Raw genomic sequence first — 72,089 nt, 5'->3', positions numbered from 1 at the left:
AAGATGGCTCGTTGGCGTGATCAACTTATCATGAAAGTTATATCTAAGGCTTGTACCCCAATGTTGTATAAGTAAAACAAACACAATTTGGCTATACAAACTCCGTTTGAGCCCATGACCTGCCAAAACGATCACAACAAAAAGTTGTATGTGTCATCACTCACTACGTCAATATTGAAAACGTTTCAGAGGACGAATCAAGCTTGCAAAATTGAGTTCCTGATAATTTTAGCTTTGGCGTTTACTCTGCCACACTCTACCACCCTTCCAGGAGATCACCCATGGACAGATATATGGACAATACCATATGAAACAATGAAACGTCCTTCCATTTACGAACCAGAGAGACTACATGTTTATTCTAGACAAAAGGAGCAGCCCAAGAATTCATGTTTTACATGGTCTATCACCCATCCCTCTACCACCCCCGCTTTTCACTAGCGATGCACTATTCTTGGATGATAAAGTACATAATAGCTCATCCTCATTTTCTTCATGCACACGAAAAATTATAGGTCATTTTGAATGGTGCAAGATGGGTCATCAACGCGATCAACTTACCCTAAAAGATGTATTCACTGTGTGTCCCCTGATGTTGTATCCGATAAACGGACACAATTTGGCCATAGAAATTCCGTTTGAGCTTCATGACCCACCAAAACGATCACAACAAAAAGGTGTATGCGTCCATTACTCACTTCCTCGGTTCTCACAACATTTTGGAGGACGGGTCCAATTAGAAAAATTGAGTTCCAGGTTATTTTATCTTTTGCGTGTACTTTTCCACACTCTACCACCCTTCTGTGAGCTCACCCATGCATAGATATAGGGATAATAACATATGAACAATAAAATTTCCTTCCATTTACGAACCAGAAAGATTACAGGTTCGGTCTGCATAGGAGGAGGCTTTTTGTTGCATCAAGACCAAGAATCCATGCTTTACATGGCCCATCACCCATCCTGCTGCAATCCTCACGTTTTCATGAGCAGATGAATTATTCTTGGATGATAAAGTACATAACAACTCATCCTCATTATATTCATGCACACGAAAAATTATATGTCATTCTGAATGGTACGAAATGGCTAGTCGGCGCGATCAACTTACCCTAAAAGTTGTATTCACGATCTGTCCCGCGATGTTGTATCCGTAAAATTTCCAAAATTTGGACATACAAACTCCATTTGAGCTCATGACCCGCCAAAAAAGCACAACAGAAACTTGTATGCATCGATCACTCACTTCATCGTTATCGACAACATTTCGGTGGCCAGATCCAGGCTTGCAAAATTGAGTTCCAGACGATTTTATCATTGGTGTGTACTCTGTCACCCTCTACCTGATGTAGGGTGGATCCCTAGGGGCCGATCTTTCACAATTTGGAGGGGTATTCCTGAAGAACACGATGAACACACGAGGGAAAACACGAGGGGAAACGAGAGGAAGCACTCAAATCAACAAGAAACGATCACACATGTGCTAGATCCATGAACACAAAGAGAGATACATGACTCAAATCCAACAAAGGGGGAAACAAGGGTCACTGGTTCATCTCCTAGATGGACGTCTTGAATCCACTAGGGGATCTTCCCACAACAGGGGGTCTTGAATCCACTTGGGGGATCTTCTTCTAGGAGGCCTTGGTCTCTAATGGAGTAGGTATCAACTGGATGAACAAGGATCTATCTCCAAAATGAGCTATCGCAATGCTAACCCTAAAATGTGGGCGGAGTTGGAGTACTTATAGTCTAAGGGGCGAAGGGGTATATGGGCCTCGGCCCTAATCACTGTGCACAGACAGGTGTCGGACGTCCGGAGGGTCACGGACGTTTGGTGGCTCATGAGGGTCCGGTCGTCCGGAGGGCACCGGACGTCCGGTGATTCTTCTTTGGTCAGGTGTCACCGGATGTTCGGTGGGCATCGGACGTCTAGAGGCCCGGTTGTCCGGCAGTCTCGGATTTCTGCTATTTCGTTCTATGATGTGGCACAGGATGTCCGGAGGGGCTCGATCATATGGGTGCTGGGAGGTGTTGGACGTCCAGTCCGGGTCGGTCGTCTAGCCACCATAGCACTCATTGGCTGCTGTTCCAGGCATCGGACGTCCGGCGTGGTATGGTCGTCCGGTGGCTGTAGATTTCTGGTAGCTTTTCCATTTGGTCGTTGTACTTGGTGTCCTCGCCATCTTGTCCATTTGGATGTAGTTGCTCCGTGACTTCCCTCCAAGTACCTGATCACGCACAACGTCTCCGCTTGAGATAGTAGTCATGTCTCACATATGGAAGGTGCTAGTTCTGAGAGGAGCGAGTTCACTTTAGTTTCAATAGCCCTTGCTCGAGCTCTAGTCATTGGTCCATGTGGTGTCGTGGGAGACGTAGGTAGGCCCATGGGGATGACCGTAGGATGCCCCGCATCATCTCTCCCCCTTGGGAAAGATCTGACCTCGGATCGAAAACCTCATCACCATGGTAGGGAGAGAGATCCCTGACATTGAATACATCACTCACTTTGTACTTGTTGCACGGTAGGTCGATCTTGTATGCATTATTGTTGTAGCGTGCTAGCACCTTGAAGGGTCTGTCGGCTCGAGGTAGAAGCTTGGACTTGCATTCATTGTGGAAGCGGTCCTTACGACGGTGTAGCCACACAAGATCTCTAATGTTGAATATCATAGGTTGCTTGTTGATGTTGAGCTTGGTTGCGAGGCATTTTACTTGGCGCTCGATGGTGTGCCTTGTATCTTCATGTACCTTCTTGAGATAGCTCGCTCATGAACTCGCGTCCATGTTGATGCGCTCTTGCGGTGTTAGTGGTAGAATGTCCAATGGGGACAACAGATTGAAACTGTAGACAACCTCGAAGGGTGACTTGCCAGTAGTCGAATGTCTTGTGCGATTGTAGGCATACTCGGTGATGGGCAGACATTCCTCCCACTCCTTGGTGTACTTCTTGATCAACATGCGTAGGGGAGTTGATAGAGTCTGGTTCGTGACCTCCATTTGGCCGTTGGATTGTGGGTGATATGCCGAAGAGAACAAGAGCTTGATTCCAAGCTTGGCGTATATGGTCTTCCAAAAGTTTCTTAGGAACTTGACGTCGCGGTCTGAGACAATAGTCTTTGGCACTTCGTGTAGACGCAATATTTCCCTACAAAAGATATTTGCAACATGTGAGGCATCATCTATCTTGTTGCATGTGATAAAATGTGCTATCTTAGAGAAACGATCCATAATAAAAAATACAGAATATTTGCCGTTTCTAGTTCTAGGCAAACCAAGCACAAAGTCCATGGTAATATATTCCCATGGGTGATACGGAAGAGGAAGTGGTATATAGAGACCATGGGGTTGAGCTTTAGACTTAGCTTTGCAACAAGTAGGGCATTAGTTGGTGTAGCGAGAGACGCTGCGGAACATCTTGGGTCAAAAGTAGTTCTTGGTGAGCATAGCAAATAGCTTGTCGCATCAAAATGACCCATAAGTCCTCCTCCATGAGCCTCTTGCAAAAGTAACAAACGAAGTGAAGAGTCGGGTATACAAAGTTTGTTATCTCTCATTAGATAATCACCCTTGATGTAATAGCATTCCCAGATGTATGCATGAAGCATTTGGTATATGGAATAACAAAAGTAATATCATATGCATACAAGTCTTTTATGTGCTCAAAGCCAATGACATTCAATTCAAGTTGAGTTACAAGCATGCATTTGTGGGATAAAGCATATGCCACAACATTTTCCTTACCATTGATGTACTTGATAACATAAGGAAAAGACGCAATGAATTCACTACATTTGGCATGTTTCTTATTAAATTTGGTTTGACCTTTAAGATACTTGAGAGTTTCATGGTTGGTATGGATGACAAATTCATGAGGACGGAGATAATGCTCCCACACATGCACTACTCGAACGAAAGCATACAACTCTTTGTCATAGATGGGATAGTTTAGTTGTGCGCTGGAAAGTTTCTCACAAAAGTAAGCTATGGAGCGCTTCTCTTGAATTAACACACCTCCTATGCCATTACCACTAGCATCACAATGCACATCAAAAGTTTTATCAAAGTTGGGTAATGCAAGCAGAGGAGCATGTGTAAGAAAATTCTTAAGCTCATGAAATGCGATATATTGGGATGTTCCCCAAACAAAAGGTGCATTCTTCTTACTCAAGGCATCCAAAGTGGATGCAATAGTGCTAAAATCCTTAACGAATCTACGATAGAAACCGGCTAAGCCAAGGAAGCTACGCACTTGTTGCAAGCTGGTTGGTTGTGGCGAGGTTTTAATAGCATCAATTTTAGCTTTTTCTACATTAACACCCTTAGAAGACACAACAAAACCCAAGAAAACAAGCTTATCAACACCAAATGTGCATTTCTCCATATTAGCATAAAGGCGCTCATTTCAAAGATCTAAGATGGGTGACATGATCTTCTAAAGACATGCTAAACACAAGGATATCCTCAAAGTAGACCACAACAAATATTCCAATGTAAGGTCGAAGAACATAATGCATCACACGCATAAAAGTACCGGGTGCTTCGGATAAGCTCATAGGCATAACTAACCATTCATACAAGCCAAATTTGGTTTTGAAAGTGGTTTTCTACTCATCACCCTCTAGGATGCGAATTTGGTAGTAGCCACTTTTAAGATCAATCTTTGAGAAAATTATGGCTCCGCTAAGCTCATCTAGCATATCATCAAGGCATGGAATGGGATATTGATAACGAACGGTGATAGCATTAATGATACGGCAATCGGAACACATGCGAAAAGTACCATCTTTCTTAGGCACAAGAATGACCAGAACGGCAAAGGGCTTAATATTTCACGTACATGCCCATTGTCAATGAGTTGTTGTACTTGCCCTTTTAGTTCCTTGCTTTCTTCGGGTTTGACGCGGTAGGGTTCCTTGTTCGGTAACGGTGCGTCGGGGATGAGGTCGATTCGGTGTTCGATGCCTCATAGAGGTGGTAGTCCTGGAGGTAGCTCATCGGGAAAGACGTCCTTGAATTCCTACAATAGATTAGACAACACTAAAGGTAGATGGTGAGAGGTGTTAGTCCTTGCCGTTTCTTCCTTGCACAATAGGACATAGTGCATAAACTTGATGGATTCTCACACACTTCTCTCATCTCACTTTTGGTAGCTAGAAGCACTAAGTTTTTCTTGTCGCTCATCATGGAGGCACTCAATTTTGGCTTGTGGCTCCCACTCTCTTTTTGGTGGCTCACCCTCTCACTATTCTCTCCAGATGGGTGGATGCTTGCTTGTTGGCAAACACTTGGCTCGGCGACATAGGTCGTAGTACGTACTCCTTTCCCTTCATCTTGAAGATATAGTGATTGGTTCGCCCATTGTGGATGATGCCGCAGTCGAATTACCAAGGTCGTCCAAGTAGGAGATGGCAAACGGACATGGGAACCACATCACACTCCAAGGTGTCTTCATATTCTCCAACCTTGAAGGAGGCTTGCACGGTGTGCTCCACTTGAATGGTGCCAGAGTCGCTAAGCCATTGGACCTTGTAGGGACGAGGATGCTTCATCTTGACCAATTGTAGCTTGGAACATAGCTCTTCACTTGCCAAATTGTGGCAACTTCCTCCGTCGATGATGACCTTCACGGAATGACGTTGATGCCCACTTTGGTATGGAAGATGTGGCAACGTTGATCTTCCTCTTGTTGGTGTTGAACTGTCCAAACCTTGGAGACAACGAGAGTGGGGCTCGAATCATTGTCACAAAAGACTTGGCCATCTTCATCTTCATTCACTTGACTATGCATGGTCACGTGCTCAAGGGCTTCCATTACTTCTTCGCTCATAGAGTCATAGGTGTCGTCATCGTTGGCAATCATGGTTCGTCGGGTGGGACATTGGTATGTCTTGTGGCCTCGGCCTTGGCAAGTAAAGCAGTTGATGGAACTTGTCTTGTCGGTCTCATCCGGAGGAGTTGTAGATGATGAAGCTCTCGGTTTGAAGTTTCTTGTATTACGAGGATGACTTGAAGATGTCGAAGTTTTCTTGAAACTTGACTTGTCGTCGTTGCTTGAGGAAGGCTTGGTTGAGGTAGAGGGCGTTGTAGTCATTTAAGCTTGATGGTATGAACCGTATGTCTTGAAAGAGTACTTGGCATACTTGTAATCATCTTGCACTTGCGGCTCCGCCTTGGTAGCTTGGTGCACTAGCTCGAGGAGGTTTGTATATGGTTGGAAATCCGCAATCTTACTGATAGGATGGTTGAGTCCATTCAAGAAACATGCCATGGTTTGATCCTCATCTTTCATGACAATTTCTCGAATCATGGAAATCTCCATTTCCTTGTAGTACTCTTCAACGGACTTAGTGCCTTGCTTGAGGAGTTGCAGTTTCTTGAAGAGGTCGTGGATATAGTATGTAGGCACAAAGCGCGCTCGCATGATATCCTTCATTTGATTCCATGTTGTGATGGGTGGGTCACCTTTTGCTTCTCGCCGCTCAATGACTTGCTCCCACCAAATGAGGACATAATCTTGGAACTGAAGAGATGCCATGGCAATCTTCTTTTCTTCTTCATAGTTGTGCAAGCGAAATATCTTGTCGACTTTCAATGCCCATGAAAGGTAATCTTCGGGATCGTTGCTTCTGGAGAACTTAGGCATGATGAACTTAAGCTTGCCGTAGCATTTCTCTTCATTGTGTTGCGGTCAAGGGGTGATGACGCTCTTGGCGTGGAGGAGGGTCTTGAGCCACTTGCTCCTTGTGCTTCGCTTGATTATCTTGACATTGAGAGTGTGGAATTCTTGCATGGTTCCTCATCTCTTGGCGCTCCTCAAGGTGTGTGGCTGCTTCTTGTTGCTCATGACGAAGGGCCTCTTATTGTAGACGTAGTTGGTGGTTGTGCTCATTGATAGCTTGTGTTGCGTCACGAAGAACATGTTTGGCTTCAAGAGCTTGTTCCTCACGATGGTGTTGCTCTTGTTGAGGGTTATCTCCATCTTGATGTTCTTGTTGATCTTGGCGTATTGGAGCTTGCTCTTGGACCGGAGGGTCATTAGCTTGTCGACGGATTCGTTCACGTCCACGACGGCGGGCTTGTAAACCATTGCCATGAAATGGGTTTTATTGAGCTTGATGATCTTCATGGTCTTGGTGACATTGTGGACGAGCTCGTGGAGCACTTGCTTCTGAAGATGTGTACGAGGAATGCCCGCTTGAATGGCGCCGGCTTGATGATGTCGAGGATATAGAAGAATGGTTGACCAACAAGGCATGAATCACCTCCATTTGGTTGGAAAGCTTGTGGTCCAGGTAGTCTCTTGTACGTTGCTCGGATTGTCGCAAGTCAGTGGTGAGTAGGTCGACGGGCTCGTTCAACGCTTCATTCTCTTGATGCAAATCTCTTTGCGCGCCAAAAAGGTGGTTCATGGTGTTGTAGTTGTTTGGGTCCTCATCTTGTTCGATGAAGAGTGGTTTTGAAGAAGTAATCGGCCTATCCATCATCTCAAGCAAGTATGTGAGTGGAAGAAAGGAAAGAACTAGACCAAATGTACCTTATCCGATGTTGAAAATGGATCAATGATCAGTCAATAGTGTAGTAAGGAAATAACACAATTGGTACCGGATCTCGTCGATTTCTCACACCTACACAAATAAGTCTTTTGGAATAGCTTGGTGAGGATGGTAGCACAATATTTATGTGAATGTTAGCAAGATTCAATAATGTTGAAAAAGATTCACAAATTTGCAAATGCAACAAGTAGACCAATAGCAATACGTGGCACACAGAAACACGCGCACGGGTAGATAAATGGGGTCATGCAACCAAAGAGTGCTCAAAATGTGGAATCTACGGAAAATGCTCTTGTTGCACAACACTAGAGAGACGCTAGCATGATTTTCTCAATAGGCGGATACGAGACTTGTGCACAACCTATAAAGCAAAAATGCAACGACTTCTATCCCAAGTATGCTATATGTGATGATGTTTCGGTGATATGATCCAAGATGATCAAGTATGACAATCTTAAGGTAGTATGATGCTATGGTTCTTGCTTAAAAGATATTTGCTTATCTTTCTCTTTTGCTTAAAAGCTTGTTTGCTCTTTCTCTTTTGAGCTCTTTCTTTGGCCAGTTATGCAAAACTTCACAAACCAAGATAGCAATTGTGTATATGTGGTGAAAAACTCGTGAGACAAGGGATGATACCAAGATGCTTGTACCAAGATAATATGGTATGGATGCAATGGGAATGATGATCACTAATGTGCACAAGTAACGTTGCCAACAATACTCAATGGCTAGTCTCGATAGGAAAGTTTTGCAAAATGGGCTATGGGTTATCAATGCAATGGCAAGGGAATACACAAAGGTGTCATCGAGGTTATCATCCTTGCTTATGGTTAATGGTGTCAAAATTGTGAAGTAGTCATTGTCGATGTCGAGTCAGTGGCGAAGATGAGTGTCGGTCTTGTCGATGTCGAACTGTTCCTAGTTAGCTGAAACACCCTAGGAAACGGAGAACCTTAACTCAAATTATCAAAGAACAAAACATGTCAAACTTGTCGGAGATGGTAGAGGGTGAGTAATGGTGGTTGCGGCAAGTGGTGCCCTATTAAATACACAGGTGAATGCTTCGGCCCACTCGCAGCGGGATCCATGTCTTGCTTGATATCTTCCTTGCTCCTTCATTAACCTGTAACTGAATCAGTTTCTATTTTTTCCATGCGTCATGCGAGACGACGTGGGGTAATTTAAGCCACGACCCACGGGCTGCCCACGCCCCACATTCACGGGGCGGTAACCGCCATTTTACTCATCCATTACCTCTACCGTTTCCGCCACGTATGCCGCATGCATTGCATAGGGTTGGTGGCGGGCGCGTAGGGCGCGGTAATGAGTGCCATGGTAGAAAAACCAGCACCATGGATAGGCATAGGAGGGCATCCGTTGATTCTAGGAGTTCATCATCAAGATGCGTGTGCCTCCGCGCAGCCGCCTTCGACTCCCTACTCCTTTTGCAAGGGTAATGCAGGAAGAACAACCACCAGGGTTGAAGCTGGACATGAGGGGCTGCTGTAATGGCAACATGCGCGCGGACGTGGAGTTCCCTGCACCTTATGTCATGCTTCTCCGGCGTGGCTAGAAAACCTTCGCTCGCGCCCACAGCTTGGTGGCGGGGCACGTTCTCCATTTCAAGTTAATGGAGGCCAACTTGCTCTCCATCAAGGTCTTCGGACGATTGGGTGCTTGCTTAATGTGCTGCACGGAGAGCTCAACTAATCACGAAAGCTCCTCCTCGAGCGACAGAGACAAGGAGGACAATGACGACGATGACAACGGCGCCGAGCGGGAGGACGATGGCTCGAACTCCAGTTGAGCTCCGGATGCACCATCACCGTCAGCTAGGCGTCGGCAGCACCACCATCTGCACCTGGGTCTTCTCCCCCAGCTGAGTGATTTGCTGGGGAGTTGGGTGTGGATGTCTCCGCCTCCTCCTGCTGGACCCCCACTACTAGGGAAAAGCCTATACACAGAATCTTACCAGCAGCGCACTTTAAAATCAGGCGCTGCTGCTAAGTAGCAGTAGCGCGGGTTTTTAACCCTCACTACTACTAAGTTGATAGTAGTAGCGCTGGTTTTTTACCCTCGCTACTACTAAGCGGTCTCTACCGTGCCCCCTGGGACATGCCATAGTAGTAGCGCGGGTTTTTAACCCTCGCTACTACTAAGTTGATAGCAGTAGCGCTGGTTTTACCCCTCGCTATTACTAAGCGGTCTCTACCGTGCCCCTGGGCCATGCCATAGTAGTAGCGAGGGTTATAAACCCGCGCTACTACTAACTTTTAACCCCTCGCTACTACTAAGAGGTCTCAACCGTGCCCCTCCGGGACATGCCATAGTAGTAGCAAGGGGTAAAATCCCTCGCTACTACTAAAGGTCCCATTTTGAAACTCTACCCCCCCCCCCCCCCCGTGGATCGCCTTTTCGGTTTTGTAAAAAGCATAAGAAAATGATAAAAACTTCAAAAATTAAAATCCTTTGAGATGTAGTTATGTTACTACATCTACTAGTTAGGAAAATTTAAAAACTTAAATTTGGACATGTTTTGCAAAAAGTGTAGGGAAAATGTAAAACGGCTAAACTTTTGCATACGATGTTAGAAGAAAACGTATAATATATCAAAATGTTTCAAAAATTAAAATCCTTCGAGATGTAGTTATGTTACTACATCTACTAGTTAGGAAAATTTAAAAACATAAATTTGGACATGTTTTGCAAAAAGTGTAGGGAAAATGTAAAACGGCTATAACTTTTGCATACGATGTCAGAAAAAACGTATAATATATCAAAATGTTCAGCACGAAAATCTGCATATGATGGAGACTGCCTACGGCCTGTTTGCAAATTTTTAGAATCCTCAAATTCTAAAAGGAAAAAAAGTTATGCTCAAATTTCAGTTTTTTTTAATTTTGGTCAAATCTGGTCAAACTGTGGTGAAACTACTTATTCAAGAAGTATTAGTGTTACTAAATAATTATTCAAGAATATTAGTGTTACTAAATAATTATTCAAGAATATTAGTGTTACTAAATAATTATTTCAGGTTTTTGGAATTTTGGTCAAATCTGGTCAAACTTTGGTCAAAATGTGGTCAAACTCCTTATTCAAGAAATATTAGTGTTACTAAATAATTATTGTTTTTTAGAACAATAGTTTTAAACTCAAACAGCGAAATGTGTGACTTCATGCTCAAGCTAAACTCCCGAGGGTTAATATGATTGACATCTTACTATTGTCAGGAAAACAACAAGTGCAGACTTGGAATCGAGGGAGAATAGAACCCGGAAGTTAAGCGTGCTCAGGCTGGAGTAGTGAGAGGATGGGTGACCGTCCGGGAAGTTAGATGATTTGGAATGATGAGGGGTGATTAGAGATTAAATTGAGCAGCGATGAGGGTGATTAGAGATTAGAGGTTAAAATAATTTAGAAATTTCAAAATCCGCGCAAAAAAATTGAAAAAAAATTCCGCGGGTTAGTAGTAGCACGGGTTTTTACCCACGCTACTACTAACGGACGTAGTAGTAGCGCGGGTGGCACCCGCGCTGCTGCTATACGTTAGCTGTAGCGCCGGCCCCCGCGCTGCTAATAGGCCCAAAACCCGCGCTGCTGCTAGGCTTTTCCCTAGTAGTGCCCGGAAGGCTTCCTCTTGGGCTCCGGTTTCCTCTTCCCTACCGGTGTCCCTCCCGTCCGGGAAGTTAGATGATTTGGAATGATGAGGGGTGATTAGAGATTAAATTGAGCAGCGATGAGGGTGATTAGAGATTAGAGGTTAAAATAATTTAGAAATTTCAAAATCCGCGCAAAAAAATTGAAAAAAAATTCCGCGGGTTAGTAGTAGCACGGGTTTTTACCCACGCTACTACTAACGGACGTAGTAGTAGCGCGGGTGGCACCCGCGCTGCTGCTATACGTTAGCTGTAGCGCCTTATTAGTAGCGCCGGCCCCCGCGCTGCTAATAGGCCCAAAACCCGCGCTGCTTCTAGGCTTTTCCCTAGTAGTGCCCGGAAGGCTTCCTCTTGGGCTCCGGTTTCCTCTTCCCTACCGGTGTCCCTCCTGCCGCGTCCAGCTGGTCCTGGCGGTGGTGACCAGGGCATCGCCTAGCCGCTCCCTCCACCCATCACATTCGTCTGTGCTCTCCCGATCTTGTCAGGCTGCATCCCGAGGGCCCCGTCGGGGTCAGGCCGGGCTTCTGCCCAGACACTTATTTTGCCCTCTTCACCTCCCACTGTAGGTCCTTGGAGGAGAGGGACAAGAAAGGCATTACGGGGAACTTATCTTTTTCAATTCAAAAGATGTAGGCACTTGCCAAAATTTAGTCCTAATTAGGTAACCTTTTCCATTCATATTTGTACCCTATGAGGTTTGTACTTGTTTTTCTGCGCATTAGTGAAAAAAGATATTCTTGCCAGGTACTTGTGCATGTGTTATGTCCATGCAAAGGAACAACTCCTTTATACTCTTAAGTAAACAAGATTTTCCGGCAAGACATCTTGTCAGTCTCTTCCATTGCTTGCCGCAAGGCTCCGCTTGGCGGGCTAGGAGCATGGAAGAGAACTGGCCCTTAGTCAACCCTCATTCCCAAATGCAGCTGCAACCACCCTGATCAAAGTAACTTTTGAATCGAAGGAATGGGAGCACAAATGTTCGAGGGTGACAAGGTTTCTCTACACACAAGTTTTTTTCACAGTGGCACACTTATGAACGACAAAAGAAAGAACTTATCTACCTTATGTTGTTGGGGGTCAATATGCAAACTTCTTCTCACTCCTCTTCTCTGGGAAGTTTATCTACGGTAGGAGCCCTATTCTTAGTTCAGGGAAAAATGGTAGCATACGACCTCATCTATATGGGCTAATGAATATGGCAAAATCATACTTAAATAAACAGGCATGCAAACTCTAGATGCCAGCGCTTCATTTTATTTTTGCACAGGGTCTGTGCCTGGCTTTATACAAAGGGTTACATGCACATTGGCAAGACTTGTACAAAAGGTGGCTGCCCGGGCTGAGCCTGGCAACTGCGCCTTAAGGGTAGAACCTGCGAAGATGCTCAATATTCCATGATTTTTGCACCTTAATGCCATCTTTGGTCTCCAGACGGACTGCCTAGGTCTGGTGACTCGTACTACCCGGTAAGGGCCTTTCCACTTTGGTGTCAACTTGTTGGAACCCTTGGAGGATTGAACACGCCTAAGGACAAGGTGGCCTTCCTCAAGGCTCCGGGCATGAATGATGTGGCTATGATAGCGGCGCAAGGCTTGCTGGTAGCGTGCAAGACGTACAACAGCTTGGAGACGATCTTCCTCGAGGAGCACGACATCTTCATGCCGGAGCTGTTGTTGCTCTACTTCATCATAGGCAAGTACTCAAGGTGACCCGTATATGAGTTCCGTGGGGAGCACTGCTTCTTCCCCATACACTAGGGAGAAGGGAGTCTAGCCGGTGGATCGATTCGGTGTCGTAAGGAGATACCAAAGAAGCACCGGCAGGTCATCGATCTAGCGTCTGCCACACTTCTGCAGCCTATCAAAAGTTCTCTTCTTGAGTCCTCACAGCACTTCAATGTTCATCCTCTCAGCTTGCCCATTGCTCCGGGGATGAGAAACAGAAGCAAAGGAGACCTTGCTTCCAAGGTTCTGGATGTACTGCATGAAGCCGCGGCTCATGAATTGGGTGCCATTGTCAGTGATTATTCTGGCAGGCACTCCAAATTGTCACACCAATCCCTTCATGAACTTGATAGCTGATGGTGTGGTCAGCTTCCTCACTGGTTCCAATTCCGGCCACTTTGTAAACCTGTTGATGGAGACGTACAAGAATTCAAAGCCCCAGTAGCATGAGGGAAGGGGCCCTAGATGTCGAGCCCCAGACCAAAAATGGCCAGGATAAAGGGATCGTCTGGAGAGCTTAAGCTGGTTGATGGATGTTCTTGGAGTGGAACTGGCAGGCTTCACACTTGGTGACTAGTTCAATCACATCTTGGAGGGCTGTGGGCCAATAGAAACCTTGCCGGAAAGCTTTTCCAACCAAGGCCCTTGATCCAATGTGAGAACTGCACGTACCCTTGTGTATCTCTGCTAATAGTTCCAACATATCTTCCCAGCAGATGCACTTCAATTTCACCCCATTTGGCCTTCTTCTGTAAAGAGTGTCAACAACAAATTGATACTACTGGACCGTTGGGCTACTCTTTCAGCTTCTTCTTGTTCTTCGGGAAGTTCTCCTGTTTGAAGGTAGTGGACTATGTGCCGCGCCCAGGTTGGAGCCCATGGCTCAACAACAAGTACCAAAGGCACCTCCTCATTCGTGGGAGCACTTGCCTTAACCGTAAGAACATGCGGCTCCGTGGGAGAGTGCTGCTCACCAACCGAAGTGGAGTCATTCCCAGCAACCTCTCCACTAGTGGCTTCAGGGAGCCCTGCCGGGACATACTTGCCAGAGCCCAACTTTTTCCTCTTCCTGGGCATCATTGAAGGGGACAATGATGGTTGGGTTACGTGGAGGACAAAAGTCCCTGGTTCCATAGGGAGCTTTTGTACCGCACACTTTGACAGGTGATCAGTGATGTGGCTCTCCGCACATGCCATGTGCTATGCATCAAAGTGTTCTTCCAGCCTCCTTACCTCATCCACATATGCCTCAATCAACGGACTCTAATAATCCTCATTAACTTGTCTCACCACGAGCTGCGAGTCTCCGCGGATGATCAACTTCTTGATTCCCAACTCAACCGCAATTCTGAGCCCGGCAAGGAGCCCTTCATACTCAGCAGTGTTGTTGGTGGCTTTCTCTCGGGGAAAGTGCATTTGAACCACGTACTTGAGATCCCCTCCGGTGGGCACAACAAGAAGCACGCCAGCTTCAGCGCTCTGCAATGAGAAAGCACCATCAAAATACATAATCCACTCCTATGGTGCTTCCTTGTCGGGGATAATTGTGTCTGGCACTTCTTCATCTGGAGTAATTGTCCATTCCGCGATGAACTCCGCCAACGCTCTACTTTGAATGGTTGAGCTACTTTCATACTTCAGGCCAAAGCTGTACAACTCCAGAGCCCACTCAACTATCCCGCGGGTGGCTTCGGGATTCCTCGGTATGCGCTGCAATGGAAACGGGTAACAACCGTGATCTCATGGGCTTGGAAGTAGTGGCACAATTTCCTCGAGGCCATGAAAAGGCCGAAGATCAGCTTTTGTAATCCAGAGTACCTTGACCTAGCCCCCTATAACAGAGAGTTGATAAAGTACATTGGCCGTTGCACAACTTTCTTTGTTGCCGTGGTTTTGTAACTGCCTTCATTAACTTGCTCTGCATTCCTTTGGTCTGTGTATGATCCTGCCGTGACTCATTCAATTTCACCTCCGAAGGGGACAGTTGCTGCAGATGCCTCTTCATCCACTTCTTGTTGTGCCACCAGTGCTGCACTAACCACTTGATTTGTTGCCGCTAAATATAGCAACAACGACTCTTATGGTTTAGGAGCAACTAGGGTGGGAGCAGAGGAAAGGTATGCTTTTAGGTCTTGCGACGCTGCTTTTGCCTCCGGGGTCCATTTCACAGGTCCTGCCTTCTTCAAGATTTTGAAGAAAGGCAAGGCCCGCTCGACAGACTTAGAAATGAACCTACTTAGCGCGTCAATGCACCAAGTCAAACGCCTCACATCTTTGATAGTCTTGGGTGCTTGGATCTGCTCGATTGCCCTGATCTAATCTGGGTTGGACTCTATCCCCCGCTAGGATACAAAGAAACCAAGGAGCTTGCTGGAGGGTTCACCAAACACACACTTCTCAGGTTTTAGCTTCAAATTGATCTTGCGCAAGTTTGCAAAGGTCTCTTCTAAATCTTGAATGAGCATTGATCTATCCTTGGTCTTGACCACTATATCATCCATGTAAGCTTCTACATTCCTGTGCAGCTGAGGCTGAAAAGCAATTTGTACAGCTCTTGCAAAAGTGGATCCAACGCTCTTTAACCCAAAAGGCATTCGTACAAAGTAGTACGTGCCACATGGGGTTATGAATGCTGTTTTATCTTCGCCTTCCTTGGACATAAATATCTGATGGTACCCAGAGTATGCATCCAAAAAGGAAAGCAGATCACACCCGGAGGTGGAATCCACAATCTGATCAATGCGTGGCAGGGGAAAGGGTCCTTTGGGAAGGCCTTATTTAGGTCTATGAAGTCAATGCAAAGCCTTCGTTTCACATTTGCCTTGCGCACTACTACCGGATTTGCCAACCATGTTGGATGCAACACTCCTCTGACCAATCTAGCTGCTTCAAGCCTCCTTGGCAATGAACTGCTGCCATTCCATAGTTTGTTTTCAGACCTTTTTCTTGACGGGCCGAGCATGAGGACAGATGGTAAGGTGGTGCTCGATTACCTCCCTGGGAATGCTGGTGATGTCAGATGGTTGCCAAGCAAACACATCGACATTCGCCCGCAGGAAGGCAATGAGCGCACTTTCCTATTTGTTGCCAAGGGTGGCGCTGATGCTGAACGTACCGTCAACACCATCCAGTCGTGCCCGGACCTTCTTCACATCAGGCAAAGTAACCCTGGATCTCTTGCTAGTGGAACTCTCTGGTAGGTCATCAACAGGCGTAGTGCACTCCATAGAGGCGCTCTTCCCGGACTCATTTCCGGCATCCTTACTAGCTTTCTTTCCCTTCTTTGTTTCTTTGGTGGGAGCTGCGGCTTCTGCAGCCTCAATAGCTATCGGATCTCCATACATCTTGTCCACACATATGATTGGCAATGATAGGAGTGCAGGGACACACCTCCGTCAATGCTCATGGCTTCAGTTGCTTTCTAGAACTCTTGCTCACTGGTTTCTTCCTCATCTCCTTCATCATTGTCCTCGTCCCCTTCTTTCTTCTCTTGGCCTCTAGCTGGCTTTTCCTTCTGCTACGAGGCCTTGCCGCGACGGCCTCCTCTGCCACCACGGCCCTTCCCGACAGGACTTTCCTGGTCTCTTTAATTGTCATGCTTCTCATACTTAGCCTTCTATTTCTTAACAAGCTGCTCAACTTGGTGGCATTCTTGAAGGTCATGCCCTTTAGTGCGGTGCATCTTGCAGTATGGCCCATCAGACTTTCCTGCTTTCTCTGTAGCCGCGGCCTCCCAGCAATTAGTGCACACGGCAGCTTCCTTGTCGGGGCTTCGGTTTTGGCCTTCTTGCCAGTGCCGAGATTGCAGATCCCTCAACGGCCAACACTGACTTATCCTTGCGTATCATGTTTCCCTTCCGGCTCCTCATCTTCAGGTTAGTGGTCTCGTCACCGTCCTCTGAATCGACGTCGACGCCATCCTCCTCCCTGGGGAGTCGCCTTCCTTCCTTAGCCCGAGAACACTTATCTGCCAAAGTGTACAATTCATTGATAGTCTTGGGTAGTCGGACGTTCATCTTGGAACGTATCCTTCTGTTGCGCACGTTCGAATGGGACGTGACAATCACAGCTGCTGGGTGTATCTCTGGAATGTTGTGGTGCACTCGATTGAACCACTGCATATACTTTCACAAGCTCTCTCCTTCCTTCTGTGGAAGGACTTGCAAGCTGCTAGGCGGTCCAGGCTGTTGATGGCCGCCCATGAAGACGCCAACAAACTCATTGCACAAGTCAGCCCATGACGAAATAGAGTTCTCTGGTAGGTGCATCAGCCATTACCTCACATTTGGCTTGAGCGCCAAAGGGAAATAGTTGGCGAACATCTTCTCATATCTTCCTCCAGCGGCTTGAACAACAATTGTGTAGATGCTCAAAAACTCTGTCGGGTTCAACTTTACATCATATTTTTTAGGCAACTCGGGCTTGAAAATGCGGGCCGATGGCCAACGGACTTGTCGCGGCTCGTGAGTGAAGGCAGGGCACCCAACCTCAAAATGTAGGTACCCGCCATCACTGGGAGCGGGCTCGTCGATGTCAGGGCCATTGCGCCTGTCAGATTGACGGCGGGTTTCCCTTCGCCGTTCTATGGTGACGCGTTCATCTTCCCTTCGTCGATCCTCCAGAACCCATCGCTGATCCCGGCGGGCCTGTGGGTCGGATGAGCCCATCGATTCTCCGTCAGGTTCATGGTCTTGTTTCCCTTGTTGCTGTCCCTGGGTCGGCTACCATGGAGGGGACTGCACCATTAGTGTGGCCCCCTCAACACAGCCAATAGTTCGTACCGCTGTTGTGGTTCGCGGGTACTGCGATGGCTCCGCCTATTGGAATTTTTTAGCTTCAGCAAAGCCGATCAAACTCTGGATGGTGGCTCTCCACTCATCCATTTGATTGGCTGCTGGTGGGGATCTCAAGAGGAGTTGGGCCCGCGGCATGGCTTCCATAGCCGTGCTTGGCATAGCTGACAAGGCGGATTGTGACTTCGCTCGACTCCTGGTAGCACCTGCAGGAGCATCGCCGCACTCTTGCCGCCACGAACCGGTCACCATGGCAGTTGGGCGATGAGTAGGACATGCCCGCGGATTGGCAACCCCATTTTGTGCCCCGCCCTGGTCGCCTTGCTCCAGGCAAGGGGCATGCCCAGTAGCCGCACCTATGGTAGGTTGTAACGACCCGAGACCGACGCTCCAGAAGCCTTCCAGTTATTTCATTGTCGCCGTGTGATTTATTTTGTTTGTTACATTCATCATCGCATCATCCGCATTGCATCCGCATGTTTTCATAAAACTTGCATCCGTCATAGTTGTCGCTTCTTCCTCGTCTCTGTTGACCCCCTCCCAGGTCAACCGGACCGCTATCTTTCCCTCTTCTCTGATCCCATCAAACCCCTTTTTTCTCCATGCCTTTTGTGAAACCCCTCGCGCGCGTCCGAAAGTTGTCCCGAACCTGACCCAGGCTCTCGAGACCGAAGGGTTCAAATCATCCCCAAAGATCCCTAAAACATTTTTGGTTCTTTGTTTGGACTCCCTACCTATTTATTTCTCGACCATCCGATTGCGATCGGAGGGACGAGGTAGCCCTTAACATAATCCGTGATGTATATAGATTCGTCCACCCCTAGTCTATTTTGGCAAACCCTAAAAATCCTCTCCCTTGTCCCAGTCACGCCGCCGCCACTGTTCTCTCGGGATCCATCCCGAGCCAACCACCTTCCCTCCTGCCCGATCCACCCAACCAGCGCTCTCCACTGCTCCTCCTCGATCTAGATGACCGCGCCCCCGATCCAAAATTCCTGTCGGCCTCCACGCCGTAGCCTCGGACCACCTCCCTCGTTGTGCGTGCCATTCCACGAGCAGCACAAGCTGCATTAGCCATCCGTAGTGCCTCCTTGCTCGAGGCGCCTGAGTTCCTCGCCCGCTGTCACTGGAGGAGCACCAAGGCCTCACCTCTACCTACTGTTCCTTTATCCCTCTCTCATCGCTCTTCCCTCACCCTGAGCTCCCTTGTCCCTGTGCCCACAGGAGCTTCCCCGCCGCAATGTCGTGGTGCCGTTCCCTTGCTTCGTCACGTCCAGGGCCTCCACCTCGCCGGATTCGAGAACACGCGCCAAGTCCGCCACCGTTGAACTCTTCTCGAGAATGAGCTCGATCCCGCGGCCCTGGCCTCGTCTTTTGCCCGGATCCCCTGCGCTCGAGCTCCCCTGACCTGAGGTCGTCGTCGACGACCAGCGCCAAGTTCCGTCGCTACCGCACCTTCGCCGTCCCGCTTCGTGCGCTACCGTTGCCCGCAGTCCAACTCCAGGGCGCTGCAGACGTCGCCTCACCATGGAGTTCGTCAGCCGCCTCCGCCACTTCTGCACCCGGATCCGCCCGTCGAGCCCTTCCCTGCCGCCTGCAAGCCGCGCCGTCAGGCGCCGTTCCCTCACCTGGCCGCCAAGTCCCTCAACTCGCTGCCTCGTCGCCGCAGCAACAACAGCAGTTCGCCAAGCCCCAAGAACCGCTCCTCCTCTGTGCACCCGTCGCCGATGCCTCGTCCCCAAGTCCCGCTTCTCCGCCTCCCGAAGTTGCGCCCTCGCCGGCCGGAGTTCCTGCTACCGTCGTCGTCGTTCGAGGCCAGCGCCTCGCCTCTATTTCGAACCAGGGACCGATGTTTCCCGGTCCAGCCGCGCGTTGACTGCGCCACGCCTGCGCAAGCCCCCACCCCCCCCCCCCCCCCCCCCCCCCCCGCGCCAGATCCGCCAGCCCAAGCCGGCCCATCTTCTCCTCTGGGCCCAATGTGAGCAGCGCACCAGTTCTAGCCCGATCTATTTTTTTCTGCTTTGGACGATTTATCTAATTTCCAGGAACTGATGTTTTACAGAAAAGTCTCTCATGTTCATGCATTTCATATCTCACAAACTATGCATCATATGTAAAAACTTCATATATGAAAAATGCTTAGAATTTTGTCTAGTTTCATAATATCCCACTTTCATCCATGTTTGAAATGTTTAAATTGTTGTTTGCATTAATTTTCATAAATGGCATGCTAAAATGATTTATTTCATATCTAAATAACCGTAGCTCAAAATTAAATAAACTATATATGAAACTTGTCTAGAAAAATGCATAGATTAACATGGTGCACTCACTTTGCATGTTTAACAACTCTAAAATATGGTTTAGGGCAGAACAGTGGCAAATTCAAAATATGCATATGGGGTTTTTTTGGAATTGTTGTTTGTTGTTTCCGGAGTCATTTAAACTTGCCTAACTAGATAGTTTATATATGTTTCACCTCTTGCCATGTTTAACAACATTTAATATAGTTGGGTACATAAACGGGAGAGAACTAAATAAATGAATGTTGTGTTTCGTCAATATGCAACTGGTTGCATATTGAGCTCCACTTAACTTGTAGTATGGTTTGTTGCATTTTGCCATGCCATGCCTCATTAAGCCAGACATGCATCATACTTGATTATGCATCATGCCATGTTTATGTGATGGCTGTTTACCATGTTGTTTGCTTCTTTCCTATTGTTCTTCTTCTCGAAAGTTTTGGTTACGTTGCGATTGTGAGGATCCATTCGACTACGTTGGCTCATCTTCTTCATGGTTTCGGTATTCTTCCTAGCGGGATTTTAGGCAAGATGACCGTCACCTTGGATCTCACTATCTTTGCTTTGCTAGTTGTCTCGATGCTATCGGTATGTCGCGCTACCTACCACTTGTTTACCAAGCCTCCCAAATTGCTATGATAGCCCCTAACCTTTTTACCCTTCCTAGCAAACCATAGTTTGGCTATGCTACCGCTTTGCTCGGCCCCTCTTATAGCGTTGCTAGTTGCAGGTTGTTCCATGTTGGGACATGGATATCATGGGATATCACAATATCTCTTATTTAATTAATGCATCTATATACTTGGTAAAGGGTGGAAGGCTCAGCCTTTTTCCTGGTGTTTTGTTCCACTCTTGCCGCCCTAGTTTCCATCATACTGGTGTTATGTTCCTTCATTTTGCGTCCCTAACACGGTGAGGGTTTATGGGCCCCTCTTGACAATTCGCTTTGAATAAAACTCTTCCAGCAAGGCCCAGCATTGGTTTTAACATTTGCCATAATAATACTTGAACTGGATAATTAATTGGCATAGGGCGTCATGAACCCGAGGATTCTTTCTACATACAGGGGGGCCAGTGCTGATGGTGTTGGTCCCAAACTAGAGCACCGTGCGGGACCGCCTCTTGGCAACTTGGGGTATTTTGGTACCTGTACACTTAGCTCATCCGGTGTACCCTGAGAACGAGATCGCGCAACTCCTATCGGCTAGGTCGGTGCATCGGGAGGTCTTGCTGGACTTGTTTTACCATTGTCGAAATGTCTTGTGCACTGGGATTCCGAGTCTGATCGGAGGGTCCCGCGATGGAGGTTTGTCTCCGCGGATCGTGAGCTTGTCATGGGGTAAGTTGGGACACACCTGCAGGGTTTAAACTTTCGAGAGCCGTGCCCGCGGTTATGTGGCAGATGGGAATTTGTTAATATCCGATTGTAGAGGACTTGACGTAAATTCAAATAAAATACACTAACCGCATGTGTAAACGTGACTGTCTCTTTTCAGGGAAGATCGAGAGGAGAACACGGTTGGGTTATGTTTGCACTTAAGTAGTTCAGGATCACTTATTGATCATTACTAGTTTGCGACCGTTGCATAGTTTCTCATCTTATTCTTGTACTCATAAGTTAGCAACCATAAAATGCTTAGTCGCTTGCTGCAGCCTCACCACTTATCCATTCCATACCCGTTAAGCTTTGCTAGTCTTGATACCCATGGTAATAGGATTGCTGAGTCCTCGTGGCTCACATGTTACTACAACAACAGTTGCAGGTACATGTAATGCGATGATCTGACACGAGTGCGATGCTTTCTTGTTTAGAGTTCTTTTGCTTCTTCTTCTTCTTCGATCAAGGGATAGGTTTCGGGTCGGGGAACCTGGGATTAGCAGGGTGGATGTCGTTCTTCTTTTTCATTTGATTTCATCCGTAGTTGGATCCTGCTCTTCTGTATGACGGTTGCCATGTATTTATGTATTGTTGCATGAATGATGTTGCTTGTGGTGAGTGTAAGCCTTTATCTTGTATTCTCATCTATTCAGTACATGGTATGTTGTAATGATATCCACCTTGCTATGCGCTCGAAATGCGGTTGTGCCCCAATCATGAATTCATCACGTGATTGGGATAGAATCGCATCTTGGGCGCTGCAAGTTGGTATCAGAGCCTTACCGACTTTAGGAGCCCCCTTGATTGATCGAACCGTTGCCGTTGTTGAGTCTACAAAAAAACTATTTTGAGTCTTAGTTATATGGGAGAGTAGGAATTCTTTTTATTCATTATCCCTTCGTTGCTCTGGTGAGGACTCCTGACATAGATGTTTTGACTTCACTCTCCTCTTTTTCACTCAATTTTTTTAGGATCATGCGGGTATTGTTGCATCATTGCGATATCATTGTGACGGGGATTCTGTCTTGGTGCTTCCTGACATTTAGGGGTTGTGGCAGTGTCTCGGGGAGTTGAGCCTCAAGGTGTTTTCGTCATAGTGCTTATCGTTTCAGTTCCGTAATACTAGAGTTCGCCGACATCGAAAACACGTCTATACTCTTTGTGGTGAGAGTAGTTTGACGACACCCAGTACTGGGGAGAGCGATCAGATGTATTGCCACATCTAGTATATCAGATGTTTTCGAAGGCCTGATGTACACAATTTCTGAAGGTTTCTTGGTTATTAGTTGAAGGATGGGTATAGTTGGAGTGTAGGATCTGTTAGTTGTGTGAGATATTTGTGCCTCCCTGTATTCCCAACCCCAGATTGCATAACCAGAAAGTTTCAGGAGTTCATAGGTGGGAATTCAAGTACTTACCTAGGATATCTTTCCGACAAATGCATGATATGAGATTGGGGTTCGACGTCTAGTGGTCCACCTTTCCACAGTTGGTTTTAAGGTGGTCTCGTTGTGTCTTAAAGAGTCCTTGGCTATGCTGACTTGGGATGCTTCGTATGTCATGTGCACTGCCTTGTATATGATGGTGCTGTACGATCGAGCCTGTTCGGGCCTAATCACAAAAATTTTGGATGAAATCTCTATCATATGTTTGTTTCCGGCTTATTCTGCAAGCCAATCCTTTGATTTATTTTGTGTTGTGGTATTGGAACTGCTTCCAAGTCAAGTGTTGATTCCATATCTTTTCCGAAGCGGTGTTCTCATATTTCTATGGGACTACTAATCCTTTTTGATCATCGAGATTGTCATGTCAATTCTTTTCAATCGGCGTGTTCCCTTCAAGTTAATCCGATCCCTTCAACATTTGAAAGATCAATACTCAGTTCTTCGCAACGGTGTTTGTTTCATCCATCCCAAGTTTCCTTTGTTTTCTCGCCCTCCCACCCCTTTTTCTTCAATGACTCAGGTTTCTTAATCAAGTATCCATCTTATGGATGTGAAGTTTCTTCATTCTTTCCTTTAATGTTCTTATCCGGTGATTATCATGAAGATGATCAGGAGTTTCAAGTTCATCATTCTTTGTTATCATTTTCTTCCCCGGTGGATTCAATTCAAGCTTTTGGTGTTGATCATATCCCTTTCCTCATTTCAAATGCTTTCTCGTGTTGGAAGTTCTTATCCAAGTATCTCTTGATCATTTACATTGCGATACTTGTATCCGGAGTGCTGAAGATATATCAGAAGATTCATGTTTCCATTCTTAATCCGTTCAAGCTATTTGGAGATTATTACCTCATTCAAGTCATTTAATTCAACCGGTGCAATCTCTCTTCAAAATCATTTCAACGGTGTTTCTTTTGAGTGGGCCCTAACCCACAAGTCTTTTCCCAGGATCTTACCTGACTCTTCTAATTCTTTCCGGAGTTATTCTCAAATTCTTTTAAAAGTGTGAGGTAAGAATGAATTATCATCAGTCAATTGCCTTCTCTAAGATCACTTTCAAATTCTTCTTGTCGTTGGTTCAACCTTTCCTTTCTTCATTCTTCCGGATTGTCTCAACAATTTTCTTGGTGGTTCTTATCGTCATTCTCAACATTTGAAGACCAAAGAAGAGTTTCTCTTAAATCTTGTTCATTCTCTCCAAGATTCATAGTTCAAGCTTCATGCCATCCTCATAATTGTTCCAATCGTGAGAAATTCTTTCTAACCCATCCGGAGTATTCAGGAATTATTCTCCGTTTTGATTATCCAGAGCCCTACATTTCAGAATATTTCTTGGTTCCAAGTTTTTAGCTTCGGTCTCCAATTATTCTAAACCGACACCACTTCATTCGTCTCCATATTTGTACTGGTGCATCGTTCAAGAATTCTTTAGTCAGCTTGTGATCTCTTCGTTCTTTTGTATCTAAATTCCCGCAAGTATCTTTGTTTGTGTCATAACTTTTCCAGTGATTCATCATCCGTTTCAATTCTCACGGTGGTTCGTTCAAGATTCCTCCTCCTTTGTCATCGTATCAATTAATTCGTTCTTTACAAATCCTAACGGTGGTTTGTTGAAGACCTTTCCATGTTTGCAGTATATCTCTCCTTAATCCTTTTTTTCAATGGGAATAAGTAGTATACCAAATCCATTGCTTGTCATCAATTTAATTTGATGTAGGATAAGCATACAATAAATCTTATTCTTATTTGCTCGAGGTGATTCAATTCTTTTCTTTCGGAGATTGTTCACGATGAGTAAATTCTTGATTACAAGTGATTCATCTTTCTTTCCGGAGTTGTTCATCATACCACAATCTCGGTTCGAGATGCTTCATCTTTTCTTTCCGGAGTTCCAAGTTCTCTTGTTTATCTCGTCGAGAATCTCCATCTAAATCATTGCAAGGCTTTACCTTGTGTTTTCAACTTCTCTTTCTTTCTATCATCCTTTTATTACCGGAGTTCTTCATGGAGTGATAGAGGCAAAGGTGTCCCAATGTTTCGATGAGATGGTGGCTATCATTTTCTGTGGGAGTCAACCTTGATGACCCGACTACGAACGTGTGAGATGTCGCGCCTTAGCAATCGCTAAACCAACTTCCGAGGAGTTATTGACCACACCAGGGTACGATCAACCTGACCACGAGGGCCTGTTTCCTGTGACCAAACGAAGAACAGGCAAGAAACTGAGCTTCAATCTAGATATTGCGAATATAAGATGAAAGCTTTGTTGATCAAGGTGGGGTTCTGTGACGTCTTGGTCTGGTCGTTGAACACAAACGAAGTACGCGAAGTTGCAGCTACGGTGAACTTTTAATCTAAACAAAACCCAAAGTCAAAACGATGCCCTAAGGGCTGTATATATGGAGGAGAGAGGGGGGGGGGATTTCATGGCCCTTGGAGGAAGGGTCCGAAACCAACCCTAACTCTTGTTTCCCCACACATACGGACTCTAAAAACACCCTATAATCAAGTATTTCAAAATTACATGGGCCTGGCCCAAAAATAAGGTGAGGCAACACCTAGGATAGCCTCTGGACGAAATTTATGAAGTGGCATCTTGTATATTTTGTCCAAGGCTTCATGCACTCATTATGGTGGCTTCAAAGTCATATAATCATCACTTGTAATTCCGTTCTTGTTCCCCTTGCGCACGCCATCATCTCCATGCTTGAACTTGCTCCAAGGTTCATCTTTCTTGTCCAAGCTAGGCCCTTCATTTGTAAGAAAAATAAATGTATCCTATTTAGGCAGCATCATATTCTCATGAATATTAGAATTGTTACCGAGAAACGAAAGTACCTGATAATTTAATTGGCTTGCGCGAGCTCTAGTAATTGGTCCAGTATGTATAGCAGCAGGGGCTGTGGGTGTAACAATGGTATTGATGTCCTCATGTAGTGACCCGACCTTAGATGGTCAAGTCCCTGTGCTTCAGTGTCATCCCTGGATCGGTAATGCTGACACACACAGTACTCGAAGGATTTATAACAGAGTAGCAATCACACACTATTACATCGAATGTCTCCAAAGAGAACTTATTACAATAATATGGCTTAAGGCCATCTAATGCGATAACAGTGGAAGGCTTGGAAGATAAAGTGAGTCCGTCAACTCCAACGGCATAGCTGAGCTGCACGGCAACGACCTAACGAACCTTACTCCTCGTCTGAAAAGTCTGCAAAATTATACGTTGCAGCCCGAAAATGGGTCAGCACATGGAATATGCTGGCAATATAACACAATAGAGCAAAAACAGAATAATGCTATCACTACATGCATATATGGCTGGTGGAAAGCTGTATGGTTGTAGTTTTGCGAAAAGCCAATTTTCCCTACAACAACGGAATAGATTTTAATTTTACTATCATGGTGGTTGAAACATCATTGAGAAGGTATCCCCAACTCAATCCCAATTAAAGTGATTAACAACCCAACAGTATTAATTAAGCATGGTGAGATACATGTGATAACCCAAGTACTAGATACTCAAGAATTGTCCATAACCGGGGACACGGCTAACCATGATTAGATTGTACACTCTGCAGAGGTTTGCGCACTTTTCCCCACAAGACTCGATCGCCTCCATTGGATTTCTCGCACTACATGGTGTTTCAGAAACGGATGACCGAGACACGGTCTTTCAGAAACGTTAACTCTCTACTCCGGGTAGACCATACCAAACCTACAAAACCCACTACCTGCTAATCTACCTCTTCAAGAGCTTCACGTAACTTACTCAACTATGCTAGAGCCCATAATAGCTTGTGGCTGCACACGGAAGTTTCTAGCATGAATCATCTCAGTTCCCTTTGAGCCTGGGTGGCGGTCCATAGGAAGATCACACGGGTACCCCGGGATTTCCAAAAAAAACAGACAACACTGGGTTCCTAGGTGCCTCAATCCACCCATTGTTTGATTAAGTTGCCACCTTAAGTTGAACCATTAATTAACAATCTCACATCTAACATGAATTTCACTCAAACCCAAACCACGTCTACGAGCATAGCATAGCAATAAGCAATACGTAGAAGTAACTCCCAATGGTTTGAATGTAACTGGGCAATAGGATCTACCTCAGCAACTACTTCCCAACCCACAAGTTAATGACCTCCTAATCATGCAATGTTTGAGGATTGGAACTAATGCATAAAAACTGGGTAATAATGGGATATGATCAAAGTGTTACTTGCCTTGCTGACGATCCGCGAATCCTAGAGACTCGTAGTAACACGCTTCGCACTTCGAGAATTCTATCACAAGCAAACAATGACATACATAAGTAACAAGCAACGATGCACAAGAAAAACTCAAATAAGAGAGGTTGACCAGAAAGTTCAAATTAAGAACTCCGGTTCGCAAAAAGAATCAAATCAAACAGAGCAACGAAACTCAAACGGCGAAAGAAAGAAGTTTCGTTTACTAATCTGAAACTAGGTCAAATTTTACAGTAGCAAAAAACTTGTTTGAGTTGGTTAAATGGAAAGAGGGTTTCGAGACGAAACTCCAGGCGCTTGAATCGCGTGATTCCGTTAAACGAGCGAAAAGATAAACAGAAACTAAGATCGAATCAGAAATCGCGATCAGAAAAATCGCGGAATAAATCCGAGAAAAAGAAAACTCACGAACAGACTAATGAACGAGCGTTCGTTAGTTGTTTCTAACGGGCGAGGAACCGTTCGTTAAAACAAACGAACGAGCGAACGCTCGCTAAAATAATAAACCGGAGAAAAAACCGATCTATTAAAAAAACGAAAATTAGGGTTTCGAAAAAAATAAACTGAACGTTTTTAAAAAAAAACCGACGGCATGAATCCGGCGGATACCTCCGGCGAGAGGTCCGGCGAAGGGGGTGCGGGGCGGCGGCTCGCGGGGCGGCGGGGCTTGGCGGCGGTGGCGGCTGCGCGAGGCGACGGCCGCTGCGGGCGGCAGGGTTGGCGGCGGTGGTGGTGGTGTTGGGGGCGGGGGTGGTGGCGTATATAAAGGGGGTGGGGGCGGCGACTTGGAGGAGGGGGCAAGGCGCGGCGGAGGCGGAGTCCAACTCGGACTCCGGTCGGAGTGGCGACGATAGCGCACGCGCGCAGGAGGCTGCGGCGGCGGCGGCCTGGCGCGGCTGGGCCTTAGGCCCAGTCGGCGTGGAACCCCTTTTTTTAAAAAAATAACTTCGCCGACCGAAATAAAATCCTAAAAAAATTAAAAAAATAAAAACCTAAAAAATGCCAAAACAATTATTCACCGTCTAAATAAAATATTTAGAACGAGATGAACATTTTCTTGGCCGTAAAATGCAATTTTGAAAAACATGCAATTTTTCTAATGCAAATAAAATCCGAATAAAATCAAATAAAAATCAATTTATTGATTTTAATATTTTTCCTCCAATATTTCATTTATTTTGGAGAAGTCATATTATCTCCCTCTTTAATTTTTAATGTGAAATATTTTTCGGAGAGAAATAATTAAAATCAAATCCTCTTTTAATTATTTGATAAAAGAATCAAATATGAAGACCGGGAAATCCCCAACTCTCTCCGAGGGTCCTTGAGCTGCTTAGGATTTCGAGGATTGCGGAACAGAAAAGCAATAAAACATGATATGCATGGATGATCTATGTATAACATTCCAAATTGAAAATTTGGGATGTTACAAACCTACCCCCCTTAAGATGAATCTCGCCCTCGAGATTCGGGTTGGCTAGAAAATAGGTATGGGTGGTCCTTGCGGAGATCATCCTCTCGTTCCCAGGTAGCTTCATCCTCGGTATGGTGGCTCCACTGAACTTTGCAAAACTTGATAACCTTATTGCGGGTGACTCTGCTGGCAAACTCAAGAATCTTAACTGGCTTCTCCTCGTAAGTCAAATCACTGTCCAACTGAATCGCCTCCAAGGGTACTGTATCTCTTAATGGTATTTCCGCCATCTCAGCATGACACTTCTTCAGCTGTGAAACGTGGAACACATCGTGGACTCCTGACAATCCCTCAGGTAACTCCAACTTGTAGGCGACTTCGCCCATCCGTTCCAACATGTGATACGGTTCTACAAATCTCGGGGATAACTTTCCTTTAACTCTAAAACGTTTCACTCCTCGCAAGGGCGATACTCGCAGATATGCTCTATCTCCAATTTCGTAGGTTACCTCCTTACGTTTTGAGTCTGCGTAACTCTTCTGCCTGGACTGAGCAATCTTCAGTCGGTATCGGATCAGTTTTACCTTCTCCTCAGATTCTTTAATCAAGTCTGGTCCAAACAACTGTCGGTCTCCTACCTCATCCCACATCAACGGTGTTCTGCACCTGCGTCCGTACAGGGCTTCAAACGCTGCCATCTTCAAACTGGCTTGGTAGCTATTGTTGTATGAGAACTCTGCATACGGCAAATTGTCATACCAACTAGATCCATAATCTAGCGCACAGGCTCTCAACATGTCCTCCAAAATTTGATTGACTCTCTCAGTCTGTCCATCTGTCTGCGGGTGAAACGTTGTACTGAACTCCAATCTTGTTCCCAAAGTCTGGTGTAACTGATGCCAAAACTTTGAAGTAAACTGTGTTCCTCGATCCGATACGATGGTCCTCGGAACTCCATGCAGACATACGATCCTGGACATATAGATCTTGTCCAACTTTGCACTTGTATAGGTGGTTTTCACTGGGATGAAGTGAGCTACTTTGGTCAAACGATCAACTACTACCCATATGGAATCATATCCTGCTTTAGTCCTGGGTAATCCGGTGATAAAGTCCATGCCAAGTTTATCCCACTTCCATTCGGGTATCGGCATAGGCTGTAACAGTCCTGCTGGCTTCTGATGTTCTGCCTTAACTCTCTGACATACATCACATACGGCTACATACTCGGCAATATCCTTCTTCATACCAGTCCACCAGAAACGTTCCTTCAAATCCAAATACATCTTGGTGTTTCCTGGGTGTATCGAGTATGCTGAGTCATGGGCCTCTTGAAGTATTAACTTCCTGATCTCCTGGTTGTTGGGCACATAAACTCAGTCCTCAAACCATAGGGTATCGTGCTCATCCTCACGAAAACCTTTGGCCTTTCCTTTTCCCATCTTCTCCTTTATCTCAACAATCTCTTTATCATCTTTCTGAGCTTCCCGAATCTTGTCCAGCAATGTCGACTGAACCTCCATTGTGGTAATGAACCTTCTAGGTACAATCTCTAATCGAAGTTCCATGATGTCCTTTGCTAATTCCTTCGGCAGTCCTTTACTTTCAAGGATATTAGCATAACTCTTCCGACTCAATGCGTCTGCTATGACATTGGCCTTTTTTGTATGATAGTGTAGCCTCATGTCATAATCCTTTATAAGCTCCAACTAACTCCTCTGCCTAAGGTTCAGCTCCTTCTGGGTGAAGATGTACTTCAAACTCTAGTGATCCGTGTACACATCACAATGGTTTCCAATAAGGTAATGTCTCCAAGTCTTCAACGCATGCACTACGGCTGCTAGCTCCAAATCATGCGTAGCATAATTCAACTCATGAGGTTTTAGTTGTCGTGAGGCATACGAAACAACTCTTCTGTCCTGCATAAGCACACATCCATGTCCTAAGCGAGAGGCGTCGCAATACACTTGGAACTCCTTATGTATATCTGGCAGTACTAGCACTGGGGCTGTAGTCAAACGTTTCTTCAACTCCTTGAAACTTGCTTCACAATCTTCTGTCCATTTAAACTTGGTATCATTCTTCAACAGTTCAGTCATTGGTTTTGCAATCTTGGAAAAATTCTCAATGAATCTCCGGTAGTATCCTGCGAGTCCAAGAAAACTGCGGATCTCGCTAACTGAGGTGGGTGCCAACCATTCAGTGACTAACTGAACCTTGCTGGGGTCTAATGCTATACCTTCTCCTGATATAACATGTCCAAGGAATCCGACTTCCTTCAGCCAAAACTCGCATTTGCTAAACTTAGCATACAACTGGTGTTCCCTGAGCTTCTCGAGAACTAAACACAAATGCTCTTTGTGCTCCTCTTCGTTCTTCGAGTATACCATGATATCATCAATAAACACCACAACAAACTTGTCCAAATACTCCATGAACACCTTGTTCATCATGCTCATGAAATAGGCAGGGGCGTTAGTCAGTCCAAATGACATGACCGTGTACTCGTATAATCCATATCGCGTTGTGAACGCCGTCTTTGGTATGTCCTTCTCTCGTATCTTCAACTGATGATACCCTGATCGTAAATCGATCTTTGAGAACACTTTAGCTCCTTGCAACTGATCAAACAGATCGTTGATCATCGGCAGTTGGTACTTGTTCTTTATCATCACTTCATTCAAGGCTCGATAATCAACAACCATCCTTAGGGATTTATCCTTCTTCTCAACCAAAATTACTGGGGCTCCCCAAGGTGATGAACTTCTTCGGATGTATCCTTTCTCCAATAACTCCTTGATATGTTTCTTAATTTCTCCTAGATCATTTGCGGGCATCCTATAGGGTCTCTTGGATATTGGTCCTGTTCCTGGTAACAACTCTATTAAAAACTCAATATCTCTGTCTAGTGGCATGCCTGGTAACTACTCTGGGAAAACATCCGGGTAATCCTTCACTACAGGCATTTCCTCCTGAACAACTCCCATAAGGGCATTCACTTGACTCATCCTAGGCACATGCCTAGATACATACTTAATCCTTTTTCCTTCCGGGGTGGTGAGATAAATCAACTTACTAGCACAGTCAATGCTTCCTCCAAACTTTGACATCCAGTCCATACCCAATATCACATCCAATCCTTGTGACTCCAAGATAATTAGGTCGGACGGAAAAACATGTGTACCAATGGTTAAGGGTATCTGGTCACACCATCGGCTAGCCATATACTCTGCTCCGGGTGAACTCACTAAAAGAGGGGTCCTAAGGGTTTGGGTTGGTAGTTTAAACTTATCCACGTATCCCTTTGATATGTATGAATGCGATGCACCAGTATCGAAAAGAACAAGAGCGGTAAATGACTTAACCAAAAACTTACCTATTACCGTGTCCGGATGCTCTTCAACCTCCTCCATGTTAACCTGGTTCACTTGTCCCTTGTTGAATGGATTGGGCTTATTCCCAGTGCTTCCATTTCCGTTTCCATTCCTTCCTTCGGGGCAATCATTGGCATAGTGCCCTATCTTCCCGCACTTAAAACAGGTAACCTGACTTAAGTCTCTTTTGGCGGGAGTGGATGGGTTGGAGCGGTTCTGATTGTTGTTAGCTCCGTTCCCATTCCCATTCTTAGCACCACTGTTGTTATGTGATCCTCCTCCAGTGTGGTTGTGACCTCCATGGTTGTGAACAAGTCCTCCCACGTTCGGGGTTAGGCGAGGCTTCTGCTGATCTCCTGAGTTATACCTCCCTTGTCCATACTTTCTCTTGCGGCTCTCAATATGCTGCTGTTTCCCTTCAATCATAAGAGCCTTATCTACCAACTCCTGGTAGTTGTTGAAGGTTGCTACCATCAACTGCATGCTCATCTCATCATTCAGCCCTTCCATAAACTTCTCCTGCTTCGCGGCATCTGTGGCCACATCATCAGGGGCGTAGCGACATAACTTGCTAAACTCATCCACGTACTGAGCCACAGTACGGTTCCCCTGGCGTAAGTTGCGGAACTCCCGCTTCTTCATTTGCATAGCTCCAGTGGAGACATGGGCTGTGCGGAAAGCTTGCTGAAACTGGTCCCAAGTGACATTGGCTATAGGAAAAGTGGATGTGTGATTCTCCCACCATGAGGCTGCTGGTCCATCCAATTGATGTGCGGCAAAGCGCACTCTCTCAGCATCTGTGCAACCTGCGGTGGCAAACTCCCTTCCAATACGGCGTTGCCAATCATCAGCAACTATAGGCTCGGTGCTATTGGAAAACACCGGCAGCTGTAACCTTAGAAAGCAGGCTAGATTTTCCACTGGCGGTGGGTTGTTGTTGTTGTTGTTGCCCTGGTTTTGAACTAGCAATTGCATCAAGGCATTCTGCTGCTGGATCAACTAGGTGAGCTCGGGCGGGAAGGCAAAACCGGTGTCACGTCTCGGAGGCATCTGAGGGGTTTAGATGGGAAAGATTTAGAATAGAAGAGGTCTAATGAGAAAACACTACCCATATGCACATGAGACAAACACAATCATTTCACTCAATCAATCAAGCAAGGGCATACAAACGGTCTAGAACTATCGCAAAAGTGCTCACTACTACTATATACATGGGGGAAATACTACTAATATATGGTAGTCATCTAGAAATTTTGATCGGTGGAAGACTCCATGATGTCTGCTCCAGCTTTGTCTTCAAAGTCATCATCACTAGGGTCGGAGTCGGTGTTGTCGATGATGATGTAGTCCTCGGGGCGTATTTCCTTGGGTTCTTCTTCTTCTATTGGTGCTGGTCCTCCCATGAATACTCCGATCTTCTTGACTAGGTCGTCATTCTTCTCCAGTAGGGTCTTGATTTCCTCCTCATATCCATCGCGGGTAAACTTGAGTTCTTCCTCCAGCTCGATGATCCTAGTCTTCGCCTTCTTCAAGTCCATCATGTTCGCACACATCTGGTTCTCCTGACGTCGAATGTGCTGGTTTAACTCCTGGATGAAAGCTACAATGGATCTATCCTTCTTAGTGCTGATTACTTCCCATTGCTCGTCTCGGCGCCCACATATTTAGTAAATAGTGTCCTTAAGCTCCCTGTTGTAAACTTCTCCAATGCGTCCCATGGTGATGTGAGCTGCCATACTCTTTCCTAAACTCTAGGTTGGTGCGTCGAAGGAAAATTCTATGGGTTTAGAAGTCGGCAAGAACGTCCTTCCTGGAACTTGTACTTGAATCATCCAGTGCTCCTCTTCAGGTAAAGTGGCGTTGTACATCCCGGTGAAGCTTGGTATTCCAATGTTCAAGTACCTAGTGACTTCCTTCAAGTGGCGTCCAAAAGGTGTTTCTTCATCCGGTTGTGCAAACTTGTTCTTCATCTCCGTCATCCTAAAGAGTAGAAAATGGAGAGGAGTCAGAAATGAGAAGAGAAGTGTGACCTAAGGTTATCTTAGTGGTCATGTCCTACACTCAGCGTGTGCTCTGAGACCATCTTGTAGCGACCCGACCTCAGATGGTCAAGTCTCTGTGCTCCAGTGTCATCCCTGGATCGGTAATGCTGACACACACAGTACTCGAAGGATTTATAACAGAGTAGCAATCACACACTATTACATCAAATGTCTCCAAAGAGAACTTATTACAATAATATGGCTTAAGGCCATCTAATGAGATAACAGCGGAAGGCTTGGAAGATAAAGTGAGTCCATCAACTCCAACGGCATAGCTGAGCTGCACGACAATGACCTAACGAACCTTACTCCTTGTCTGAAAAGTCTGCAACATAATACGTTGCATCCCAAAAACGGGTCAGCACATGGAATATGCTGGCAATATAACATAGTAGAGCAGAAATAGAATAATGCTATCACTACATGCATATATGGCTGGTGGAAAGCTGTATGGTTGTAGTTTTGCGAAAAGCCAATTTTCCCTACAACAACAGAATAGATTTTAATTTTACTATCATGGTGGTTGAAACATCATTGAGAAGGTATCCCCAACTCAATCCCAATTAAAGTGATTAACAGCCCAACAGTATTAATTAAGCATGCTGAGATACATGTGATAACCCAAGTACTAGATACTCAAGAATTGTCCATAACCGGGGACACGGCTAACCATGATTAGATTGTACACTCTGCAGAGGTTTGCGCACTTTTCCCCACAAGACTCGATCGCCTTTGTTGGATTTCTCGCACTACATGGTGTTTGAGAAACGGATGACCGAGACACAGTCTTTCAGAAACGTTAACTTTCTACTCCGGGTAGACCATACCAAACCTACAAAACCCACTACCTGCTGATCTACCTCTTCAAGAGCTTCACGTAACTTACTCAACTATGCTTGAGCCCATAATAGCTTGTGGCTGCACACGGAAGTTTCTAGCATGAATCATCTCAGTTCCCTTTGAGCCTGGGTGGCGGTCCATAGGAAGATCACACGGGTACCCCGGGATTTCCAAAAATAATAGACAACATTAGGTTCCCCAGGTGCCTCAATCCACCCAGTTGTTTGATTAAGTTGCCACCTTATGTTGAACCATTAATTAACAATCTCACATCTGACATGAATTTCACTCAAACCCAAACCACATCTACGATCATAGCATAGCAATAAGCAATACGTAGAAGTAACTCCCAAGGGTTTGAATGTAACTGGGCAATAGGATCTACCTCAGCAACTACTTCCCAACCCACAAGTTAATGACCTCCTAATCATGCAATGTTTGAGGATTGGAACTAATGCATAAAAACTGGGTAATAATGGGATATGATCAAAGTGTTACTTGCCTTGCTGACGATCCGCGAATCCTAGAGACTCGTAGTAACACGCTTCGCACTCCGGGAATTCTATCGCAAGCAAACAATGACATACATAAGTAACAAGCAATGATGCACAAGCAAAACTCAAATAAGAGAGGTTGACCAGAAAGTTCAAATTAAGAACTCCGGTTCGCAAAAAGAATCAAATCAAATAGAGCAACAAAACTCAAACGGCGAAAGAAAGAAGCTTTCTTTACTAATCTAAAACTAGGTCAAATTTTACAGTAGAAAAAACTTGTTTGAGTTGGTTAAATGGAAAGAGGGTTTCGAGACGAAACTCTAGGCGCTTGAATCGCCTGATTCCATTAAACGAGCAAAAATATAAACAGAAACTAAGATCGGATCAGAAATCACGATCAAAAAAATCGCGGAATAAATCCGAGAAAAAGAAAACTCACGAACAGACTAATGAACGAGCGTTCGTTAGTTGTTTCTAACGGGCGAGGAACCGTTCGTTAAAACGAACGAACGAGAGAACGCTCGCTAAAATAATAAACCGGAGAAAAAACCGATCGATTAAAAAACGAAAACTAGGGTTTCGAAAAAAATAAACTGAACGGTTTTAAAAAAAACCGATGGCTCAAATCCAGCGGATACCTCCGACGAGAGGTCCGGCGAGGCGGGGTGCGGGGCGGTGGCTCGCGGGGCGGTGGGGCTTGGCGGCGGCGCTAGGCAGCGGCGGCGAGCGCGGCGCTAGGCGGCGGCGGCTGCGGCGGCGAGCGCGGGTGGCGGCAGCTGCGCGAGGCGGCGGCGGCTGCAGGCGGTAGGGTTGGCAGCGGTGGTGGTGGTGTTGGGGGCGGGGTGGTAGCGTATATAAAGGCGGCGGGGGCGGCGACTTGGAGGAGGGGGCAAGGCGCGGCGGAGGCGGAGTCCAACTCGGACTCTGGTCCGAGTGGCGGCGGCGGCGGCCTGGCGCGGCTGGGCCTTAGGCCCAGTCGGCGCGGAACCCCTTTTTTTAAAAAAAAAACTTCGCCGACCAAAATAAAATCCTAAAAAAATGCCAAAACAATTTTTCACTGTCTAAATAAAATATTTAGAACAAGATGAACATTTTCTTGGCCCTAAAATGCAATTTTGAAAAACATGCAATTTTTCTAATGCAAATAAAATCTGAATAAAATCAAATAAAAATCAATTTAATGATTTTAATATTTTTCCTCCAATATTTCATTTATTTTGGAGAAGTCATATTGTCTCCTCTCTTTAATTTTTAATGTGAAATATTTTTCGGAGAGAAATAATTAAAATCAAATCCTCTTTTCATTATTTGATAAAAGAATCAAATATGAAGACCGGGAAATCCCCAACTCTCTTTGAGGGTCCTTGAGCCGCTTAGGATTTCGAGGATTACGGCACGGAAAAGCTATAAAACATGATATGCGTGGATGATCTATGTATAACATTCCAAATTGATAATTTGGGATGTTACACCTCATCATCCTCCCCTTCTTGAAATGAAGTCGTCCTCGATGGAAGCTCATCTTCCTCACCCAAATAAGCCTTCAAATCTGCAATATTAAAAGTGGGAGTAACCCCAAAATCTGCAGACAGCTCAAGTTTATATGCATTATCATTTATTTTCTCTAAAACCTTAAAAGGACCATCAGCACTTGGCATTAGCTTTGATTTGCGCAAATTAGGAAATCTATCCTTACTGAAATGTAACCAAACAAGATCTCCAGGTGCAAACACAACATGTTTTCTACCCTTATCTCCAGCAAGTTTATATTTAGCATTGATACGCTCAATGTTTTCCTTAGTTAACTCATGCATTTTTAAAATCAATTCAACACGTTCTTTAGCATCAAAATTAACCTTCTTCGAAGATAGAAGAGGCAACAAATCAATAGGTGCATGAGGTAGGAAACCATACACAATTTCAAAAGGGCACATCTTAGTAGTAGAATGCAATGAACGATTATAAGCAAATTCAATATGAGGCAAGCATTCTTCCAACATTTTCTTATTATTCTTCAAAACAGCCCTAAGCATAGTAGACAATGTTCTATTGACTACTTCAGTTTGTCCATCAGTTTGGGGGTCACAAGTAGTACTAAAAAGCAGTTTAGTCCCCAATTTAGCCCATAAACATCTCCAAGAGTGGCTAAGAAATTTAGTATCATGATCTGAAACAATAGTATTTGGCACACCATGCAAGCAAATAATTTCACGAAAGAACAAATCAGCAACATTAACAGCATCATCACTTTTATGACATGGTATAAAGTGTGCCATTTTTGAGAATCTATCCACGACAACAAATATGCTATCCCTCCCCTTCTTTGTTCGAGGTAAACCTAAAACAAAGTCCATAGATATGTCCTCCCAAGGAACACTAGGTATAGGCAAAGGCATATATAAACCATAAGGATTGAGTCGTGCCTTAACTTTTTGACATGTAGTGCAGCGAGCAACAAAACGCTCAACATCCCGTCTCATCTTTGGCCAAAAGAAATGTGTAGCAAGTATGTCCTCCGTCTTCTTCACACCAAAGTGTCCTATTTACCCTTCTTGTGTTTAATGACATAAGGGAAAGTCTCAATGAATTCAATCCATTTAGCATGTCTATGATTTAGTTTAGCTTGACTTTTAATATGTTTCAACGATTCATGATCAGAACGTATAACAAATTCTTTGGGGCATAAATAATGTTGCCATGTTTCTAAAGTCCGAACAAGAGCATATAATTCTTTATCATAAGTAGAATAATTCAGACTAGGCCCACTCAATTTTTCAGAAAACTATGCAACAGGTTTGCCATCTTGTAATAACACACCTCCTAATCCAATTCCACTAGAATCACATTCAAGATCAAAAGTCTTATTAAAATCAGGAAGCTGGAGTAAAGGAGCATGTGTCAACTTATCTTTCAATACTGTGAAGGCTTCTTCTTGTGCGGTACCCCAAACAAAAGGTATATCCTTCTTTCTAAGCTCACTGAGAGGTGCCGTAATGGTGCTAAAATCTCTCACAAAATGCCTATAGAATCCAACGAGCCCAAGAAAACTCCTCACTTGTGTAACCGTTTTGGGCTGTGGCCGACTCTCAATAGCTTCAATCTTGGCTTTATCAACTTCAATTCCCTGTGGAGTAACAACATAGCCAAGAAAAGATACTCGGTCGGTGTCGAAGGTGCACTTCCCAAGGTTAGCAAACAAATGTGCATCACGTAGAGCAATAAAAACAACACGTAAATGTTCCAAATGTTCCTCCAAAGATCTGCTATGAATTAGTATATCATCAAAATAGACTACCACAAATCGTCCAATGAAAGCACGTAAAACTTCGTTCATTAATCCCATGAAAGTACTGGGTGCATTAGTTAATCCAAAAGGCATGACTAACCACTCATATAATCCAAACTTTGTTTCAAATGTTGTTTTCCATTCATCTCCCAATTTCATACGAATTTGATGGTATCCACTACGCAAATCAACTTTTGAGAATATTGTAGAGCTACTCAATTCATCAAGCATATCATCTAGCCTCGGAATAGGATGATGATAACGAATAGTAATATTATTAGTGCCTCTACAATCAACACACATACGCGACGTACCATCCTTTTTAGGCACTAGTATAATAGGAACAGCACAAGGACTAAGAGATTCACATATATAACCTTTCTTCAGCAGCTCTTGTACTTGACGCATAATCTCCTTCGTCTCCTCTAGATTGGTACGGTATGGTGCACGGTTGGGTAGTGATGCACCGGGAATTAAGTCAATTTGATGCTCAATCCCTCGAATAGGTGGTAATCCCGGTGGCATGTCTTGTGTAAAGACGTCAGCTAACTCCTGCAAAATGTGAGTGACAACAGGGGGCAAAGAAGAAGGCACGTCCTTGAATGAAAATAGTGCCTCTTTGCACACAAAAGCATAGCAAACAGATTTGCTGAAATCTAGCTCATAAGTATCAGATTTTGTGGCAAGTAAACATGCACTTTTCAATTTAATTTCAGAAGCAACACTAGATGGTTTATTATTAGGCTTCATTTGTTGCTCAAATTCTTTTGCTACAATATGATTTTCACTCTTATTTTTCTCCTGTTTTGCTTTATTAGCTCTATTAATATCATCTTTCAAAATGGAATCAGGAGTCATAGGAAGCAAAGTAATATGGCTATCCTTATGAACAAGAGTATACTAATTATTTCTACCATCGTGTATAGATTTTTTTATCAAATTGCGATGGTATACCAAGTAATAAGGAACATGCTTGCATGGGTACCACATCACAGTCAACATAATCAGCATATGTAGGGATACTAAAATGCACACGAACAGTACGTGTTACCTTAACCTTGCCGCTGTTGTTGAACCATTGGATGTAGTAAGGATGTGGATGTGGTCTTGTGGTGAGAGATAGCTTCTCCAACATCTCCATGCTAGCCAAGTTGTTGCAGCTCCCTCCATATATGATGACGCGAACAGAACGTTCCTTCACAACTCCCTTTGTGTGGAACAAATTATGCCTCTGATTTTGCTCCACTTGTGTAACCTGCACACTCAAAACACGTTGAGCAACTAAACATTCATACTTGTCAGCATCTTCAGTAGCCATGTATTGTGTCTCATGATCAGAATCATCTCCACCGTGTTCTTCATGTGTAATAAGAGCCAAAGTATCCTCGTCATAGTCACTAGCGGACTCATACCCACCATCCTTAGTAGCAATCATCACACACTGAGATTTGCATTCTCTCGCAAAATGTCCTCTTCCCTTACAACGACGACAAATAATATCACTTGTGTGCCCTGTTGATGCCATGGAAGAAGAAGAGCTCTACGCAGGCCCGACAGGTGTGCTCTTGGCAGATAGTGGTGGTTGTGCCTGCTTTCTTGTATCACGGCTGGAGGTGGCACCTGATGGAGGTACTGGTGCAGTGGAAGTAGATGATGCATGTGGTGTCCAAGATGAAGATCGGCCTGCACAAAAGTTTGTTCGCGCCAATACCTGTCGATCCTGCACTTCACATTCAGCTTTACAAGCAAGATGGAATAAACGAGTGATATTATTATACTCCTTATACTCTAGAATGGTCTGAATCTCTCTATTTAATCCACCCATAAAACATGCAAGCACAACTTCATTCTCCTCAACAACACCACATCTAATCATGCCAGTTTGTAATTCCTGATAATATTCTTCTACATAATTTTTTCCTTGTCTTAAACGCTGCAATTTTTTTGAAGTAATTCACGTCGATAATATGGTGGAACCCAACGAGTACGCATAGCAGTTTTCAAAGCAGCCCAAGTAGCTGGAATAGGATATAATCTACAATGTTGAGACCACCAAACACACGCAAAATTAGTGAAAGCACAAACAGCAGCAGGAACACGTCTCTCCTCAGGATATTGTAAACATGTAAAATGTTGTTCAATTTGTAAGTCCCAAGTAAGATATATATCAGGAACATATCTACTCACAAATGTTGGAATATTCAACTTCAGTTTAGGAAAACGGTCATGATCTCGGACCTCAGGTGCGATAGGTTGACGTAGTTCTTATTTTGATCAACTTCATCCTCGTAATGGTCCTCCACCTCTGCAGTAGCAGCAGGAGCTACAGAAGCATCACCAACAGCACCAGAATTTTGCCCAGGGTCAATGGGAACGCGCTGTGCTCGTCCCACTTGATTTGGAAGGCAACATTGTTGTTATTGTTGTTGTTGTTGTTGTTGTTGTTGTTGTAGAGGTGCTGATGAGGACATCAATACCATTGTTACACCCAAAGCCCACGTTGCTATACATACTGGACCAATTACTAGAGCTCGCGCACGCCAATTGAATTATCAGGTACTTTCGTTTCTTGGTAACGATTCTAATGTTCATGAGAATATGATGCTACCTAAACTGGATACATTTGTTTAGCTTACAAATGAAGGGCCTAGTTTGGACAAGAAAGATGAACCATGGAGCAAGTTCAATCATGGAGATGATGGCATGCACAAGGGGGTCAAGAACGGAGTTACAAATAATGATTTCAGGACTTTGAAGCCACCATAAGGAGTACATGAAGCCTTGGACGAAATATACAAGATGCCACTTCATAAATTTCGTCCAGAGGCTATTCTAGGTGCCGCGTCACCTTATTATTGGGCCAAGCCCATGTATTTTCGAAATACTTAAGTATAGGTTGTTTTTAGAGTCTGTATGTGTGGGGAAATAAGAGTTAGGGTTGGTTTCGGACCCCTCCTCCAAGGGCCATGAGATTTCCCCATCTTCCTCCATATATACAGCCCTTAGGGCATCGTTTAGACTTTGGGTTTTGTTTAGATTAAAGTTTGACATAGCTGCAACTTCGCATACTTTGTTTCTGTTCAACGACCAGACAAAGGCGTCATAGAACCCCACCTTGATCAATAAAGCTTTCATCTTATATTCGCAATATCCAGATTGCAATCTTAGTTTCTTCCTTGTTCTTCGTTTGCCTGCAGGAAACAGACCTTCGTGGTCAGGTTGATCGTGCTCCGGCGTGGTCAATAACCTCTCGGAGTTGGTTTAGCGATTGCTAAGGCGTGACGTGCTCGCACGTTCGTAGTCGGATCGTCAAAGTCGACTTCCTCCAAAACGATAGCCACCATCTCATCGAAAGACGGGACACCTTTGGCTCTATCAAGTGGTATCAGATTTCCAGGTTGCTCGGTGAGATTTTACAGTTTTTCATAGTTTAGATCGAGTCTATTCTTCATACCTATAGTCCATGAAAAAGCCAAAAAAGTAGGGTTAGTTCATCCTATCCGAACCAATCTGAGCCTTTGCATAATATTTTCTGTATTTGCTTTGTTGAATTTGTGGTTGCATCGTCATGTCAAGTTGCTGGTCTTAGAGTCTAGTCTTTTAGAGTTTCAAATTTTGGTCATAAGTTGTCACGCCGCCACCGCACCATCATCATCGCCCCTGCCATCTACCACCACCGCTTATCCGCCACCGATTCGTCTCCAAATACCATCAACAATCTGTATCCATATACCACCACCAATCCGTATCCATATACAACCACAGCTGCCATATCCTACCACCATAAATCCACCACCAATCTGAGTTCCTTTCATATTAGGTTTGTTTTCGAGATCCATCTAATTCTCGTTTCGTGTTTCCTTGCCTGAGTAGGTTTCGGAAAAAAAATTCACAGGCAAAAATATTTTTTCCCTATCCTATCCTAGTGATTTTTTGTCGCACTTTTTCGTCGTCGCTGCCCTGATTTCCGAAAAAAGTAAAAAAAAAACCGTGCCTATCCTATTAATTTGTCGAGGGAAGAGTTTTGAGACACTCGCCATTATAGTGATTTTTTGCAAAAAACGGATCGCAAAAAAAGGGCGAAAAAAGTTTCAGAGTGTGCTTTTCCCTTGTTTACGTGCAGCGCCGTGATTTTGTTAGTGTTCTAGGCTCGCGTCTCTAGCACAGTCTAGCCTAGGACCAGCACAGTACCGTCGTTGAGCGTTTATTCAACTTTGCATATCTGAATTGATTATTGCTGACCCTTTTTGCTACCATATTATACGCCTTCCCAGCTCCACATACATCTACGTCGTGCGTTTGACTCTCCCTGGTAATCGCTCTATCCAAGCTTTGAGAGTTTTGACTACAACGGTTGCTGATCACCACCTGCTGCTTTGTAAGAACTGGTAAGAATTTGAGATTCGCTTGACGGATTTTTGACTGTCCACCACACCATCACCACCACTTCCTAGTAGTCCGTAGGATCATATTCTTGTGTGTTTCTATTGCTGCTAACCATGGCAGGATCACAAGCCGACGAGACTCACTGGGAGAATATGAGAAATAAAGAGTTACATGATAAGTTTCAGCAAATGATGAGTGGACAGGTGGAAGATGTGCTAAATAGATTTTAAGAGGCCATCGAGAAGATAGATGGCATTGAGAAGGCGTTCGAAACAAAGCTCGATAACAAGTTTACTGAATTGCTCGCACGTCTTCCACCACCCGCGGCACCTGTCGCACCTCTACAACAACAACAACAACAACAACAATATCGTCTTCCAAATCAAGTGGGATGAGCACAGCGCGTTTCCATTGAGCCTGGTCAAACTTCTGGTGCTGCTATACCTACTGTTGGTGCTTCTATAGCTCCTGTTGCTACTGCAGAGGTGGAGGACCATTACGAGGATGACATCAAAATCAGAACTACGTGCAACCACCAGCACCACCACCAGGTCGTCCTCATGCATATCATCGCAACGGTTGGGCTGCACCACCACATGAGGTACGAGATCATGACCATCTTCCTAAACTGAAATTGAATATTCCACCATTTGAGGTATATATGTTCCTGATATATATCTTACTTGGGAATTAGAAACTGAACAACGTTTTACATGTTTACAATATCCTGAGGAGAGACGTGTTCCTGTTGCTGTTTGTGCTTTCACTAGTTTTGCATGTGTTTGGTGGTCTGAACATTGTAGATTATATCCCATTCCAGCTACTTGGGTTGCTTTGAAAGCTGCTATGCGTACTCATTGGGTTCCACCTTATTATCAACGTGAATTACTTCAAAAATTGCAGCATTTAAGACATGGAAAAAAATTCTATAGAAGAATGTTACCAGGAATTACAAACTGGCATGAATAGATGTGCTTTTGTTGAGAAGAATGAAGCTATGCTTGCACGTTTTATGGGTGAATTAAATAGAGAGATTCAAACCATTCTAGAGTATAAGGAGTATACTAATACCACCCGTTTATTCCATCTTACTTGTAAAACTGAACATGAAGTGCAGGATCGACAGGTATTGGCGCGAACAAACTTTTCTACAGGCCGATCTTCATCATGGACACCACATGCATCCTCTACTTCCACTGCACCAGTACCTCCATTAGGTGCCACCTCCAGCCGTGATACAAGAAAGCAGGCACAACCACCACTATCTGCCAAGAGCACACCTGTTGGGCCTACGCGGAGCTCTTCTTCCATGGCATCAACAGGGCACACAAGTGATATTATTTGTTGTCGTTGTAAGGAAAGAGGACATTTTGCGAGAGAATGCAAATCTCAGCGTGTGATGATTGCTACTAAGGATGGTTGGTATGAGTCCGCTAGTGACTACGCAGAGCTCTTATTACACATGAAGAAGACGGTGGAGATGATTCTAATCATGAGACGCAATACATGGCTCCTGAAGATGCTGACAGGTATGAATGTTTAGTTGTTCAACGTGTTTTGAGTGTGGAAGTTACACAAGCTGAGCAAAATCAGAGGCATAATTTGTTCCATACAAAGGGAGTTGATGCTGTCCTGAACTAGGGGGTACTCACCACGTCATCTCCCGGTCAGTTAGATTGGGTTGAGGACCCCCATGGCTGTATACTCATGGGCCAGTTCGGACAGCTACCGCATACAAGGAAGATTCCAAAGACTTGGTGGTCAAGACAAGAACTCCTTCCCCACCGGCGTATTCGGCTAGGACTCTTGTTATCCTAGGCCTCTGGTGCATTATATAAACCAGGGCCAGGCTAGTCGATAGATATACAAACAATCATAACATAGGCTAACTTCTAGGGTTTAGCCTCTATGATCTCATGGTAGATCAACTCTTGTAATACTCATATCATCAAGATCAATCAAGCAGGACGTAGGGTATTACCTCCATCAAGAGGGCCCGAACCCGGGCAAACATCGTGTCCCCTGCCTCCTGTTACCATCCACCTTAGACGCACAGTCTGGGACCCCTTGCCCGAGATCCGCCGGTTTTGACACCGACATTGGTGCTTTCATTGAGAGTTCCGCTGTGTGATCGGCAAAAGGATCGATGGCTCGTCTACAGATTAACTACGACGTCGCCATCTTCGTCACCGGCTCAACTGGTCACCTTGGCTTGACCGAGGACTGTGCCCTGCCTCCGATCGTCATGTTCGGACAAGGGTCTTCATCAACACCAACTCCGATCTCTATCAAGATCATGGAAGAATCGTTCATGGAGCTCGAGGGCTCAACGTCAACATTACCCTCAGGCGACCGTGCTGTTTTTCTGGATAGCGAACGCGTATCCGCTGCCACCGCCTCCTCAAGTATTTTTTTAATGATCACTTTGGTGGAATTGTGTGGAATCGAGTCTACAAGAACCCTGGAAAATTTCGTCGAGTTCCAATGGAGGAATCTCCGACAATCTACGATATATCGGAGCCCGGTCAAATCCAGACGGGAATCTGGACGAGTTTAGGGCGCGGTCTCCAGAGTCCAGCTCGGAAGTCCTTTGGAGTATCCAACCGTTCATCTGCCGCGGAATTCTCATATCTACCACCCCTCAAAATTTCAGCTTGATCCGACTGTCCAAACTCCGAGAACCTTCCGATTAGTGCATCACTTTTCAAATATGTTTCCTGCGCGAATACGGATCCGACCCGAATTGATGTTTCTTTATGAACGTGATATTTGACAAGCTTTTTGAAAAGAAATTTTTTTCTAAGGTATTGTGTGTTGTTTTTTAACACGCGCCAATAAAATTTTAATCCTCCTCTGAGGTAATCTTCGCCATCACGTTGGTGTCAAACCAGTCCGGCAATATAGCTCCACGACTGCTGACCTGCGCTAGACATGTCGTTGCTTTTTAAGCCGAGCTCAACTTCTTCGGATCCTCACCTCGGCGAGCCGAATAAGAGTTCGAAATCGCCAAGTATAAATCATCACCAACATCGCCACCCCACAGATTACACGGAGCAGGCACACCGGCATCGCCGCATGGTCACTTCATCAAACCAGCATTGGCCGTGTCACAAGTTACGACCTGGGTCGGCATGGCCGCACTGTTGCTTCTTCGAGCCAACGTCCATCACGCCGAACTACTTCAACACCTCGGCTGACATGGAGCTACAACAACTCCTCACCGGCTTGCTCCGTCACCTCGGCTAGACCGGGGACTTGGCTATTTCTTCATCAACATACTCCGATGACTTTGGCGTCTCCAGCCGACTAGCTTCGTCATGTTAGCTGGACCGAGGGCTTCACCTCGGCAAGACAACCTTGCCAGCTTCACCAGGCCATCGCTTTGTCGCCCATCACGCAGTGGGTGTGCGGATCAATTCCCGATTTTGGGAGTCGCTTTTTTCGAAATGCTACAACAAATAAACCAGGTGCTATTAATTCTAACAATTTTTGCTTGTTGGGTTTATTTTTCTTAAGGAATTATTACTCTGGTTTGTTCCATCATCTGTACACAGGTCTATCAAATGGTGGCCACATTAAAAACGGTTGCGTTGTGGTTCAGTCAGTTTCCATACATAGTTCAGCGAATGCCGCATCCGGAGCCCGGACCGCCCTGCAAATTCAGGCTTTGTCACGCCTTCACTGCGTCAAGCTGACGCCCTGCATCGACATTTGCTTTGGCGCCAGGCCACATTTCTTTAAATAAATTATTTTTGCGTAAAGAAATTATGCAAGGATTATATATATATTATTATTATTATTATTATTTCCTAGACCGCATTGTTTTATGTGTGCAGGTAATCGATTTTGACTGCGTTTGGTGGTCACTACTCCGGAGTGTCGAACTCCTTGTTTGGACACCTCGGGCCTAGGGGCTGGGACCTCAGCCATGCCGAAGACTGCGAGCCTTGTTGGATTTGTCACAGATCAATGGGCGTCTTCGTCCAGCCACAAGCCCGAATCACGTCATCAACACCGAGCACATTAACCAACCAAGTTGCTTGCATGCTCAAAAACTTTCAGTTTTAAATTTTGTTTGGTTCGACCAAGCATTATACTTTTCGGCACAAAGTTTTTTGTGACAAAGTTCCTTGTCAAAACTTTGTTTGTGACGCGCATATTCAAATACCCCGTTTATTTGGGGGCTCCCTTGATGGAGCTTGTCCTCTTGCATATGATTATACTTGTACGGCTTCGTTCCTTGTACGTGTATTACGCCACCGTACGCACCATGTTGACTTAAGCGATTTGCAATTTGGGTTGCCTCGCTCCTGTGTTTACCCCTACGTTCCGATTATTCGGCAAGGGAGTAAAGGGAGCAGCTCTGCGATTGTCACGATCGGGTCATCTGAGCCGGACCTCAGACTGGGTGAAGCAGAAAGCTAGCGCTCTTATTTTCAATTATGGCCGGCACACAACAGAACTCATGAGTACAAAAAATCTATTGCACAAGTCTCATAGTATCAATGAGCACCGAAGAAAGGTATCGGTGGGGGTACTATTTTCTTTGAAGATGCTTCTTACACTTTGTCAGTAATATAGCATAAGTTCCCTGAGCGCGCTTTGTCTGTTACAGCCATATGACCTGATTGCCTGGTTATCGGAAACACCGTTGATATTCTCGACATGTGGAGTACATAACACTTTTCGGTCCTTGACCAAAGAGGGAGAAGCCGACGGTCGGTTAAGACGCGTTTAAAGTTCAGGTTAACACAGATATGACACAAGTACTTCGGTACATACAATCATTATACATAAAATTCTTTTACCCAAGTCACTTGGGTGCTCTTAAAATTTATATGAGCTATTTTATAGTAAATGTGTTTTCTTCTTGGTCGTTGCAAAGTCTTTTTCTACCGCTCCTTTTTCGACTCGAGTTTATGGTCAATAGTCGGATAGCCTGTCTTCTCTCTGAAAGCCGCTTGAGTTTAGTTTGCTAAACTAACCTCGGAGAAGTACTCCGCCTTTGGGATAAAGAGCTTAAAGTCGTAGGCTGACCCGCGTGAAGTCTTGAGATCGGATGTGTCTTGTTAAAGCACGACAGAAGCACAATTTTTTTTCCCAATTTTTGGATTGGCACCAAACACTTGATCTTGTTCGGACGTCAAGTTTTTACTGACGTTTTTTGGTTTTCCAAGCTTATGGCACTTTTAAACTATTTGTGTGTTTTCAGCACAAGGCTCGCAGTGCAACGCCGGACACCTTTAGAGATTCGGCAAAAAACATTCTCGGATATTGCTATATATGCATCGGTTTCGAATTGTGTGTTCGGTCAATAGTTGGGTTGCCCGGCTCCTGCGCTTGCCTCCTACGTTCCACTTTGTTCGGCTAGGTGTGCAAAGGGAGAACCACTGCGATTGTGCTTCCTTCTCACATGGTTAAGCACCTCAGTGGATAAAGCCGAAAACTGACTGTCACAATAAGTGTAAACTGGTCAGTGATCCGATGACTGTGTTAAATGACGGACTATTCATAACAATGGCCGAAGTGTTTATGGCTTGACCTCGACTGTCGCCGAACACTTCCGGGGGCTATTAACTGGCCTCCCAAACTAAATCCTCAATATTTTGCTCTTACATTAGAGCTGAGGTTTCATGACCATGCTTAGCATGACAACCCAAAGAAAGAAACTGATAGCGGGACTATTTTCTTTGGAAGACATTTCTTATGTTAAATAGTAATATAACAATCTCTCGCGTACCTTTGTTTATAAAACCGTATGGCCATATTGCCTTGTTTGTCGTAAATCTTTGCCCTCATAAAGGCTTTATAAAGTAGGACAAACACTCCTCAGCTACTGGCCGAGGAGGTGGAAGCCGATGGTCGGTCACCAAAGTTTTGTACAATCTGGGTCCGAGCATTAATGACGTAAAGTACTTGGATACGTAGAGTCATTACACATAATTTGTGATTTTACTATGGATATCGATCCTTAATTCGGCCACCCGTGCCCTCATTAAGGCTCGGGGGCTACTGGGCTTCGGGCTTATTATTTACAAATATTAAAGGGGCACATCGATCCCCTGATCTGGTGTTGACACCCGACCAGTGTCTCGGGGGCTACTGCATTGCCTATCCAATGCAGAAAATTTTAAGTGCAATATAGTTTCCGAGGAGATTATGATCCTCAGGTCGGTCGGCCGCACCCAATCTGAGTCTCGAGGACTGAGCACGCCGCCTTTTGTGTCCCGAAGTATTCTTCCGAGCTAGGACTTGATCCTTAGGCCAATTTCGCAAATCAACCTGAGTCTCAGCGGCTACTGGGATCAACGGTCTTACGCCATCCTTCAAGTGCATCTCGGGTTTTAAACCGATACACACCTTGAGGGCTACTGGCTATATATCTCGGCAGAGAATAAATTGCACCAATCAAAAATATTGACAAAAAACCGGCCCACAGTTGGGGTGGTGCACCACGTTGGAAGGATTCCAGCATAAAGCTCGGGCGCTAGTGGCTGGCTCCATAGAGGGCATTTCAAGCATTAAGCTCGGCTAAACTCCTTCAACTTTTTTGAGACAAGGTCATATGACACCTCGGATATAGTCCGGCGTTGGTGCCCGGATACAGTCTGGCGTTGGAGTTTGGACATAGTCCGGCGTTGGAGCTCAGAAAGCGGTCCGGCATTGGTGCTCGGCTGCAAAAGATACCTCGAATGCAGTCCAGCGTTGGAGCTCGGACGCAAGAGGATGCTGCCACCCGGGAACAACTTCAAACCTGAGGTGTGGCATAAAAATAACAAGACATTGATAAAGGCCGAAGACTTAAAGGGCTCCTCGGATACCCGACGTGTGAGATTTTCAGATTTAGCTCGGCAATCCTTAAGATAGAAGATGGGAAGATTTGTTGAACCAGTTTTCAAGACTGACGACCGAAGAAAAAGAACAGTTTGGAAGAATTGAGGAGCGTCCCCAACTTGAAGACCAGTTCAGGGGGCTACTGACGGTGTCCTGGACTAGGGGGTACTCACCACGTCGTCTCCCGGTCAGTTAGATTGGGCCGAGGACCCCCATGGCCGTATACTCATGGGCTAGTTCGGACAGCTGCCACATACAAGGAAGATTCCACAAGACTTGGTGGTCAAGACAAGGACTCCTCCCCACCGGCGTATTCGGCTAGGACTCTTGTTATCCTAGGCCTCTGGTGCATTATATAAACCAGAGCCAGCCTAGTCGATAGATATACAAACAATCATAACATAGGCTAACTTCTAGGGTTTAGTCTCTATGATCTCGTGGTAGATCAACTCTTGTAATACTCATATCATCAAGATCAATCAAGCAGGACGTAGGGTATTACCTCCATCAAGAGGGCCCGAACCTGGGCAAACAACGTGTCCCCTGCCTCCTGTTACCATCCACCTTAGACGCACAGTTTGGGACCCCTTACCCGAGATCCACTGGTTTTGACACCGACATTGGTGCTTTCATTGAGAGTTCCGCTGTGTGATCGGCAAAAGGATCGATAGCTCGTCTACAGATTAACTACGACGTCGACATCTTCGTGACCGGCTCAACTGGTCACCTTGGCTTGACCGAGGACTGTGCCCTGCCTCCGATCGTCATGTCGGACAAGGGTCTTCATCAACACCAACTCCGATCTCTATCAAGATCATGGAGGAATCATTCATGGAGCTCGGGGGCTCAACGTCAACATTGCCCTCAGGCGACCGTGCTGTTTTTCTGGATAGCGAACGCGTATTCGCCGCCACTGCCTCCTCGAGTGTTGTTTTAACGATCACTTTGGTGGAATTGTGCAAAATCGAGTCTACACCAACCCTGGAAAATTTTGTCGAGTTTTGATGGAGGAATCTCCGACAATCTATGATATACCGGAGCCCTGTCAAATCCAGACGGGAATCTGGACGAGTTTAGGGCGCGGTCTCCAGAGTCCAGCTCGGAACTCCTTTGGAGTATCCAACCGTTCATCTGCCGCAGAATTATCATATCTACCACCCCTCAAAATTTCAGCTTGATCCGACTGTCCAAACTCCGAGAACCTTCCGATTAGTGCATCACTTTTCAAATATGTTTCCTGCGTGAATACGGATCCGACCCGAATTGATGTTTCTTTATGAACGTGATATTTGACAAGCTTTTTGAAAAGAAATTTTTTTCTAAGGTATTGTGTGTTGTTTTTAACACGCGCCAATAAAATTTTAATCCTCCTCTGAGGTAATCTTCGCCATCACGCTGGTGTCAAACCAGTCCGGCAATATAGCTCCACGACTGCTGACCTGCGCTAGACATGTCGTTGCTTTTTAAGCTGAGCTCAACTTCTTTGGATCCTCACCTCGGCGAGCCGAATAAGAGTTTGGAATCGCTAAGGATAAATCATCACCAACATCGCCACCCCATGGATTACACGGAGCAGGCACACCGGCATCGCCGCATGGTCACTTCATCAAACCAGCATTGGCCGTGTCACAAGTTACGACCTGGGTCGGCATGGCCGCACTGTTGCTTCTTCGAGCCAACGTCCATCACGCCAAACTGCTTCAACACCTCGGCTGACATGGCAGCTAAACAACTCCTCACCGGCTTGCTCTGTCACCTCGGCTAGACCGGGGACTTGGCTATTTCTTCATCAACATACTCCGATGACTTTGGCGTCTCCAGCCGACCAGCTTCGTCATGTTAGCTGGACCGAGGGCTTCGCCTCGGCAAGACAACCTTTGCCAGCATCACCAGGCCATCGCTTTATCGCCCATCACGCAGTGGGTGTGCGGATCGATTCCCGATTTTGGGAGTCGCTTTTTTCAGAATGCTACAACAAATAAACCAGGTGCTATTAATTCTAACAATTTTTGCTTGTTGGGTTTATTTTTCTTAAGGAATTATTACTCTGGTTTGTTCCATCATCTGTACACAGGTCTATCAAATGGTGGCCACATTAAAAACGGTCGCGTTGTGGTTCAGTCAGTTTCCATACATAGTTCGGCGAATGCCGCATCCGGAGCCCGGACCGCCCTGCAAATTCAGGCTTTGTCACGCCTTCACTGCGTCAAGCTGACGCCCTGCATCAACATTTGCTTCGGCGCCAGGCCACATTTCTTTAAATAAATTATTTTTGCGTAAAGCAATTATGCAAGGATTATATATATATTATTATTATTATTATTATTATTTCCTAGACCGCATTGTTTTATGTGTGCAGGTAATCGATTTTGACTGCGTTAGGTGGTCACTACTCCGGAGTGTCGAACTCCTTGTTTGGACACCTCGGGCCTGGGGGCTGGGACCTCAGCCATGCCGAAGACTGCGAGCCTTGTTGGATCTGTCACAGATCAATGGGCGTCTTCGTCCAGCCACAAGCCCGAATCGCGTCATCAACACCGAGCACATTAACCAGCCAAGTTGCTTGCATGCTCAAAAACTTTCAATTTTAAATTTTGTTTGGTTCGACCAAGCATTATACTTTTCGGCACAAAGTTTTTTGTGACAAAGTTCCTTGTCAAAAATTTGTTTGTGACGCGCATATTCAAATACCCCGTTTATTTGGGGGCTCCCTTGATGGAGCTTGTCCTCTTGCATATGATTATACTTGTACGGCTTCGTTCCTTGTTCGTGTATTACGCCACAATATGCACCATGTTGACTTAAGCGATTTGCAATCCGGGTTGCCTCGCTCCTGTGTTTACACCTACGTTCCCGATTATTCAGCTAGGGAGTAAAGGGAGCAGCTCTGTGATTGTCACGATCAGGTCATCCGAGCCGGACCTCAGACTGGGTGAAGCCGAAAGCTAGCGCTCTTATTTTCAATTATGGTCGGCACACAACAGAACTCATGAGTACAAAAAATCTATTGCACAAGTCTCATAGTATCAATGAGCACCGAAGAAAGGTATCGGTGGGGGTACTATTTTCTTCGAAGATGCTTCTTACACTTTGTCAGTAATATAGCATAAGTTCCCTGAGCGCGCTTTGTCTGTTACAGCCATATGACCTGATTGCCTGGTTATCCGTAACACTGTTGATATTCTCGACAGGTGGAGTACATAACACTTTTCGGTCCTTGACCAAAGAGGGAGAAGCCGACGGTCGGTTAAGACGCGTTTAAAGTTTGGGTTAACACAGATATGATACAAGTACTTCGGTACAAACAATCATTATACATAAAATTCTTTTACCCAAGTCACTTGGGGGCTCTTAAAATTTATATGAGCTATTTTATAGTAAATGTGTTTTTTCTTGGTCGTTGCAAAGTCTTTTTCTACCGCTCCTTTTTCGACTCGAGTTTATGGTCAATAGTCGGATAGCCTGTCTTCTCTCTGAAAGCCGCTTGAGTTTAGTTTGCTAAACTGACCTCGGAGAAGTACTCCGCCTTTGGGATAAAGAGCTTGAAGTCGTAGGCTGACCCGCGTGAAGTCTTGAGATCAGATGTGTCTTGTTAAAGCACGACAGAAGCACAATTTTTTCCCAATTTTTGGATTGGCACCAAACACTTGATCTTGTTCGGACGTCAAGTTTTTACTGACGTTTTTTGGTTTTCCAAGCTTATGGCACTTTTAAACTATTTGTATGTTTTCAGCACAAGGCTCGCAGTGCAACGCCGGACACCTTTAGAGATTCGGCAAAAACATTCTCGGATATTGCTATATATGCATCGGTTTCGAATTGTGTCTTCGGTCAATAGTTGGGTTGCCCGGCTCCTGCGCTTGCCTCCTACGTTCCACTTTGTTCGGCTAGGTGTGCAAAGGGAGAACCACTGCGATTGTGCTTCCATCTCACATGGTTAAGCACCTCAGTGGATAAAGCCGAAAACTGACTATCACAAGAAGTGTAAACTGGTCAGTGATCCGATGACTGTGTTAAATGACGGACCATTCATAACAATGGCCGAAGTGTTTACGGCTTGACCTCGACTGTCGCCGAACACTATCGGGGGCTATTAACTGGCCTCCCAAACTAAATCCTCAATATTTTGCTCTTACATTACAGCTGAGGTTTCATGATCATGCTTAGCATGACAACCCAAAGAAAGAAACTGATAGCGGGACTATTTTCTTTGGAAGACATTTCTTATGTTAAACAGTAATATAACATATCTCTCACGTACCTTTGTTTATAAAACCGTATGGCCATATTGCCTTGTTTGTCGTAAATCTTTGCCCTCATAAAGGCTTTATAAAGTAGGACAAACACTCCTCAGCTACTGGCCGAGGAGGTGGAAGCCGATGGTCGGTCACCAAAGTTTTGTACAATGCGGATCCGAGCATTAATGACGTAAAGTACTTGGATACATAGAGTCATTACACATAATTTGTGATTTTACTATGGATATCGATCCTTAATTCGGCCACCCGTGCCCTCATTAAGGCTCGGGGGCTACTGGGCTTCGGGCTTATTATTTACAAATATTAAAGGGGCACATCGATCCCCTGATCTGGTGTTGCCACCCGACCAGTGTCTTGGGGGCTACTGCATTGCCTATCCAATGCAGAAAATTTTAAGTGCAATATAGTTTCCGAGGAGATTATGATCCTCAGGTCGGTCGGCCGCACCCAATCCGAGTCTCGAGGACTGAGCACGCCGCTTTTTGTGTCCCGAAGTATACTGCCGAGCTAGGACTTGATCCTTAGGCCGATTTCGCAAATCAACCTGAGTCTCAGCGGCTACTCGGATCAACGGTCTTACGTCATCCTTCAAGTGCATCTCGGGTTTTAAACCGATACACACCTTGAGGGCTACTGGCTATATATCTCGGCAGAGAATAAATTGCACCAATCAAAAATATTGACAAAAAACCGGCCCACAGTCGGGGTGGTGCACCACCTTGGAAGGAGTCCAGCATAAAGCTCGGGCGCTAGTGGCTGGCTCCATAGATGGCATTTCAAGCATTAAGCTCGGCTAAACTCCTTCAACTTTTTTGAGACAAGGTCATATGACACCTCGGATATAGTCTGGCGTTGGTGCCCGGATACAGTCTGGCGTTGGAGTTTGGACATAGTCCGGCGTTGGAGCTTAGAAAGCGGTCCGGCATTGGTGCTCGGCTGCAAAAGATACCTCGAATGCAGTCCAGCGTTGGAGCTCGGACGCAAGAGGATGCTGCCACCCGGGAACAACTTCAAACCCGATGTGTGGCATAAAAATAACAAGACATTGATAAAGGCCGAAGACTTAAAGGGCTCCTCGGATACCCGATGTGTGAGATCTTCAGATTTAGCTCGGCAATCCTTAAGATAGAAGATGGGAAGATTTGTTGAACTAGTTTTCAAGACCGACAACCGAAGACAAAGAACAGTTCGGAAGAATCGAGGAGCGTCCCCAACTTGAAGACCAGTTCAGGGGGCTACTGACGGTGTCCTGGACTAGGGGGTACTCACCACGTCGTCTCCCGGTCAGTTAGATTGGGCCGAGGACCCCCATGGCCGTATACTCATGGGCCAGTTCGGACAGCTGCCGCATACCAGGAAGATTCCACAAGACTTGGTGGTCAAGACAAGGACTCCTCCCCCACCGGCGTATTCGGCTAGGACTCTTGTTATCCTAGGCCTCTGGTGCATTATATAAACCAGGGCCAGGCTAGTCGATAGATATACAAACAATCATAACATTGGCTAACATCTAGGGTTTAGCCTCTATGATCTCGTGGTAGATCAACTCTTGTAATACTCATATCATCAAGATCAATCAAGCAGGACGTAGGGTATTACCTCCATCAAGAGGGCCCGAACCTGGGCAAACATCGTGTCCCCTGCCTCCTGTTACCATCCGCCTTAGACGCACAGTTCGTGACCCCTTACCCGAGATCCGCCGGTTTTGACACCGACAGGAGTTGTGAAGGAACGTTATGTTCGCGTCATTATAGATGGAGGGAGCTGCAATAACTTGGCTAGCATGGAGATGCTGGAGAAGCTATCTCTCAGCATAAGACCACATCCACATCCTTACTACATCCAATGGTTCAACAACAGCGGCAAGGTTAAGGTAACACGTACTGTTCGTGTGCATTTTTGTATCTCTACACATGCTAATGATGTTGATTGTGATGTGGTACCTATGCAAGCATGTTCCTCATTACTTGGTAGACCATGGCAATTTGATAAAAAAATTGTACATCATGGTAGAAACAATTAGTATACTCTTGTTCATAAGGACAAAAATATTACTTTGCTTCCTATGACTCCTGATTTTATTTTGAAAGATGATATTAATAGAGCTAATAAACCAAAATAGGAGAAAAGTAAGAGTGAAAATCAGATTGTGGCAAAAGAATTTGAGAAACAAATGAAACCTAATAATAAACCATCTAGTGTTGTTTCTGAAATTAAATTGAAAAGTGCATGTTTACTTGCCACCAAATCTGATATTGATGATCTAGATTTTAGCAAATCTGTTTGCTATGCTTTTGTGTGCAAAGAGGCATTATTTTCATTTGAGGACGTGCCTTCCTCTTTGCCTGCTGCTGTCACTAACATTTTGCAGGAGGTCGCTGACGTCTTTCCACAATACGTGCCACTGGGATAACCACCTATTCGAGGGATTGAGCATCAAATTGACTTAATTCCCGGTGCATCATTACCCAACCGTGCACCATACCGTACCAATCCAGAGGAGACGAATGAGATTATGTGTCAAGTACAAGAACTGCTCGACAAAGGTTATATACGCGAATCCCTTAGTCCTTGTGCTGTTACTATCATTTTAGTGCCGAAAAAGGATGGTACGTCACGTATGTGCGTTGATTGTAGAGGCATTAGTAATATTACTATTCGTTATCGTCATCCTATTCCTAGGCTAGATGATATGCTTGATGAATTGAGTGGCTCTACAGTATTCTCCAAAGTTGATTTGCGTAGTGGATACCATCAAATTTGTATGAAATTGGGAGATGAATGGAAAACAACATTTAAAACTAAGTTTGGATTATATGAGTGGTTAGTCATGCCTTTTGGGTTAACTAATGCACCTAGTACTTTAATGAGATTAATGAACGAAGTTTTACGTGCTTTCATTGGACGATTTGTGGTAGTTTACTTTGATGACATATTGATTTATAGCAAATCTTTGGAGGAACATTTGGAACATTTACGTGCTGTTTTTATTGCTCTACGTGATGCACGTTTGTTTGGTAACCTTGGAGAGTGCACCTTTTGCACCGGCCAAGTATCTTTTCTTGGCTATGTTGTTACTCCACAGGGAATTGAAGTTGATAAAGCCAAGATTGAAGCTATTGAGAGTTGGCCGAAGCCCAAAACGGTCACACAAGTGAGTAGTTTCCTTGGCCTCGTTCGTTTCTATAGGCGTTTTGTGAGAGATTTCAGCACCATTGCTGCACCTCTCAACGAGCTTACAAAGAAGGATGTGCCTTTTGTTTGGGGTACCGCACAGGAAGAAGCCTTCACCGTATTGAAAGATAAGTTGACACATGCTCCTTTACTCCAACTTCCTGATTTTTGTAAGACTTTTGAGCTTGAATGTGATGCTGGTGGAATTGGATTAGGAGGTGTGTTATTACAAGATGGCAAACGTGCTGCATACTTTTCTGAAAAGTTGAGTGGGCCTAGTCGGAACTATTCTACTTATAATAAAATATTATATGCTCTTGTTCGGACCTTAGAAACATGGCAACATTATTTATGGCCCAAGGAATTTGTTATACATTCTGATCATGAATCTTTGAAACACATCAAAAGTCAAGCAAAACTGAACCGTAGACCTGCTAAATGGGTTGAATTCATTGAGACTTTCCCTTATGTCATTAAAAACAAGAAGGGTAAAGAAAATGTTATTGCTGATGCATTGTCTCGTCGTTATACTATGCTTCCACAACTTGACTTTAAAATATTTGGTTTGGAGACCATCAAAGATCAATATGTGCATGATGCTGAATTTAAAGATGTATTGCAGAATTGTAAGGAAGGGAGAACTTGGAACAAGTTCGTTCTTAACGATGGATTTGTGTTTCATGCTAACAAGCTATGCATTCCAGCTAGCTCCATTCGTCTTTTGTTGTTGCAGGAGGCGCATGGAGGAGGATTAATGGGACACTTTGGCGTCAAGAAGATGGAGGATATACTTGCCACACATTTCTTTTGGCCAAAGATGAGACGGGATGTTGAGGGTTTTGTTGCTCGCTGCACTACACGTCAAAAAGCTAAGTCACGACTCAATCCTCATGGTTTATATATGCCTTTGCCTGTACCTAGTGTTCCTTGGGAGGATATATCTATGGACTTTGTTTTAGGTTTACCTAGAACAAAGAAGGGGAGGGATATCATATTTGTTGTCGTGGATAGGTTCTCGAAAATGGCACACTTTATACCATGTCATAAAGCGATGATGTTGTTAATGTTGCCAATTTGTTCTTTCATGAAATTATTCGCTTGCATGGTGTGCTAAATACTATTGTTTCAGGTCATGATACTAAATTTGTTAGCTACTTTTGGATATGTTTATGGGCTAAGTTGGGGACTAAACTGCTTTTTAGTACTACTTGTCACCCCCAAACTGATGGACAAACTGAGGTAGTCAGTAGAACATTGTCTACTATGCTTAGGGCTGTTTTGAAGAATAATAAGAAAATGTGGGAAGAATGCTTGCCTCATATTGAATTTGCTTATAATCGTTCATTGCATTCTACTACTAAGATGTGCCCTTTTGAAATTGTGTATGGCTTCCTACCTCGTGCACCTATTGATTTGTTGCCTCTTCCATCTTCGGAGAAGGTTAATTTTGATGCTAAAGAACGTGCTGAATTGATTTTAGAAATGCATGAGTTAACTAAGGAAAACATTGAGCGTATGAATGCTAAATATAAACTTGCTAGAGATAAGGGTAGAAAACATATTGTGTTTGCACCTAGAGATCTTGTTTGGTTACATTTGTGTAAGGATAGATTTCCTAATTTGCGCAAATCAAAGCTAATGCCACGTGCTACCGGTCCTTTTAAGGTGTTAGAGAAAATAAATGATAATGCATATAAACTTGAGCTGCCTTCAGATTTTGGGGTTAGTCCCACTTTTAACATTGCAGATTTGAAGCCTTATTTGGGTGAGGAGGCTGAGCTTTCGTCGAGGATGACTTCATTTCAAGAAGGGGAGGATGATGAGGACATCAATACCATTGTTACACCCACAGCCCCCGTTGCTATACATACTGGACCAATTACTAGAGCTTGCGCACACCAATTGAATTATCAGGTACTTTCGTTTCTTGGTAACGATTCTAATGTTCATGAGAATATGATGCTGCCTAAATTGGATACATTTGTTTTGCTTACAAATGAAGGGCCTAGTTTGGACAAGAAAGATGAACCATGGAGCAAGTTCAAGCATGGAGATGATGGCATGCGCAAGGTGGTCAAGAACGGAGTTACAAGTGATGATTTCAGGACTTTGAAGCCACCATAAGGAGTGCATGAAGCCTTGGATGAAATATACAAGATACCACTTCATAAATTTCGTCCAGAGGCTATTCTAGGTGATGCGTCACCTTATTATTGGGCCGGGCCATGTATTTTTGAAATACTTAAGTATAGGTTGTTTTTAGAGTCCGTATGTGTGGGGAAACAAGAGTTAGGGTTGGTTTCGGACCCCTCCTCCAAGGGCCACGAAATTTCCCCCCTCTTCCTCCATATATACAGCCCTTAGGGCATCGGTTATATATTGGGTTTTGTTTAGATTAAAGTTCGCCATAGCTGCGACTTCGCGTACTTCGTTTGTGTTCAACGACTAGACAAAGGCGTCACAGAACCCCACCTCGATCAATAAAGCTTTCATTTTATATTCGCAATATCCAGATTACAATCTTAGTTTCTTGCTTGTTCTTCATTTGCTTGCAGGAAACAGACCTTCCTGGTCAGGTTGATCGTGCTCCGGTGTGGTCAATAACCTCTCGGAGTTGGTTTAGCGATTGCTAAGGCGCGGCGTCCTCGCATGTTCATAGTCGGATCGTCAAAGTCGACTTGCTCCAAAACGATAGCCACCATCTCATCGAAAGATGGGACACCTTTGCCTCTATCAGGTGCGATAGGTGCAGCCAGTGATGGTGGTGGAAGATGCGCTAGCAATTCATTAAACTTGTTATCAAGCTTTGTTTCGAATGTCTTCTCAATGCCATCCATCTTCTCCATGGCCTCTTCAAATGTGTTTAGCACATCTTGCACCTGTCCACTCATCATTTGCTGAAATTTATCATGCAACTCCTTATTCGTCATGTTCTCCCAGTCAGTCTCGTCGGCTTGTGATCCTGCCATGGTTAGCAGCAATAGAAACACACAGTAATATGATCCAGCAGACTACTAACAAGAGGTGGTGGTGGGTGTCACAAATCCTTCAAGCAAATCTCAAATTCTTACCAGTTCTTACCCAGCAGCTGGCGGTGATCGGCAACCGTCATAGTCAAAACTCTCAAAGCTTGGATAGAGCGATTACCAGGGAGAGTCAAACGCACGATGTAGATGTATGTGGAGCTAGGAAGGCTTATAATATGGTAGCAAAAAGGGTTAGAAATAATCAAGTTAGAGATGCAAAGTTGAATAAATGCTCAACGACGATACTATGCTGGTCCTAGGCTAGACCATTCTAGAGACACGATCCTAGAACACTAACAAAATCACAGCGCTGTATGTAAACAAGGGAAAAGAACACTCTGGAATTTTTTTCACTCTATTTTTTTGGCGCTCCTCTTTTTTTTGCGAAAAATCACTATAATGGCGAGTGTCTCAAAACTCTTCCCAGGTCAAACTGACAGGATGGCACGATTTTTTTTACTTTTTTCGGAAATCAGGGCAGCGACGACGAAAAAGTGCGACAAAAAATCACTATGATGGCACGTGGCTCAAAAGACTCAGAAAAGCCTAAAAATAGGATAGGGAAAAAAATTTGCCTACGAAAATTTTGGCCTAAAAACTGCCTGAGGGTCTCCAGACATTTTTTTCGAAACCTACTTATGCAAGGAAACACGAATCGGAAATTAGACGGATCTCGAAAACAAACCTAATATGAAAGGAACTCGGATTGGTGGTGGATATATGGTGGTAGGATATGGCAGCGGTGGTGGTATATGGATACAGATTGGTGGTGGTATATGGATTGGTGATGGTATATGGAGACGGATCGGTGGCAGATAAGCGGTGGTGGTAGATGGCAGGGGCGATGATGATGGTGCGGCGGCGGCGTGACAACTTATGACCAGAACTCGAAACTCTAAAAGACTAGACTCTAAGACCAGCAACTAGACGCGATGATGCAACCACAAATTCAACAAAGCAAAATACCGAAAAGACTATGCAAAGGCTCAGACTGGTTCGAATATGATGAAATAACCCTAATTATTTTTTTGGCTTTCCGTGGACTGTAGGTATGAAGAACAGACTCGATCTAAACTACGAAAAACTGTAAAATCTCACTGAGCAACCTGGAAATCTGATACCACTTGATAGAGGCAAAGGTGTCCCGATGTTTCGATGAGATGGTGTCTGTCGTTTTCTGTGGGAGTCAACCATGACGATCCGACTGCGAACGTGCGAGACGTCGCGCCTTAGAAATCGCTAAACCAACTTCCGAGGGGTTATTGACCACGCCAAGGCATGATCAACCTGACCATGAGGGTCTGTTTCCTGCGAGCAAACGAAGGACAAGCAAGAAACTGAGATTGCAATCCAGATATTGCGAATATAAGATGAAAGCTTTATTGATCAAGGTAGGGTTCTGTGACGTCTTGGTCTGGTCGTTGAACACAAACGAAGTACGCAAAGTTGCAGCTATGGCGAACTTTTAATCTAAACAAAACCCAAAGTCTAAATGATTCCCTAAGGACTGTATATATGGAGGAGAGAGGGGGAATTTCATGGCCCTTGGAGGAGGGGTCCGAAACCAACCCTAACTATTGTTTCCCCACACATACGGACTCTAAAAACAGCCTATAATCAAGTATTTCGAAATTACATGGGCCTGGCCGAAAAATAAGGTGACGCAGCACCTAGGATAGCCTCTGGACAAAATTTATGAAGTGGCATCTTGTATATTTCGTCCAAGGCTTCATGCACTCATTATGGTGGCTTCAAAGTCCTGGAATCATCACTTGTAACTCCGTTCTTATTCCCCTTGCGCACGCCATCATGTCCATGCTTGAACTTGCTCCAAGGTTCATCTTTCTTGTCCAAGCTAGGTCCTTCATTTGTAAGAAAAATAAATGTATCCAATTTAGGCAGCATCATATTCTCATAAATATTAGAATCGTTACCAAGAAATGAAAGTACCTGGTAATTTAATTGGCGTGCGCGTGCTCTAGTAATTGGTCCAGTATGTATGGCAGCAGGGGCTGCGGGTGTAACAATGGTATTGATGTCCTCATCATGGAGGCTCTAGATGGTGGTTCGTCAAGGATTCCTTTCATTCTTCAATTGTTCTTCAAGATTTCTCTTGAAGTTATGATCCACCAAGCTATACTCTAATATAAACATGGTGGTCAATGTACAATTTGTTTTGAGGAGTTCAAGCATTCTTCATCTTGCATTCCAAAGTGCAATTCTTTTGCATTATCTTTTGAGGTGGTGTTATGTCATTTTTGGCAGTTTCCTTCATGTTTCATGATTCAAAAGTTGTCAGGAATGAGATATTTAAACCCATCATTTTCTTCCTAGGAGTTATCTTGGTATAAATTTCACCTAAAGCCTTCCATTGGGAATGTTGCCATTATGGTGCTTATCTACGATCCAATTTCTGCTTCTCATCTCGATGAAGGAGTTTTCATCTCCTTGTTGATCTCAATCCAATTGATTGATTCAGTTAGTGGCTGGTATTCACCTTATAATTTGGGGATGTTTTCCTTAAGACCATTGGAAATCATATCTTTTGTTGTTGATTTCCAACAACTCCGTTCAACCCTTCATAAGAGTGCTCTCTCAAGTTCAGTTGTGAGAGATGTTGGTTCTCTCATCTCCGTTCCTTTCATTCTATTCTTCATTTGTTCCGAAGGCATTGTGATGTTGCTCTCTTTGTCCCATCATCTCGTTTTTCCAAGATCATGTTCTTTTCTTGCTTATCCATTTAACCGAAGTGTCGTGTTCTCATTTCAAGTCCTTTCATCTTATCAAGTCTTGCCGCTCTTTTCACCCGGAGTGCTTCCTGAATTCTTTTATTATTATTCCTTGTCTAGCTAATTTTAACCGGAGTGGCTTCAAAAATCTATCTTGTCCCCTAAGATCTTGGTTCTCATCATATTCCTTGTTCCTGTTGTCCAACAGACTAGTTGCAATCTTGTTCATCTCCGTTGTATTCTTTCTTTCAAGTTGTTCAACCTATCAAGGTTCGTGGTTTCACTCGTTTGTTGAAGAAGCAACTTTGTTTTACCTATTCCTCTTCCATTTCTTTCCGGTGCCATGCCTAGATCTCGGGGTGAGATCTCTTGTAAGTGGAGGAGAGTTGTAACAACCCGAGACCGACGCTCCAGAAGCCTTCCAGTTATTTCGTTGTCGCCGTGCGATTTATTTTGTTTGTTGCATTCATCATCGCATCATCCGCATTGCATCTGCATGTTTTCATAAAACTTGCATCCATCATAGTTGCCGCCTCTTCCTCGTCTCTCTTGACCCCCTCCCAGGTCAACCGGACCGCTCTCTTTCCCTCTTCTCTGAGCCCATCAAACCCCCTTTTTCTCCATCCCTTTTGTGAAACCCCTCACGTGTGTCGAAAAGTTATCCTGAACCTAACCCAGGCAGTCGCGACCGATGGGTCTGAATCATCCCCAAACATCCCTAAGACATCTTCGGTTCTTTGTTTGGACTCCCTACCTATTTATTTCTCGACCGTCCAATTGCGATCGGAGGGACGAGGTAGCCCTAACCTAATCCATGATGTATATATATTCGTCCACCCCTAGTCTATTTTGGCAAACCCTAAAAATCCTCTACCTTGTCCCATCGCGCCGCCGCCACTGTTCTCTCGGGATCCATCCCGAGCCAACCACCTTCCCTCCTGCCCGATCCACCCAACCAGCGCTCTCCACTGCTCCACCTCGATCTAGATGCCCGCGCTCCTGATCCAAAATTCCTCCCGGCCTCTACCCCATAGCTTCCGACCACCTCCCTCGTTGTGCGTGCCCATCCATGAGTAGCACAAGCCGCATCAGCCATCCGCAGTGCCTCCCTGCTCGAGGCGCCTGAGTTCCTCACCCGCTGTCACCGGAGGAGCACCAAGGCCTCACCTCTTCCTCCTGTTCCTTTCTCCCTCTCTCATCGCTCTTCCCTCACCCCGAGCTCCCTTGTCCCTGTGCCTACAGGAGCTTCTCCGCCGCCGTGCCGTGGTGCCGTTCACCTACTTCGTCATGTCCTGGACCTCCACCTTCCTGGATTCGACAACCCGCACCAAGTCTGCCACCGTTGAACTCTTCTCGAGAATGAGCTCGACTCCGTGGCCTTGACCTCGTCCTGTGCTCGGATCCCCTGCGCCCGAGCTCCCCTAACCTGAGGTTGTCATCGACGACCAAAGCCAAGTTCTGTTGTTGCTGCGCCTTCACCATCCCACTTCATATGCTACCGTTGCCACAGTCCACCTCCAGGGCACTGCAGCCGTCGCCTCGCCATGGAGTTCGTCAGCCACCTCCACCACTTCTGCACCCGGATCCGACCGTCCGAGCCCTTCCCCGCTGCTTGCAAGCCATGCCGTCGGGCGCCGTTCCCTCGCCAGGCCGCCAAGTCCCTCGACTCGCTGCCTCGTCACCGCAGCAACATCAGCAGTTCGCCAAGCCCCGACAACCGCTCCTCCTCTGTGCGCCTGTCATCGATGCCTCATCCCCAAGTACCACTTCTCCGCCTCCCCAAGTTGCACCCTCGCCGGCCGGAGTTCCTGCTTCTGCCGTCATCATCCGAGGCCAACTCCTCTCCTCTGTTTTGAACCAGGGAGTGACGTCGCCCGGTCTAGTCGCGCGTTGACTGTGCCACGCCAGCGTGAGGCCCTCCCGTGCCAGATCCGCCAGCCCAAACTGGCCCATCTTCTCCTCTGGGCCCAATGTGAGCAGCACACCAGTTCTAGCCCGATCTATTTTTTTCTTCTCTGGACGATTTATCCAATTTCTAGGAACTATTGTTTTACAAAAAAGTCCCTCATGTTCATGCATTTAATATCTCACAAACTATGCATCATATGTAAAAACTTCATATATGAAAAATGCTTAGAATTTTGTCAAGTTTCATAATATCCCACTTTCATCCATGTTTGAAATGTTTAAATTGTTTTTTTGCATTAATTTGCATAAATGGCATGCTAAAATGATTTATTTCATATCTAAATAACCATAGCTCGAAATTAAATAAAGTATATATGAAACTTGTCTAGAAAAATGCATAGATTAGCATGGTGCACTTACTTTGCATGTTTAACAACTCTAAAATATGGTTTAGGGCAGAATAGTAGAAAATTCAAAATATGCATATGGGGTTTTTCCGGAATTGTTGTTTGTTGTTTCCGGCCTCATTTAAATTTGCCTAACTAGATAGTTTACATATGTTTCACCTCTTGCCATGTTTAACAACATTTAATATTGTTGGGTACATAAACGGGAGAGAATAAATAAATGAAGGTGGTGTTTCGTCAATATGCAACTCGTTGCATATTGAGCTTCACTTAACTTGTAGTATGCTTTGTTGCATTTTGCCATGCCATGCCTCATTAAACCGGACATACATCATACTTGATTGTGCATCATGGCATGTTTATGTGTTGGTTGTTTCCCATGTTGTTTGCTTCTTTCCGGTTGTGCTTCTTCTTGAAAGTATTGGTTACGTTGCGATTGTGAGGATCCGTTCGACTATGTTGGTTCATCTTCTTCATGGTTTCAGTCTTCTTCCTAGCAGGATTTCAGGCAAAATGACCATCACCTTGGATCTCACTATTATCTTTGCTTTGATAGTTGTCTTGATGCTATCGCTATGTCGCGCTACCCACCACTTGTTTAACAAGGCTCCAAAATTGCCATGATAGCCCCTAACCTTTTTACCCTTCCTGGCAAACTGTTGTTTGGCTATCTTACCACTTTGCTCAGCCCCTCTTATAGCGTTGCTAGTTGCAGGTTGTTCCATGTTGGGACATGGATATCATCATCACCAAATCGTCTATACTGTGTTAAAAAAACTTTGTTATTTATAATTATCTATGTTATATATGTTCCACTTGATTTTTCTTATGTATAAAGTTGTGATATAAAAGATTTTTATATTTCTTTATAGAGGGAGTATATGTCTGTCAAAAATATATTTATCTATAACTAGTTACTACTGTCTTTCTACTTCCTTTCGCTGATTTGTGGGGCATCCGGCAACGGGGTCCACGTGCCATATGCACCAAATTAGAGTGCACTACTGCACGGTAGACACACTCCGGTCATAGCGCCGCAGTAATGCCCAATGAGCCGTCAAATCACAAAAAAACCCACCTTTTCTAGCTTTAGCAGTAAGCTGGACGGACAAAGCGACAATATTTCACTGGGCCTGAATCCCCTTCTCCCTCGTCTGCTTGTTCAGATAAAATCCCCTCTCGGTGATTTGATAGGGTTTTCTCATGGAGAACAAGGTATGAATTCTTCATCCATCCCCGATAAATCCAAGTCCCTTGGTTGCGGGTAATCCTAGGATGGCAGCCGCCGCAGTTGATGCATTTTTCTTCCTACTGAATCTAGTGTGTTCCATTTGCAGTGCCCGAAGTGCGAGGACCCTACAGGTTTCTGCACCCTTGGCGAGACGCCACACTTGTTCCTTCTCATCCTAACACAGGATTTTAAAATGCACACAATATGTTCCTAGAATCCTCTTTTCTATCCGGGAGGGTGGTGTTTTTTGAACATGTTGTCGACTAATTTGGAAATTTGGATTGCTATATTTTGATAAAAGGTACTAGTACCATGGTCAACACTGGTGTGAAGGAGGAAATTATTTCTAGATTTGTATAGGGAATACATTGTGTTCTCATATTATTTTTCCTGCAGTGCATTCCTTGCTCTGCCAGAACACATGTAATCAAGATGCTCGGCCTTGCCATAACTGAATACACCAGTTTAATGGTCACAGTGATGACAAGCCATGGATATAAGTTCCGAGTTGGGTTCATGAACCAAGAAGATCACTTCTTTTTTATGGCCGAACTTTGATAAAGTTTCTCAAGTGTTACGGACTGAAAGTTAGCATATGAATGCTGATGGAAATAGTAGAACCTGGTCTCATCTTCACTGTGATATTCCACCCCGACGTCATTCCAATTGTTCATCCATGTTAGTTTTGTATTTGGTTATTGCTTGTTGCCTTGATTACTTCTTAGTCCACCTATTCTGTCTAACTAATCACAATTTAACTTTAGAAGTAGCAACAAATCTCTCACGAAGATGCTACTTCTAACTAATATTTTCTTATAATTGGTGGCACATGTAGGTTTTTTCAGAGTTAAGCAGGCTACTCATTTGTTATTCTATAAGAACTCAGCTATTACTGATGGCAGTGAATTTGACTGGGACGACATCCACAAGTTCCTACACTTGATTGATCGTCTTGAGGTCCTTCTGGGGCGTTTCAATGGTGGAAGGCCACATGGGATATGTGTGCCACTGCTGCACTCGTTGAACAGGTCCAACTGTGTTGAGAAACTTATGGTATGAGTTGTTTTCTGTTATATATGTTGCTCATAAACTCTTGCTTATACACAGTTTTATAGTTGTGATCTTCTTGAAACAGAAACTGCCCGGTTCTATTGTTCCTATACAGATGCCTGACCATGGCCGGGTCAGACTTGCGCTTGGTTTCAACATGATGTTTATGTCGACCTACTGCATTCCCCTTGGAGGTGAAAAGATACTTATTCATGGGTGGTCTCAAATAATGAAGGCCAATACATCTTGGAGAATAGGACGGAAGATTATGTTCCTGCTTCTCCATGGCTCTAAAGCGAATATCCTGTTTATTGACCACATTGCAAGATGAAGCCGCTTTCAGAAGGTTGTGGATGTGCGGGGTGGCGCTTGGGCCTTGTCCTAGGGCTTGGCAGTCTCACCCTTGTTAACTGTAGGCAAAGTAGCACTGTTCGAGGTGTGCTTTGTACGGTTGAACCTGTATAAGTACTCATACTGCTTTCAGCTATGGTTGTTAAGTGCCCCTGCTGGTTTCAGTTAAGGTTGTTAAGTACTCCTGCTGCTTTTATAGTATGTCATGTTTCTTCAGTCATGTCTTCCTCCAGCCGCCAAAACCAACCAAGCGCCAGTGGGGCCGCCAGCTTCCGCTTCCCACGGCTAGTTGCACCGCAGCGCACACATCGCCGCCCCACCATCTCCTCAATTGTTAACGTTGACGTGGCCTCGCCGTCGTCCTCCGCGCTCTTTGGTGCGCTCGCTGCAGCGCCGCCCGCTCGCGTTGTCAACATGGTCAACAAACAAGAGGAATAGGCAGAGGACTGCACGTGGAGAGGATGACAGTAGGTGTCACGCCCTCGATGCGGCTATATCTCCCACGTGTCGAAGCACGACTTAGAGGCATAACCGCATTGAAAGCAATGTCGCAAGTGAGGTAATCTTCACACAACCCATGTAATACATAAGGGAAAGAGATACATAGTTGGCTTACAATCGCCACTTCATACAATTACATGAATAAAGCATTACATCAACTAGATACAATCAAGGTCCGACTACGGAACCAAAATAAAAGAAGACTACCCCAAATGCTACACAGATCGCCGATCATCCCGACTGGGCTCCACTACTGATCAACTAGAATGAAACAACATAAAGGACAAGATCTTCATCGAGCTCCTCCTTGAGCTGAGTTGCGTCACTTGCACGGTCCAACGGCACCTGCAAGCTGGTTTTGGAAGTATCTGTGAGTCACGGGGACTCGGCAATCTCACACCCGCGCGATCAAGACTATTTAAGCTTATAGGTAGGGTAAAAGGTATGATGTGGAGCTACAACAAGGGACTAGCATATATGGCGGCTAACATACGCAAATGAGAGCGAGAAGAGAAGGCAAAATCATGGTCGAACAACTATGATCAAGAAGTGATCCTAGAACAACCTACGTCAAGCATAACTCCAACACTGTGTTCACTTCCCGGACCCCGCCGAGAAGAGACCATCACGGTAACACATGCGGTAGATGTGTTTTAATTAAGATCATCTTCAGGTTTTCTACAACCGGACATTAACAAATTCCCATCTGCCCATAACCGCAGGGACGGCTTTCGAAAGTTCAAATCCCTGCAAGGGTGTCCCAACTTAGCCCACCACAAGCTCTCACGGTCAACAAAGGATATTCCTTCTAGCGGGAAGACCCGATCAGGCTCGGAATCCCGTTTACAAGACATTTCGACAATGGTAAAACAAGACCAGCAACACCGCCCAAATGTGCCGACAAATCCCGATAGGAGCTGCACATATCTCGTTCTCAGGGCACACTCAAATAGGTCAAGCTACGAGTAAAACCAACCCTCGAGTTGCCCCGAGGTGGCCCCGCAGGCTGCCCATTTCGGACCAACACTCAGAGGAGCACTGGCCCGGGGGGGGGGGGGGGGTTAAACTAAAGATGACCCTTGAGTCTGCAGAACCCAAGGGAAAGAAAAGGCTAGGTGGTGAATGGTAAAACCAACGTTGGGCATTGCTGGAGGAGTTTTATTCAAGGCGAACTGTCAAGGAGTTCCCATTATAACCCAACCGCGTAAGGAACGCAAAATCCGGGAACATAACACCGATATGACGGAAACTAGGGCGGCAAGAGTGGAACAAAACACCAGGCATAAGGCCGAGCCTTCCACCCTTTACCAAGTATATAGATGCATTAATTAAATAAGAGATATTGTGATATCCCAACAAAATATCCATGTTACAACATGGAACAAAACTCCAATCTTCACCTGCAACTAACAACGCTATAAGAGGGGCTGAGCAAAGCGGTAACATAGCCAAACAACGGTTGGCTAGGACAAGGTGGGTTAGAGGCTTGGTTTAACAATATGGGAGGCATGATAAGGAAGTGGTAGGTATCGCAGCATAGGCATAGAAAAAGAGTGAGCAACTAGCAAGCAAAGATAGAAGTGATTTCGAGGGTATGGTCATCTTGCCTGAAATCCCGCACGGAAGAAGAACGAGTCCATGAAGAAGACAAACAGACGTAGTCGAACGGCTCCTCACAAACGTGACATAATGGAAACCAACCCGAATAAGCAACACCGGAAAGAGGCAAACAACATAGTAAACAACCCTCACAGAATCATGGCATGATGCACAACCAAATATGATGCATGTCCGGTTTAAATATGCATGGCATGGCAAAGTGCACAAACAATCCTACAAATTAAGTGGAGCTCAATATGCAACTCCGTTGCATATTGACGAAACACCACATTCAAGTTATTTAGTTCGATCTTGTTTATGTACCCAACAATATTAAATGTTGTTAAAACATGGCAAGAGGGTGAAGCAAAGTAAAACTACCTATCTAGTCAAGTTTAAATGAGGCCGGAACAACAAAACAACAAGTCCAAAAACTCCTCATGTGCATATTTTAGGTTTGGTACTGTTCTGCCCTAAACACAATTTTAGGTTGGGTAAACATGCAAAGTGAGTACACCATGTTAAACTAGGCATTTTTCTACCCCATTTACATATAAAGTTTATTAAATTCGGAGTTACGGTTATTTAGTTATGAATTAAATCATTTTAGCATGGCATTAGGTAAATTATGAACAAACATCATTTTAAACATTTCAAACATAGATGAAAGTTGGATATTATGAAACTGGACAAAATTCTAAGCAAGTTTCATATATAAATCATTTTAAACCGATGCATGGTTATTAAGTTATTATATGCATGAAGTTTAGGGACCTCTCTGTAAAACAGTAATTCGCTAGATAAATAGAGAAAATCGCAGAGAAGGAAAAAAAACAACGCGGGCCGAAACTGGCTGGGCCGATGGTGTATAGGAGAAGGTGTGGACGGGCTGCTGCCCACATCGGGCCAACCGGCCGGCTGGGAGATGCTGGAAAAGGGGCGCGCTGGGCCGGCCTGCCTGCCTGCGACCCACGCGAGCACTGGAGCTGGGCCAGTTGCTGGACCTCGCGCGAGACACGACCCAGGCGCGGGTTTGCTGCGGTCAACGCGACGACGAGGGATCGCTTGTCCTCTGTTCGTGAATCAGGGATCGAGCAGGTGGCTGCTATCGCTCCAGGAAGAAGAAACGAGGCGATGCTGGGGCTTGAACGGGAGGCGCCGAGTTGATCTAGACGGGGACAAGGTCTTGGCGATGGTAGCTTGGTGCGAAGACGGCGGACGGTGCGGCGGCTTGAGGCAGAGGAAGCAGACGCAAAGACGACGGCAGGGGAGGTATGCATCCGAGCGGTGGAGGCCGTTCCCGATGGCGGACTTGACGGATCAACGCAGGAGAAGGCCCTTGGCAGCCATAGCGGAGCTTCCGCTGCTCCTGCATCTGACAAGAGGGAGAGACACCGGGGCATGAGAGAGAGGTTAGGGACGGTGTGGATCCGGGCAGCGAGGCGGCTGCAAGGAACCCCATGGGAGGCGTTGGGCGCTCCTGTTGGAACAGAGGAAGAGAGACAGGGAGGTGAGACGAGGAAGGCAAAGAAACCACGGGAGGAGGAGAAGGACAACGAAGCTTATCTCGTGGTCGCCGGCGGCGGCGCCGGTCGCCGGATGACGAGGCGAGGTAGAGGAGCCAGGGGAGGCTCGGACGGCTACAGGCACGAGAAGACGAGCTCGGGTGGCTGCGGCTGTAGGGATGAATCGAGCAGAGGCCGGTGAGGTTGGTCGGGGATGGATTGGATCGGCTTGGTGGTTGGTTAGGCGTTGAAAACTAGGAGAGTGGCGGCGGACACGGGAGGATCCCTAGGAAATAGGGTTAGGTCTGAAATAGACTAGGGGTAGACTATATATACAGGAAAGGAGGGAAGTTGGATCATCCGATCGATATCCGACGGGCGAGAATAAATAGGCTCGGGAGTCCATAAAAGAAAACAGGGATATTTTGTAGACGTTTGGGGATGATCCGGACACAACGGTGACGATTGTCCGGATCGGGTCCGGGACATCTTTCGGACGCGCGCGCGAGGAGGTCCGCGGACTGACGAGAGAGCCTAGGTTAGGCCTGGAGGTAGGTAGTGGACTGTGCAGAAG

This window comes from Triticum urartu, chromosome 2A, assembly GCF_056163025.1.
Source record: "Triticum urartu cultivar PI428250 chromosome 2A, HENAU_Tu73, whole genome shotgun sequence".
In the NCBI taxonomy this organism is placed as follows: domain Eukaryota; kingdom Viridiplantae; phylum Streptophyta; class Magnoliopsida; order Poales; family Poaceae; genus Triticum; species Triticum urartu.
The sequence above is the reverse complement of the archived record's forward strand: the minus strand, read 5'-3'. Positions refer to the sequence as shown.